The sequence below is a fragment of the Scomber japonicus genome, chromosome 17, assembly GCF_027409825.1.
Source record: "Scomber japonicus isolate fScoJap1 chromosome 17, fScoJap1.pri, whole genome shotgun sequence".
Classification (NCBI taxonomy): Eukaryota; Metazoa; Chordata; class Actinopteri; order Scombriformes; family Scombridae; genus Scomber; species Scomber japonicus.
The window spans coordinates 16,338,505-16,410,593 of record NC_070594.1 but is presented as its reverse complement, the minus strand read 5'-3'; the positions used below and the strand labels follow the sequence as shown (position 1 = coordinate 16,410,593).

Genomic DNA, 72,089 nt, shown 5'->3' with positions numbered 1-72,089 from the left:
TTCATAGCCTGAGGAAAATATCTACACTGACAAAAACAACATTTTCTACATACACAGTCTTATTGATGAATGTTCGTTTTAGTACATCTATCCTGCTGGCTCTGTTTCTCTCTGATTTTCTCTCACACACACCTAAATTGACTGCACACATCACCCTGGCCATAAAATCTCGCTGCAGTTTCATTGGCTGAGACAGCACATCCCTTGAACCAATCAGAACACAAGACAGGTCTGTGGACTGGTGGTCTGGTGAAAGTACTTGGTGACTGAATCATCTTGGTATTCCCATGCATCCCCATGTACACAACACACACACACACACGAACACACAGAGGGCAGATGAGGGGAAGTGGGACATGTCTTGCATACAGAGCAGCCAGATCAGTCTCAAAGAGAAAGGGGGATAGAGATGTGACATTGACATTGCAATTATTACTACTGATTGCTTGACTGTGTGTGCCCTCTGTCTCTTCTTATTCTTCCTCTTCTCTCATCACCCCTTACTAATTGATTCTCAAATGTCAGCAAGCATTTCTCTTCTTCCCCTGCTTCTATCTCTGTATTTTACTCTTCCTGTCCTCATTTTTCCTCCAAATTGTTTGTTATCAAGGCCTAAATCTTCACTGCTGATCTTCCGCCATTCTCCCCTCTCTGTTCTTCATTGTCATTAGCTCCTTTTAAGCTTTGTTTCCTATGATACAGTAATTATCTCTCCTACTGTATGCCCTCCCTTTTACTTCTTCTCCCCTGATCTCATCTCCTTTCCTTCCCTGCTTACATCAGCATCCTCTTTTGCTTGTCTCCCCTCCTCGCAATCCTCTTCCTCCCTTGTCTTGCATGTTGTCTCCAACTGACTGTAATTAATTTCTCCAGGCTGGCAATCAGCCAGTATTCCCAGCAAAGACACACATATTCCTAAATCAGCTGTGTGTTCTCTGAACTTGTATTCTTACTGAGAAATAGAAAATGATATATGTATATATTAGATAGACAAAGATGGGACTAAATAAAGCTACACAAAGAGAATGATACAAGAGAGAAGGAGCAACAACATAATAGCAACAAAAACATGTGTGTGGTTATGTGATCTAATGCTATATTAACTTCTTCTACCTTGCTTATATCACCTGTATTTGTTAAAAGTTGGTTAGAAGGAGTTTACATGTACTAAACATCAATGATGGGAAAGGAATTGGGTGTCAGTGAATGTCTACCACACACGCACACACACAAACACACACACACACACTCCATGAGGTTATATAACATTCCAATGCAATCGTTTTGTCAGTTTGCACTTTCTCTCTCTGTCTCACTCCGTCAGTGAACATTAACATCACAGTTTGACACCCTATTTTTTTGTGAAAGGGACACCCATGCGAAAGGCTGTTGCTGTTGTTACACCGTCATTACATCACTGCCTCAGTTGCTTCATAGGAGCAGGTTGCGTTTATCTTTGTAGAGTCATTCACGTCAGACAAGGCAGTGGTGTGTACATATGTGCTTGTATGTGCGAGACGCAACAGTTACATCACAACATTTTAACAAAACAATTTTCTCCCTCTCTTTTAATTTTATTCAGTTTCTAATAAAGTATTCTTTATAAAGGGTTTAGGTTGTAACTAATGGTTTATTATTGGTTATTTAAGCACTTATAAGAGCAATTTTGGGTTGGCATGTTGTGAAAAATCACTTTGACTTCCATTTTATAATAAAGCACTTATACATGTTAGTTATCCTTCAATAAATACTTAATTAGTTTTAATATAGAGATTGTGGTCCAGATCCTCTGTAGTCCTTTTCCAGGAGGTCATGCAATCCAATCAATCAAAGCAACCCACATTTTTCAAAACACATTAAATAAGTCATAAATATATTTCTAAAAAAGGTGTAAAAAGCATTTCAACCATTTAGATTTGAATTGTGGAGCTAGGCTTCACAAACTGTGTTTCAAGATTTCTGTGTTCAGGATTTAGTGGGCAGGTCTGAAAATCACCGCTGTGTTATGTAATGTGGCGGTGATTGGCATAAACCCGCCCCTGTTGCTGCAGAGGTATAAATACATTAAGCGCACACTACTACTACTACTACAGTCTACAGTTAGCCAGTCAGCTGAGTTAGCTGCCGAGCTAGCCAAATAGGGCAGATGCTATTTGCAGGGTTTCATTTATCCTCCTTAAAGCTGCAGTTGGTAAGTCTTATAAAAGTAACTTTTTGTCATATTTGCTAAGACTGTCACTATGTAAAGACAGCATTACGTGAAACTAGTAATCTGTTAAAAAAAAAACAGGCTCATTTACTACTGGAAATTGCCAGAATCCACCGCGACCGGACAAAAAGAACCAATCAGAGCCAGGATTGTGTCTGATGGAGAGCCCCCTCCCCTTTCCTCCTCAGCTCGGTCAAGCTCATATCTCCGAGTTTCTAGGTAAGGTATAGCCATGTGAAAGTCACTGTAAAACATTTTATATCTAGCTGTGTGGAGTGTAGTTCATGTATTACCGATTGCGTGTACATCCGTGGTCGCGTGCCGTCGTGCGCACGTCAGCCTCCTCTGGGGGAGGGTTTGGAGGCAGGGCAGGAGTGCAGCGGAGAGGGAGGGGGAGGGATCTTGTACTTCTTCAAATTTGATGCTAAGTCCTCTCTCTCCTCAAAGTTACCAACTGCAGCTTTAAGTGCCAGACGGCCATGGTTCACCTCGTAGGACAATACAATGAGTCATAACATTTAAACAATCACAGGAAAGTATTTTTGAATCGATTTATTTAGTTTTTCAGTGACTGAAAACTTACCCGACACCATCTACATTGTCCTGGCACTTTAAAAATTCAACAACTATTTTTGAGTGTAGCTTGATCCAGGTTTTTGTGGTTGGTTCCCAATTGAGAACACCATTCACTTTTATCTAATCTCTGCGTAGGCAGTAACTTACTGCTTGAAAAAACACTTTTGTACGGCGTCCTGTACATTTTTGCTTCTTATATGGGAGGATCAGATGTGGTAGCATGCCCACGCACGCACGCACGCACGCACGCACACGCGCACACGCGCACACACACGCACACACACACACACACACACACACACACACACACACACACACACACACACACACACACACACACACACACACACACACACACACACACACACACACACACCTGTCCTTTCAGTTAGTGTGGCTGTTCTTTGCAATCTTGCCACTCTGCATCTCTCCCTTAGTTCTTCTTGATACATATCAGCTATTGCGTAAAGATGCTGACTGCCTCACTGTGCAGGAAGCAGCACTGTGCTGACTGGCTGACTGAAATGTCAAGTGCTGTCACAAGAACAGTTTCATCAGATACTGCAGAGCTGCAGTCACAGACTTGCTTGGTCATATGACTTCTGATGTATATCAGACCTGGGTCAAATAAGTGTCAGTGTATACTTAATCCTGTGTGGGGCAGTATATGGATGGTATTGCTGCATTATGACAAATTATGTAGGATAGGTTGTCACAGGAAACTCTACATTTTGTGTTGACATTTATTCATGACATTTATGTCAGAAATCACTTGCAACAACTGTTTCAACAAAACGTATCTCTAACAAAAGGCTATGAGAGAGAGGGTCCAAGAAAATAGGCAAACAGACTCCTAAAGGAGACGGAAATGTCAGATGGCCATAAGCATATTTTCTGCCTCCACTTTGTCAGTCACAAATGTCAAGCAGCCAAAACATCCCAGACATTAAAAACAAACGTAACACAATGCATCTGCTGGACAGTGAGTATTTGAAGGAAAGGACTACAGGCAAGCCAATTGTGTAATGTGTTGGGAGATGTATTGTTCTATTTAAACTAATGCATAATGCATAATGAAAAGGCTAGATTGAAGGCTTTTGTGTATCATTGAGAAATTGTAACTGTGTTGAATGTATTTTTCTCCTTCATAAAACATTTACCAAGTCAGTTTTGGATGAATTTGAGACCTAGATCATCATGCATCAAATCATCTGTGAGACTGTTTATCACCTGCATGCACCTCTGTTACAAACAAAACCAGGACCATCTCTTAATAACATTGCTCCATAGTGCTACTAGTGGTCAAAACCTCCACATGGTACCTTGAAGTATTTGTGAATTATGTCCAAAAATTATTTCTACTATATTCCAACTATGACATGATGGGGATGTGAACATTGGCAGTCGTGATTTTGCAGTCTGGTTTACTGTTGAATTTTGTGTTGAGAGTATAAATTGCTGGTACCTTGTTGGCATTGCAACCCATAGATAGTAAATAAACTCTCACTGTAATTCAAAATGGGAAACATTGTTTAAAAAGTGATGTAAATACTGACATATGTGCAATAAACTATCAAATGTTAGGGTTTACATTTGGCATACTCATCTGCAAAATTTATGAAAGCCACTCATTGTTCTTTGCAAATATTCTACAATAGCCATCCTCAAAGAATCGCGTGCAGCAGAATAGTTTCCCCCCTGGTGCCTGTGTGTCTACTGTCCAATTGGTATAGCATAAGGGTGGGGCAAACAGGGACAAGGTAGTCTGCAGGAGGAAAGAACAGACACTGGGACAGCTCGGACAATGGCTTTGGCTAGCCTTTGCTATTTTGAGAGGCTTCCTCCACCTTTAGCCTCGCCCCAAACTTCACCCGCCTGGCTCGACCCATTACAGCTCTATCTTTTTGGTCTTGTGCTAGCAGGCGTCTAATCAAAAGGCGAGGGTGAGTCATAGAGTGTACAGAACTGCTTGTGGATTGAAATTTTCTTCCCGGATGCTGTTTCTCTGTTCTGTCTCCCCAAACCTTCTGTCATGCAAACAATGGGATAAAGAACTGCCAGTAAGTTTTTATGGGTCAGACAGACACACATGCTAAACACATTTTAGTCCTGAACTGGAATGTACTTTCACCACTACATAGATATGCTCATTGCTTCTGCTCATTTTTTGTGAATGTATGAATTTCATCTCCTTCTTCATGCTGAAAACGATCCAATATTAGACATCAATAGTACACACAAACTGTAACAGCGCCCTCAGCACAGGAAGCCCAGCCTTCCGATGAAAGGAAGCAGCTTTCACCATGGAGACAGCAGTCTGAGATGATGTCCTGCAGGTCAAACACGAGCACATTCATACACGCAAACACACAATCTGATGCCATCTATGGACGAGGCAATGAGTTAGAAATCTAAAGAGTCAGGAAAGAACTGATGCACAAATCCCTTCCTTGTTTATACAGACCATAACCTTTAACCACTGGAAAGCGCACACACACACTTTCACTCATATACACTCTCAATACTGTGGTCAACACAGCACTTTAAATAGATGAGGGAAGCACAAAGCCTCTGTAATTCCATGAAGAGGTGACGACCTCGCTCCTGTCTTATTATCTTCTGATCTTTCCTCGGTTAATCCCCACTTATTTTCAATGCATTTTATACTGACTCAAGCCTTTTTACTATTACTATTAAATGCTCTATTTTTTGTTTCTTGTGTATAATAGCATAGCATACAACACTATAGGATGTCGTACACCATATCACTGCATATTACACTATAGTTCTATATATTCACTATAAGGTACAATGAAAAGATAGACAAAGACAATAAAGGTCCACTTTCATTGTCTTTGTCTATCGTATAATTAGAGAGTGGAGATTATTCTGCTATTCATCCAAGAGGGTTCCTATAGCCTCCTTTATGATTTTGTGCACATCATAATCTCATAAATTGATTATTTAATATGTAAATTATCTTCTTTAATCTTGCTTCAAGATTATTTTCTTTGCAAGTATGAAGAGTTTGGGTTAAATATTCTGTTTGCTGGTGGGAACAAACAATTACAAAATGGCAGTGAATGTGTATTATCATTAAAGACCATGTAAAGTGAATTCAGACATTTTCTTCTAAACACTTTAAATAGGTCATAAATGTATTTCTAAAAAAGGTGTAAAAAGCATTTCAACCATTTAGATTTGAATTGTGGAGCTATGCTTCACACACTGTGTTTCAAGATTTCTGTGTTCAGGATTTAGTGGGCAGGTCTGAAAATAAATGCTGCGTATTGGCATAAACCCGCCCCTATTGCTGTAGAGGTATAGATACATTCAGAGCACACTACTACTAGTACAGTCTACAGTTAGCCAGTTAGCTGAGCTAGCCGCCGGGCTAGCCGCCGGGCTAGCCACTGTGTTAGCAGCAGAAAGCTCTCAGACGTAGCGTCCATGTTTCTGGTAGAGGTGGTGACTTTGATTGACAGGTGGCACGTGGTAGGGGGTGAGGTTTCAGCAAACTCGGGGGGCACTCCCACAGCGTTTGGGAGCAGAAAAAGAGGCTGATTTTTACACAACTTAGAAGCCTAATTTCATATATTTGGCAATTTTTTTAATCATTCAAATTTGGCAGGGTGGTTAACAACACACTTTTTTGTGGTATGTCAATCAGAACACATATTTATTCTTACTTTACTCTGACTTTAATTTCAAGTTCATACTGAAAACAAATATTGTTCTTTCACAGTCAAACATTGCATGAAGACCAAACCCTAACACTATCCAGTACAGGATTTAATGCAAATACTGTATATCATAAATATAATGGAATGTGATCATTGAAATCTTGATGTGTGATCCTGCATGCTTTGTGATTTCTATTTTATTGGGAAGTTTAATTCATGCTTTTTCTGCTGCTGCTGTTGTTGCCAACAGAATTTTTAATGAAGCAGAAGTTATCGCATCAAGGCTCCAAATTAGTGTAAATTAGAGCATGAACAATAGTCAGTGTATTTAAGTTTGCAAATATGTTCAATAAAATCTTGTCACAGACTGTAAACACAACATATGAGCATGCAACCCACAGACAGTTCCACATTTATAACCCTTACTAATGTGTGTGTGTGTGTGTGCGTGTGTGTGTGTGTGTGTATGCACATATTTGTATTATTGGAACCTTAGTCGGTGTTCATTCATAAGCATAAAAGGGCGTACACACATCACTTCCTCATGTGTGTTTATACTCTGGCTCCATGCTGACCCGTACCTTACACATACTTTCCTCATACTTCCTTCTTAAAACCAAAACATTTACCACCCCTCGCTCTTTACCTCCCACCCTCTTTTTTTAGTCAACCTTCCCCTTCTACCTTTATGCAGTACTTGGACATAACAGTCAATAATGTCACCATCAATAATGACGTCAGCATTGTTATTTGAGTGTTTTGAGGAGTTGTATGCCACGTGACAACATGCATGTAGTTGTAGAGATTAGTTAATAATCCATTGGATGGAGCGCCCTGGTGGTCGAGTAGTTAGAGACCATGCCACATAATCACAGTGTCCCTGGTTCGAATCCTGCGAGGGACCTATGCTGCAGGTCATTCCCCTCTCTCTCTGCCCGTTTCCTGTCAGTCTCTGCCATTCACTGTCTAAAATAAAAAACAAACTCATTGGGGCCCCAAAACATAATACTAGAATGTTAAAGTCATTGCTTAACCAACCAGTTCAATGCATGAGAGCACTGTTGTTATTGTACAACCCAGCCAATCAGATTGGACCAGCGGAGGGGAGTCTGCAGGTCATGCAGAGGGAATAAGGTCAATTGATTGATATCTTTGTTTGAGAAATCTTTAATTTGTGTCGTGTTGGTGGATGAAATGTGGAAAACACGGCACTGAAGGTTAAGGACCTGATGTGACTTGTATAAGTACACCTGGACCCTCTTTGGAACAAAATATCACATGATGTGTGCTTACAGCTGAGCTACCTACAAACATTTGTTTTATCTTATGGTGGTCATTCAAAAAAGCTGCACTGAGGTTGTAAAGCTACCTGTGATCAAACATGTTACAAAATATATGTCTTGATATTAATACTGTAGATCACCAACAATTAGATTTATTCCACAATCTTGTAAGTAAAAACAAACTAGTAATATGACCTTTTCTTTTTCCTTCTTTTCCTTCTCTGAAATGGTCTTTTATTCACTCAGTCACACACACACACACACACACAAAATCCTATGTTATGCATACCAAAGCCACCAGTCAAATGACAACCAAAACAATCAGACACACAGAGCTTTGTTCATTTTTGGCCTCCCACAGAAAAGATGTGTACAGAAGACTGACTACACCGCAACAAACCACGGGGGCAGGAGAGTGGGCTTAAACTGATTGCATGGTGCAATATGAAAAACGGGGACAGATATGAAAAACTGTATTTATTTCCACTGCTGATTTTCTGTTGCTGATTTAATGGATATAATATGCTACCGACTGAGTCTGTTTGTCCTGCAGCTACTGATATCTTACATATCAGAATCAGAATCAGAAATACTTTATTGATCCCCAAGGTGAAATTGGGTCATATTACAATTGCTCACATTTGGAAGGATATACGTATATATATATGTATAAGCATAGAGAAATTACAGGAACAATAGACAATAAGAACAATAAAAAATATGTAAAATATATAGATTATAGATTATGGGGTTATGAAGCTGCTAACAGGGGTGAAGTCCAAAGGTCCAGTTTATTGACTCAGATTTCTGATACATTCTGAGAGTCAAACATTTATACAGCAAAATGACACACAGCAAAATAAACCAAAGCAAAATCAAGAATTAAAGATTTAGACCCCCTAAAAACTAAAAAACTAAAGTCATTTTTTTCTTACAACACTAAATATTTATGACTGAAAAAGCAACAATCAAAACTAAAGTTTTGGGGGGGTTTGACAGTTGAAGGCTGTTCACATTCATCTGCTGAAGAGGAAACTTTTTTTCTGCTCACCTTAAATCTAAAAGTGTAGGGCATGTACATACGAGCAGGATTTGTGACAGCAAAAGTGAAGCCTTCATTGCACATATTGGACATCTTGTGTCCAGTAGTTGAACTCTTGAAATGAACAATATCTGTATCATCACACCCATATTATTAATCAAAGCAGAGTATTTTCACATGCCTTTAAGACATCTCTGCAGGGGATTTTTAAACAAAAGCAGTAAGAATCTGGTTTCCAATGCCTGAAAATGCCTATTAAACCCAACACTAAACAAAAAAACAATATATTGACAGTATGACTGTGTTTAGAAATGCAAATATGTAATGTAGTGTTATATCATTAGACTGGTACGATATAGCCTAATATCAAAAGCATATTTTATTATAATATGACCAGAATAGTTGTTGAAATCTTGCTTTTGGATCAGCTTTGGCTGACCAGCTGACTCAATGGCAACAACATGTCACAACTCTCAGAGAAAAAAATGGTAAAAGCAAACACGTTTCATTTCCCCTGGTTTTGAAGACATCATGGGATGTATTTAGAATGGGTGCTATAAAAGAGCTAATCCAATACAAACCAATCCAATTTCAGCCTAGACTATACACACATTTCTAGGTGGTCAATGGGCCATGCAGTGGTTATTTTAAATGCCACATCACACATTGATGATTAGATTTGTTTCATTGGGAAACTATTGAAAACAAACTGTTGACTCACTGCTTTTTTGCTCAACATTGATCACTTATCTTTTTCTTTTGTGTACAACTCTGTTGTCAGAATTGCATAAATCTTCAGCCCACTCTCCTCTCTTCCCCACTTTCTTTCTCCCTGCATGCCTTCCTCTTCCTCCCCTCATCTCCCTGTTGTATCCTGAGCACAGCATCCCAGTAGGCCAAAAAGACGGCTGTCCTTCCGGTGTTGTGAGGCCCTGTGGTGCATTTATACAACCCTCTTTCTTTATTGTGTCTCTCTTAGATCCTCTCTCTCTGTCTCTCTATTTAATCCCACAGTTGGTTTCGGTGGCACAACTGACAGCACCCTAGGACAAGTGCTCTACTTCCTTTTCAAGCACTGCTAAAAACAGTGGGTTATGCAATACACCAACACACACACACACACACACACACACACACACACACACACACTAAATCACCAAATCATTCAATTAGCTGAGAAGTGGGAAGGAGAGGAGAGGAGAGGAGAGGAGAGGAGAGGAGCTAAGAAGCTAAGGTTTCTCTGTGTTTCATCCAGAAGAGCTGATTCTAACACACACAATCAACCAGCTTTACAATATAATGTCGGACCAGAGATGTGGCGCCACTATCCCAACTTCTGAGGCTGAATATAGTGCTGTGTAATCAGACAGTGTATAGGGAAGGAAGCGACCATGGCAGCTGTAACAGTTTCAGCCAAGAGAATGAGTGCGTGAGTGTGTTTCATCATGGATGAGGGTAAGGCGTCAGAAGAATCCCCGGAAAATGTCCCTTTCTCTGAGTCAGGAAATGGACTGGGACAAGGCCCTATTGTCACAAAAGGCCTGAACACGCTGGTATTGTGTGTGTGTGTGTGTGTGTGTGTGTGTGTGTGTGTGTGTGTGTGTTTGAAGGGTCTATGCCCTTGTAAAATAATACAATTGAACCGAATCTAGGTGCAGACCAGCTGAATTACCCTTGTACTAATTTGATAAGGATATGCGTGTTATAAAACAATACAGACTACATTTTTAGGTAATGGAACAGATAGCAGGATGGATGGACTGAATGACAAATAGATAATAACTGATATGGACAATAATATGCATCTTGGATTATTAGAGTATAATCTTAAATAATTTTGGGGTTTCCCATGTGTTTATTCTGCTATGTCACATATGGGGCAAGGCATCAATGTTGTCAGACACAGACATAGTTGACTGTCGGTCACAGACAGGCAACTAATGTAAATAGACAGAGAGGTCACATGGTGCTGTTTTCGTCAGGTGCCAGGAAGGGTAGGTCACTCTTTGTGTAGTTAGGCATGTGTTTGATCTTTTATGGCCGCGCTCCCAGAGGTGGTGTGTCACAAGCGAGCCAATCAAATGGCAGGAAAAGGTACAAGCCTCAACAATGAATGATGAGCAGGGTGAAGAGATGGACGTACAAGCAGGGCTGATGCTGTAAAGAGAGGAAGCGGGGCAGCCGGCAAACAGATAACAGCTACTATACCTGAGATAGGAAAAGACATGAAGAACAAATGTAGAACTTTTTTCTTTTTTTTTTTTATCTTTGACATCCCCTACATAACACTTTATTTTAAAGTTAAAAAACACTGTATGGATTTGTTCATGTGTATAATCTTATATTATATAATATGATTGTAGCTATCACTTATTAACTGATTATAGACCGGTTATGGATGCTTCATGGGAAAGGTTGCATTTATTGACAAATAAATGCAATTATTGACTTTATTAAACTTTTTAAAATATCCAAATACTGTATATTCTTATGATACTGTGTTGTAAAAGATAAGTTGTGAATTATAAATGTTTATATCCTGCTTATCAATGCTAATTACAGGTTAATTACAGGTGCTAAAGTAAATCTGTCAATTACAACCTCCATATAAGCACATCTACTAATCCAGCTTTTTTCATTCTCCCAAAACACTTTACATAAACTATATTATATAAACTAACCCAAAAAGTAGGACAACTGGCAGATAGGCTCAGGAAATTAACTGAATTGTATGAGCAACATAAGGTTTCATATACTACTGTGTATATGCATATTTTTGTGCAGAGAAATGCTCACCTGGACAATGGCCTGAGGAATCAGAGGCCAAACTGGGCCATCTGGTCTTTTAGCCAGAAACTAACTAGTCAGCATTAAGTAGGCAGCTCTCCCTCTCTCTTTCTGTTTCCATCTCCCTTCTTTTCCCCTATCCCCCTTATGTATCCACACACACACACATACAAACACACATGCACCCACGCACTGACAGACAGGCTTCGTCTCTGTGCAGTCTCAGCGGAGTTCTGATGGCCTTTGTGAGGCAGCCATGCTGGAGGCGACAGGCCTGGCACACTGTTACACCATGACATGTTTGGTGTCATCCCTCCCCCCTGCGTGGAAAGTGAAATCAAGCTTCGTGAGCCTTTTTCCAGTGAGACACTATCACCACCAATGCAGCACAGTGCAGAGCTGACACTGTAAGGATAAATCTCTTTCCTGGTCATGATGTTTTTGTGTGCGAGATCTGCTGCCTGGTTTGTAAGACATCAAAACAAATGGTTAGTAACTACTACCTAGTTTCAGATAAGGGAATTACTAAATTGGGTTGCAACATTACAATTTAATAAATGTCTCAAATAATCCGGAGCAGCACAAAGAGAGATTCCCCCATAGAGTCTAGGTACTCGTGGTGGTGGCTGGTGACTCTCACTTTAACTTTGACTCTCACTACAGCTCCATACATTTCAAACTGAGTATGATGCGATACAATAACATGATTTCACACTACTGTATACAACAGTTACAATAGCTAGTTTAGTTCTAAATTGTAACAACTAATTATTATACAACAACTAGTTTGTTTGTTTGGTGCAATCAATTTCAACAGTGATGGGTTCATCTCTACTAAGTAAACACTTAACTTATATAACTGTCATTTGACATACTTAGTAGAAAATCTAAATCTCAAAACATCTGCATATCAGTTTAAAAGAAATATTGTTGTTTGGTTGTTGTTTTTTCACAATCTCATTAAGCTTCGTTAACCAGCAACTCTCAGACATCTATTCACTTTTGAAGATTAAATTACTCCCAGTGAAGATACTTCTGAGCCCAATACACTCACCTGAAAGGTCATTTGTCTGCTCCTATTCAAACTCTTTAATTAAGGCTCAATAAATCTAGGCCAATTGGCCACCCAGGATCATGGTCTGAGTGCTGAGAAAATACACCTAGATTTGAAATGCAAAGATGAAACATACTGACTAACAGAGCATGAAATGAAGGCAAAATACTATTTTTTTGTATTTGGCTGACAGTCCTTTAAACTAACAAAGACAGTACCTATACAGTAAACGGTAGATGCTATTATTATTTGCAGGGTTCATAAGCCTTTGACAAGTCTATGTGACCTATTCAAGCACAGCTATAAACAGACCAAGAATACATACCAAGTAACAGCTCATTTTCAACATATCCTTTAAACTAATGGTTTAAAGGATAGGTTCTTTTCAATAGTTTTTCTTTTTTTTTAGTTATGTCTCAAAACCTAGTCAGGCATTTTTAACATTGAAATAGTACTGTTGACTGCTGTCATCTCTCTGGCCATTAAGTTTCAAATGTAATTCAAAAATGTATTCTACAGGGTTTTTTAAGTTAATCTGACACTTTCCAGCACAGTCTTTTTTATTCCAGAATTCTCTCCTTTTGATACTGTTCCTCCACTGCAGCATAGCATGAAAACACAAAGAGGATATTTAGTCCAAAAAAGAGACTTTGGAAGAGGGTTATTTAACTAATTCAGACTGCTGACACCTTATATTAATTTCTGCTTTAGTATACATTTTACTCTGGAGTTTGTACCTGACTTTTCAGACAGCTGTGGAAAAATTGTGAACTTTCTTTTAAAGTGCATTTGAGAGCAAGGCATATAAAGATTGTTTAAAAGATATTCAACACTATGTTAAATATTGAACATGAGTAATGTAGGTCAGACTGTTCTACACTGCATGGGCACACTTTCACATAGTTGCACTCTAGGTTAGTGACTACCTGCATGACGGCCTACTTATAAAACAACATGGTTAGTATTTTGTTGCTGGGTATCAGCTGAGAGCTGTTTGGCAAGCACCATGACCTTTCATTCTGCTGCCTACACTGCATGTCCTTTAGCTAGGCGGCTGTATGCGTCGACAAACAACCTAAACAAATCTGACAAAGACCTCAATCATTTTTCAGAATGCTGTACTAAACTGGTCCCTATTTTTTTCTTGTCCTCTACAGAACAGCCACAGAACATATATAAATTTGTGTCAGCTCTTCTCACTTAGAATATATACCCTTTCTTTTTCATATTATTTAGGACTACTGGACTACTACTGTGTTTGTGTGTATGTTTGTGTAATGTTTGACTCTTATGCACCACAACAATAAGGCAAATTCCTTGTGCAAAACTACTTAGCAGAGCACTTCAACAATCCTTAAGGGTGCCTGCCAAACAGCTCAGATTCAACAAACAGGTCAGACATGTCAACGATCTGCACGTTAACTATATTCACACCTAAAGCAACAACAACTGCTGTCCAACTATTAGTCAGTAAAGGATTTTCAATATGCTCCTGTATCACATGGACTCTTTTGTGTCACTTCTTTTTTGGACTCTTCTAAGGTTTCAGGCTGAGCTTAATATCAATAAACGCCCTAGTGTAAACATCTAAGATTTCAGTGCTGACCTGGTTCCTACATAGGTTTGGTCTGCAGTGGCTGACCCCAAGCTTTTGTGTCCTCTTGTGTCTGCATCTGTTACATGATGCTATGCAAACTATGGAAACTCTTTCAGTACACAAACAACAAGCAAAGAACTATGAGAGGTCATCCCTCCTCAGTGGTACGTAGGTTTTCCTTGCAACCAAATAGTACACAAACCCAACCTCAGCAATATCGGACCTCTGTTTAATATGCTTCCTGTATTTGCTCCTGTATTATGCTGGTGAGAGAATGAGATACTAAGTAGCTCATGCTAAATGCATATGGATAATTCCTAATGGCAAATATTAAAAAAGATAATAAGCAAAAAAACCACTTCAAGATAGATAAACCATTTATTCAAGCATGAATCATTGCTACCTGAGGACTGACAGGCAATGCCTAAAAGTGTGCTTGTACTCTATATATATCCATATTTTAACAATAGGCTACACATTTTTATCCTTACAACGGCCTGGATCGGTGACAATGTTTTGCTTTCCTGCTTATTTTCCAATCATTTCCTAAGGCCAAAATATGTCATAGTACAGGGGGAGCTTGGCATAATTTCAAATGCAATACTAGACCTAAAACTTTGCACATTGTTATCATGATTACATGACCTGGGGCTTCCTGACACATTTGCACTAAGCTCCAGTTTTACACCAAATAAAATCATCATCCCTTTGCTCTGTACTCCATTTATCCACACTGGTATAATTTGGCAGGTAACATGCAGGACTGAGGAACATCAACAGTACAACAGGAAGTGGACTCACTCTAATTGTTTGAAGCATGGAAGCACAATTCTTTGGCTTATATGCACTATTAAACCTGCCAGTGTGGTTATTGAGTCATGAACTATAATCCTGGTTGTACTAAAAATAACAGTAACAAATAAGTGGTCTGATTTCATATATCTACTTATTGTAGTTGTGGATGTGACTCAATATCACCATATCTTTTTTTTCAAGGGAATCAATGATATGATGATGTACTTACACATACAATATGGGTAAATACACTGTGGATGTCTGCCCAGAGGGGATGTGCAGTTTTGGGTCTCTATTGCATTATTGACAAATACACAGTCCAGATGGTGTGAAGTATAATGCTGTAATTGATGTATACTCAGAATAAACACGATTCGCTCAATTTGTCAAGAAGAAAAGATCTAGGCCACCACATTTTGGCAAGCACAGTGTGGCAGAGTTGTTCAGTACATCATCAGCCTGTCACATTAGCAGGACATCAGGAGGGAAATTAAATGAAACACAAAGAAAGGCAAAAAGATGAGGCAAAGGTATGTAACTTACAGGTCTTTCAAGTGATGGTGTTTCAAGTGATGGTTTTCAATGATGGCTCCTAGCCAAAACAAGTCTATATCTTTGTGTGTCATGAAATATTATAATAGGAAAGTGTTGCTTGTAGTGACAAACGTACAATTATCACCCAATCTTTAGATCCCACTCAGCTCTGTGTAGCATTATAGCACCATTAAGGTTGTTGTTTTAGCTTTACAGCCTACGTAATGACTGTGACAACCAGTGCATTCTCTGTAGTCAATTGAAAAACAAAACCCATTACATTATCATCAAAAAAAGCGTAAATAATGTGCATAATTGTGATATACTTACTTACTACTCATCTTTTAAACCCATGTTGTTTTGGCTTCATTTTGAATTGTCATTTTGCCTTTTCAGACTGGTAAATATAGTGCTCTCATTGACATGCATCTGCAAACATTTGGCTTTCTGTTGCCAAATAACTCTCTCTCTCTTTTTTTTTCTTTTTCTCACCCTTTCTCCACATACACATGGGGTTTCTTGGCTGAATTTGTTTAACCTGCTTGAACTCAGCCTTTTCTCAGGGCTCAGCTTCATCTCAAGGCTTATCTACTGCAAAAACCCCAGGCCGTCTGCTGTGGAAAATTCCCTGAGCCCCAATGTGGCAGAAGGCCTTGAGAATTGGGAGTGTGGTGAGAGGAGAGGCTGGCTGTGGGAGAGAGGGCGCTTACCATGTGTGACACCTGACATTCAAAGAGAGAAGAGGATCATTTAAACAGCTAAAAAAAGGCAAATGCCACAGACACAAAAACCAAGAACATATATTTTGACTCAATGAACAGGCATTCAACCATAATTTGAGCTCTGATTTCAAATGTCATACCAGACAACTGTGTGTTGGTTTAAGCAATAAATGCAAACATAGTGCTCCATCTACAGAAACTAGGACACAAGGTCAAGTCAGGATAGGATCTTTCCCTTTTGGTCACCGTCTGTGACTCTCTTTCTCTTGTCTAATCAAATTAAATTTCTTAATTTCAGTTTGCTTCAAAATAATCTTCTCTGTCTTTGTCTATCTGTGTGTCTCTCTCAGAAACGTGCACAGTGCCTTTTCCAAATAAAAAATCTGATATTCCCTTTGTATATTAATAATTAAAACACATACAAAAAGATAACATTTGAGAGACTTATTGCATTGGGCTTAGGCCTAAAAACACAGAGAAAACGGCTGTTGGCACTGACTGTTCTCTCCACATACATATCAATGAGTACACCCCCTATCACATCCTTGTAGCCAGCAATGAAAACAGATCCTTTATGTTTTCTACAGGGCTAGATATTCCAGTTTCCTCATGGATATAAAATGGAAGGATGCTCTATTTTCATTTCTTCATGCGCCTGATAAGTGAGGTGAAAGTGCTTGGTTTGGCTGGTGCCACCGGCAGTGTCCTCAAAGTCACGTACTGCAGGGTGAGACCTGCTTCAATAAGCCTTTTCCTTCTGAATGAAACATCCACAAAAAGGGGCGAGATGAAAGATAAATCAAGAAATGGGAGGAAATGGAGGAAAATGTAATACTTGCTGACTTGCTTTGTTCCCATTCCGTTTCTAAGATTATGGCTTGGTGGGTGTGTGCAGTGTTGGTGGTGCAACTAAACACGTTGCTTTAGACCTCCTAACCTAACTTTTGGGTGGTATCCATTTCATCACACGCTATGCTCTAGGAAGGCATAGCAGTGCTTATGTGTGTGTGCAATCACACAGTGTGACATAGTACAATACTCCTTCCCTAGCCAAAACACAAGAGGGTGGGACACACATTCTGGCTCTGTGGTGAACCACCAGTGGACGTGATTTTAACCACTCGCATTACAGATAGGGCACTTCCTCCGGTGTACTCTCTTTTCCTCAACTGGCACGACTGCCGGAATGGTGCAGTGTAACATGCACACATGCTCATCAACATGCATATTGCACCACCCATGTCATTTTCATCACTCACTGTATTGAGTCATGATCAGATGTTAAGCAAGGAAACATAAGGGGTAGGGAGGGTGCTGACACATGCGAGAAAAATGTGATCAGGTGATGATAAAGCAAGCAAATGAAGATGATTACTTAAAAGATTATTTTACCATTAAGCAAGTGTCAGATGTGAAATCACTGGACATTGAAGTTACCAACCATATTTTAGAGACTTGTACATTTATGATAATATGCATATTTTTTAATAATAACTGTTAAATTTGTTATTTCTTTTCTTTTTTCACTACAAGTTTGATATAGTAGCTGTTCTGAAGCTTTAGATCATATCACACAATCTGTTCAATTATTTCACCACCTTCAATCTCAACTTCTAAAACTCCTTGAAGTGCTCTGAAAAATTAAAACTTGAACAATGAAAAATTTGACAACAACTGGGAAAACACTAACACACTCCGGAAGAAAACTGTGTAATATGATCAAAGGCCCCTGAACAGCTAGTAAGTAGACTTAATTGTAAGGCTGTTTTCTCAACTACATTACAAGCATTTTACAATATGTTTTAATTTATCAGGTGGAACCTCATTTCATATAGGGACATTTTGGGGGGCTCTTTCATATGTAGAATATGTGGTGTGATCATGATGTCTTTTTATAAGGGACACAACTTTCATATTCACATAAAAGATACTTACAAACTCAAACTGAATTTTCTGATATTCCCATGTGAATTAGGGGAATGCTATATTCCACAGGTGCTTTTTCATAACAAATCATGCAACACTATTATTCAAACGGACTACTATACAGTTCAGTAAAGTATATGTTTGTTTCCTGTCAAACAGTTGTCCAGTTAAGCTTGCTGAAGTTCCTAATTCTCTCTTCAAACATGTTGTCCATCTACCACATTGGACAGTTTGTCACTTTTTTCTTTACGTCAGCAACTCAGACATAAAAACAAATCAATGAGCTGTAAAACAGTCACTTTGAGTACTTCTGAGTTCACATGACGCAGAAAATCCTATAACAGAGAAGACTTTGACCAACATGACTTGTGAAAAGTACAAAGTGTGGTGATAAAAAGGTAACGTTTTAACTTCTTTATTGGCAAAATAAATCTATCTGTGGCCTTATTTTGCTTGTTACGAACTTGCAAAGCCGTCATTCCAAACCTTTTACTGACAGTGTGTCACAGATACTGCCATGAGTTACTGCATTCCAGAGACAACAATGACATAACTCAGACGCTGCAGTCAACACAAAAACACACTGAACTACATGTGGCATTCATACAAGGTGCTTTAATTTGGGACAATAATCTACAAATGTGACTTAATTAAAAGCTCTAGTATTCAAGGGGGTGGGAGGAGAAATTCATTTTTGAAAATGTTGCTGACAAAGACTGATGGGTATCAAGACAAACCTTCTCGATGTGTGCACCTACTTCAAAGAGAAAATGTTCCTCTATTCAACACATGCCTCTGCTGTCATCTTCCTTTGCGTTTTCAGTGTTTGATGGTGATACTCTTCACCTCTGTGAAGAAGTGATAGGAATCCTTCCCTCCCTCCCTCCCAACACCAGAATTCTTCATCCCTCCAAAGGGCAGGTTCAGATCTCTCACCAGCCAGCAGTTGGTCCACACCAGACCTGCCTGTAGCCGCTTGGCCACCCGGTGAACCTTCCCCACGTCTCGTGACCACACAGTGGCTGCCAGACCATAGCGGACCCCGTTACCTTTAGAAACAGCTTCATCCTCTGTGTCAAAGGGGCTGACGCAGGTGACAGGACCAAATATTTCCTCCTGTATGACTCTAGAGTTGTCAGACATGCCTGAGATGACAGTGGCTGGCATGAAGTAGCCATTCCGGTTGCGTTCTGGGAGGTCCAGCTGGTCAACCCCCTCACCACAGTGGACGATGCCACCTTCGGATTTGGCAAGTGCTACAAAGCTACGAACCTGAAAATCAAGACAGAAAGGCTTATAAATATGAGTAAAGAAAAACAACACATCATTCCAAAAGTTGTTCTTGACAGTTTAAGTCCCCACCTTCTCCAGGTGCTCTTTACTGATGAGTGCTCCATTGTTGTTGCTGGGGTCAGAGGGCAAACCGGTCTTCCACTTCTTAGCTGCAGCTACAAACCTCTCAAGGAACTTGGAGTAAATACTCCTCTCTACATAAATCCTACTAGTGCACAAGCAGATTTCTCCCTGAGAAGAGTAAGAAAGAAGGATTTTCATTGAGGCACTTATTGTTCAGAAGGTTGTTCTAAGGCATTTACCTCAAAACAAAATATTGGCTTTGATCGCCCTCATGTGGTAAAATAATCTAACTGCACCTTTATCACTCTTCTTCATACAGGTAGCATCCATTCAACACTCACAACACTCTTTTCTTACCTGGTTGGAAAAGCTGGAGCGAACAGTAGTTTCAATGCATTGGTCCAGGTCTGCATCAGCGAAAATAATGGCAGGGTTTTTCCCTCCTAGCTCCAGTGAGAGCTTCTTACAGTAGGGGGCAGTCCGCTCTGTGATGCGCTGGGCCGTTGCCGTGGAGCCGGTGAAAGAAATCAAGGGGACCTCAGGATGGCCAACAAGGGCATCGCCTGCTTGTGGGCCAGTCCCAAATATGATGTTGACTACTCCTGGAGGAACACCTGGATAGAGAGACAGAGAGAAATTTTAAATAGTAATTCTATAAAGTGAAAATTGACCATGTGCAAAAACACTATAACTATCACCATTATGGTTTCGCAAATAATTCATGAGAATATCTCTCTAACTTCTGTGTATATAATCATGTGTTTCCTTTGCATTGTGGGTGTTGTAGTCCTACCAGCCTGCTGCATCAACTTGCACATCATCCAGGCAGTCACAGAGGTCATCTCACTGGGCTTGGCTACCACTGTGTTGCCAGCAGCGATTGCAGGTGCAATCTTCCAAGTCAGTAGGTACAGGGGGAGATTCCAGGGGCTAATCAGACCAGCTACACACATACAACACAATTTAAGAACACATATAACAAATACATCCTTTACAGGTTTTACTGTGAACATATGGAGCTCTCACCCACTCCCACAGGGCAGCGGATAGTGTAGTTGAGGCAGCCCATGTGGTCCATCTGGCTGCAGTCGGTGGTGTGGTGGAGCACGGATGATGCAAAGAAGCGGAAGTTGTATGCAGAGCGGGGAATATCCACAGTCCGTGCAAACGTTACTGTTTTACCTGTAATGTTGCATCAAATACACAAACTGGTCAAGATAATACACTAATAATCATTTGCTCAAACACTCTTTGGAGGTTTTTGATATCAAACATTCATCATTTAAAGGTCACATATTATGCAAAATGTACTTTTTCATGTCTTTTCAACATAAAGACTATTTTTTTATCCTGCTCCATCTTTCAGTAAATATGTGTGCAAAAACACATTAATTATTTATATTTAATTATTTAAATAAGGCTCCCTTTCTGATGTCATATAGGGATCTGTTGAAAATCCACCTCGAGCCCTTCAGGTGCCTGACGGTCCCTGCCCAGTGAAAACAAACTGAATTGAATAAAAGTTCTGTTGTTGGCTGCAAGAACCAATAACATGGTCTTTATAAGCTTCCATCTTCTGAACAAGTTCCTTTTTTATGGAAATGTACCCACAATAACTGGATTGTTTCTTGCAGGCTAGCCTGTTGAACCTGGCATTAGCATGTTGCATGGCTAATATTGCCAGTGATGTTGATGTTGGTCTATTGAGTCAAAATAAACCATGTGAATGATGATCCTCATTTGAAGCTAACTAACAGTAGTAAGTCAGATGTTTTTTTCATTTTGCGGTTCGTGGAACTCTGAACTGCAGTGCTACCTTTATTGTTAACCATTGGCCCATTCTGCTTCATGATCCTTGCTGTTGTGTGTGTTGCTGTTGTAACATTATGTAAATGTACTTCATAGACATGTCGTGAAGATTACTATACATGTGTGAAAAAGTAATGGTCAATTTCCTTTCCTTGGCAACATTGCATAACTTTGATTTGCACCCAGCAGTTAACTTGCGTCAGGCATCAGAGGACGTTAAAGATCAATATTAACTTGATGGAAAAGGATATGTCATCTTTACTATTTTTCAAATTATTCAATACCTAACTGACATTGCGTTTTATAAACAAAAGTCATAACACCTTGTTTAAGAACGATTTTGCTGATATACCCTCCTTCATCCCCAGCACCAAACTATTTGGTTTGAAGGAGATGAATGAGTTGTCTTTGGCCTGCAAGGAGACAGCTCTGTCTTTAGAGACTGGTGGTGGAGGCAGAGTGTTGGCTGGTGTATTGAAGGTTTTGTGAGAAGGTAGGCAATGACCCAGTTCAGGTGGTTATTCTTTTCTTCCACATTTAGAGCCTGACTGTGTTTGTGTCTTAATCAGGCTATAGAGTAGGCTGTTTTTGTTTGAACTATGCATTAGTTGATTGGTTAAACTACAAAAAATGATCTTAGTTTGCCATACATAAACCTTGCAACAGTTGTGTTTGTTTTACACAATGGTCTTTCCTTTTGCACTATACGTACAGGTCAGAATGTCCCTTTTACCCATGCTTTGCATCCATGACACAATAGGCTTATGTAAAAATATAATGATATATATAATGGTTAGATTGTTGTATATGTTGGTGTGAGTGTTTACAGCCCTGAAAGTACAATATAAATCCTAATGTTTTTAATGACCTCTCAACCTAGCCTATGCCACATGTCCAATACCTTTTGTAAATATTAAAATAGTTTGAGCACCCACGTTTCCCAAAGCCTAAACCTTTTCTGTTTTGTAACTCCATGAGTTTTCCTCTAGCACCTCCCTCAGGCCAAATGTCAACTGATCAAACAAGACATCTGCAATTTCACCATATTTGTTGAGTATTTTCATGTTTAGTGTCCCCACTACTGGTATAAGCCTAAAAGCAATAAAATCATCAGTTTTATGTACTAGGATATGTCATGAACATAAACAAAGATCCACAAAAGATTATAGGACAAAATAAACAACCTTTCAAAAGCAAATCCATCCATCACAGTTCAGTGAATTCAAAAGTATCACTTGTCATAAATAATTGTAAAAATATACCAGTCATCATTCACTACTTAAACAACATAAAACAAAAACTACATATGAGGGTTCTGAAATGTTGGTGCCAAATAATATTACATTCAAGGATTTGGACATATTTAAGATAAACTAGCCTCTTGATGACATTGAAAACAACTCCATTTTGATGTGCTGCTGCTAAGTAATTGATTTACTGACTGATTGGTGGGTTGATACAAAACAGTTTAAGACACCTTGGTCTCTGGACTCAGCCTGGGCAAACTCCTCCAGGTGAGCTTCGATCAGGTCAGCCAGCTTGTTGAGAATCTGTGCTCGCTGCTCTGGGCTGCGAGCAGACCAGCCAGGGAAAGCTTCTTTCGCTGCTGCCACCGCTGCCTCCACCTGCACAGTCATGTTCATTCATATTATATTCTGAGATTGTTCTGGGATTTGCACATTGATCTGCAGTTACCAAACTAATGATTAAGCCTCACATTAACTTAAGATAAACATCTAAATATCTTGGCCAGTATGAACAAGAGGAATGATTACAAGAAGAAAACATGCCAATCTTCATTTGGGCACCTGACTATTGTTTCAAGACAGACTTGAAAATTAATTAATTGATTTACTTCTAAACATATTATACATGTTGGAAAATGGTTACAGAAAACATGTGAAAAGGCTGATAACTATGCAGTACTGAATTGTGGAGGTACAGCCTTAAACTGTTTCTCACAAATTTTTCCTGATTTTCTGAGCATGCAAAAAAAGGCTACCCCGTGATGTAGTGGCGTACCCTTGGTCCCTCCCCTACTATATAACACCGAGAGTCCGCTCTCCTCAGTGGTTAACCTGGCTTGTGGCGAGTTATGTTACTACATCTAACACTACTACTACACTCTACAGTTAGCCAGTTAGCTGAGTTAGCCGCCAAGCTAACAGGTGAGCTAGCAGCAGAAAGAGCTGTAGTCCATGTTTCTGGTAGAGGTGGTGACTTTGATTGACAGGTGACACTTGGTAGGGGACAGGGTTCCGCGACCTCGGCACGCCCACAGTGTTTGGGAGCAGAGAATGAGGCTGATTTTTAAACAACTTTGAAGCCGAATTTCATATACATGGCAATTTTTTTAATCATTTAAATTTGGAAGGGTGGTTAACAACACACTTTTCTGTGGTATGTCAAACTCAGCACACATAGGCCTATTTATTCTTACTTTACACAGACTTTAAGGTTTATCAATATGTGTGTTCAGTGTGTTTAATGATTACTTGACTGTTGACTCTGTAAAGAGCAAAGGTGCTTCCCTGTTTTAGTATAAGCTCTCTGAAGCAAAGTTCTTTGTGCAACCTCTTATTTAACTGGGACCCCATAATAATATAAAGTATGACACAAGAATTTGCTTTCCTCATCTTTTCCTTTGCCAATTTAAATTTCTTCAACCAAAATATAACCTTGCACTAACAACTCTTATGATAGAATGCAGCAAATCCTTGCAACACTATCTTTGACTATCTTTACAAACTTTATGAGTACAATTTTGGACAAAAACAGTATCACAATCTGACACAAAGACAGCTGCAGAAATTAGTCATACAGACTTCAGCATGGCCTCAAAAATGATTTGCTAAACACAGGGCAAATATACTGATAATGAAAAGTGGTCCCACCAGTAAACCTCATCTAACCCTACAAATATTGTTTAACAAATTAAAATATGTCTCAAAAAACTATCACAGAGTTATACTTTTACAAACCTTAACATTATAACTTTACAGAGTTATTAGTGCAGGCCTTTAGCAGCAAAGGAAAGTTCAATGTCAGTATAAAAAGGCTGTTAAAGGTTCAAGAAGTAAAGTACAAAATGCATAAAGGTTAAGTACAAAATGCATAGTGCAGTGTAATCAAAACAAAACAAAATCCTGTGTTATTGGGAAGTCCCACCTCCTCCTTGCCACTGTCTGGTACTTTGCAGTAAACCTCGCCGGTGGATGGGTCAAAGGAGTCGATATGACTCCGACAAGGAATTAACTTTCCTCCAATGTAGTTCTCCAGAACCAGGTAGCGCTGCTCCGAGTTTTTCAACATGATTGTCAAAATTAGTGCTACCAAACAAATACAACAAACCAAGAAAATGACAGGAGACTGAAGCAGGCAATGCTTCAAATCTGAAAAAGAGAACTTGACCGGACCCTGGCTCCACTACACCTCCCACTGCAGATTGCACAACAAGCCACACTGTGCTGTGCGGTTAACTAATTATTCTCCCAACAGAACAGCTGATTGGAACATTCTCATAGAAGGCATCATTAAATAATAGTAAAACATAATCCTACTGTAATTGGAGAGATGGATGTTTGTCATTCCGTCTGTGTGTCCGTCCATCTGTCCATCCGTTGACCTTTCTCCAACCCCCTGCATCTTCAAGGGAGCCAGCCATATGACATTTTTTCGAATTCCATTACATGTCAACTTCAATTTCTATATAATGTTAAATACATAGTCTGCAGTTATACTTTTTATTTGGGACTCCGGAGCCACAGCAACCAGGGAATATGTTTTCAGCCTCTGACGAGAGGCGACGTTTATCCACAGTCAGAAGTCACGTAGGAACAAAACACAATCCACACAGTAGATAATGCTAATTCTACAGCTACAGTTTGATAGTCACTCACCCATACAGTCTTCCAGTCTTCATTGGTTTATGAATGAGGGTCAGGGATCAAGTTGTTACCACGAATACACCATTGCGGACACACTTCTGGCAGTGGTATTTTTTGGTAGTTGGACAGGAGGTAGGCCTACAATTATTGTTGATCTTCATTTTTTACAAAAGGCTGCATTCATGTTGGTTACCACTAAACAGCCAATCTGCAAAGGACATAATCACTATATCTGTAAAGCATACCAACAATCAACACATTTCTTTTTCAACTGTCTATTAGGTTAGAGTGGGATGTGAGGTCTCCACTGAGGTTAAGGTGAAGTTTAGGTTTATAAACAACTTCAGCAGAGAGCCAGCAACCCAGGTCACGATTTCTGACTGCCACATATTTAAAAACAAGGGTGTTGCATCTTCATAAATTATCCACTGTCCACAAGTTGAACTTTATTTCAAAGATTTTTATGTCTTGCAGCATTGCACATGTATCTACTCTCCGTCTTCCTTCCTTCTGTCTACTTCTTCGGCATGCTTAACATTGACCTTAGCAACAGTCTCAGTGCGCCCTCTGCTGGACTCTTAAGTAGTGCAACATAATGTATATGGCTGTCAACTCAATTTATAAACACCCAAGGACTAATAATTATCTCTGCAGGGAGTATCAACTGTAACCAATGTAAATATATAGATAGGTAAATAATAAGTGTAAATATACAAACAACAAATGATTATCTGCAATACCACAAAGGGAAACAATATTTTTCCAGACAATACTTAAAATATTACCTTTTTCTGAGGTAATGAGTATTCACATTTCCCTCTATCATTACTCATCTATACCAAGATACAGAAATTATTACTTAGGTTTTAGTTTTTAACGTGATTGTTTTCATTAGCAACTACTGCACAATGTGATTGCACATTTAAAGCTTAACCCTTTCATGCATTGGGTCCACTATATTACAATTTAGTCTGTGTGACATAGCCTATATAAACATTTTTCAGAAATCCCATTATCAATATATATTGACTTTGTTAACCAGTGGTGGGTCATCATGCATCATCTCATTTTTAAAAACTGTCTTGACTTTTCAGCAGCATGCTGTGAGGTCAATTGCCACAGAATGAGACAGCAGAGGTCATCGGAGCCACCTGAGGCTACAGGTACCTTCTGATTGACCCTTTCATGCCTATATATGCATATATTTCACTTAATGTACAAATAAACGTAAACATATTGCTGCTTCACTTTCTTACCTACCTGCTAGCAGTGCCTTGCTAATAAAATATCTACCTATCTAACTAATTCATCCCACAGCAACTCAATAACAATTATCATGTACATACACCATCTCATTCATGCATGGCCTAACATGTCCTTGGTTATGTGGATCTAATTTCAAACAACTATCTGATGTAACTACACTCATAGATTATAATTTACTCAACAGCATAAGAAACGCATTCGAAATATTTATTTTTCAGCTGAGCAACGTGAGAACCATCGCCACCGAAAGAGATACATTCTTCTCACTGCTTGAATCTATGATGTATCAGTTCTGCCTTGGTCCTTGGTTCTGTGACATTATATGACATCCTGGGAAATTCGGTGACACTCGAACAGACATTTACTTAGGTTAAAGATTAAAGTTAGCCATAAAGGATGGGCCAGAGGCTATTTCTCCAGACTGACCATTTGTTAAAAGCTAGTCATAAATGAGGGGTCAGGGCTGTGTTTCTTGACTGACCGTTTGTTTAGAAGGTGGAGCTTTTAGAGACAGGGACCTATATATATATAGTTAGCTTAGGAATGCAGACAGGGAAGAGATTCAGTTTGGGACCAGGATTCTCTCACGATTGGATGTTTGACACTGTTCTCTTTTGTAATAAAACCTTTAAAATATACAAATGAGACGTGTCAGTGGTGGTTTCCTTCTTCATCAACACATCAAGAATCTACCTATTATTAAAATACACCTCATCTATGAGCGTATGTCTAAACGTGCTGCAGCGACCAATGGGCGCATTGTTCTAGTAATAATAATCCACCTCAGTTACTCAGACAAATGAACTACTATTAGAAAGGTATGAGAATTTGTTTTGATGTAAAAAAAAATAAGTTAACTTATATGTATTTCATTTTCAGTTACTTCCTGTTTATAATTAAGACAAATAAGATGTGTTGGACACAAACTCTGACTTTTCTCCTTCCATTCTTGGCCTTGGAAACATAGTTGACAAAAACTAAGATTGTACTTACACAATTTCATGATAACTGGGGCAAACTCCATCTGCTAATGAAGAACATGTGATATGATCGGAAGCTTCAGAGCAGCTACTAAATGGACATTGAGGTAATATTGTTTTTTCAAGTTATGAAGACCAGCAGACCTGTTGGATAGTCATCTTCTCATTGTCTCCTCTGTCCAAGGTTCAGTGTGATTAGTAGTTGGAGATTTCTAGCCATTTTAATGTTAAAGATTAACCATTTTTATGGTTTAAGGGGGACTTGAGTCTATCCCACCAATGCATGTGTGAACATCACAAGTTTTACTTTCATAATTAATATAATGTGCATTTATGATGAGCACAAGGCTAGGCCACAGCGGAAAAGCCAAGCTACATACTGTTCTTCAAGAGACATACTGAGAGGTTAAAGGTGCCCAAGTGTTTGTTTTAGGTTTGTCTACGTGAGTCTGACAACCGTGTGACTGCCAGTTTTAGAAAGTATTGACTCAGATAGAGCAGCGTTTGAAGATGAAGCTAGTACATTACTCATCCATTTACAGAGAAAGTGATTCATCATCAGGATATGGGCAACCAGACAGCATTTACAACGGCTCTTTCCCTTGTTCCATACCCCCCCTCCCCCTTTCAGAGGTCTCAGACACATACTGGACTTCACTGTATTTTTAAATATACTTTGATGTAATACAATACTGAATAAGGTATAAACAGCTCTGTCAGTGTTGTGAATAATACAAAAGGATGAGGTTCACATAAGTGTGTGTGTGGTGACCTTGCAATAGCTCAATACTGACATCTAATGGTACCTGGAGAAATTGCAAAATCTTTCTGTACTGTACTGTAAATTCCTCTACATGGGGCATTTTGGTTGGATTGTATCAGGGCACTGAATATCATTATTATCAGCCAGATGATATTCCATTAAGTGTTCTTTGGCCCGTGTTCGCAAAGAAACTACACAGTCCCACTGTTGCTCTGTGATAATACATTTCCCTTTGGTGGGAATATATCACATATGAGACCTTTGCACCAGTCATATTATACAACTTTAAAGTGTTTGTGGCTGATGCAAGTCAAAGCAGGTGGCAACTTTGGTAAAGACCGTTATAAAAGGTTATTGGTAGTAGCACAGTGAGTCTTATTAGGTTAAATATAAATTGGTAGTGCAACTGTCTGTGTTGTTTGTGTCAGATAACCACGCAGAAGAAGATAAAATAAGGACTACGAGTCATTGCTTGTGCATCACTCAAAAAACATGCCAAATTATGAACAGAAATGCAGAAAATAAATACAATTCCTAATAACGCTATAGAGCATAAACTACATTCTAACAGTCAAAGCAACACATCTGGCAGTCTTGACAAATGATTATGAGCAGGGCTGATGTTATTCTATCCATTCTCTGAATATATCTAATCTTTACGTACATTATCTGAGATTGCTCATTGTTACTCAGAGACATAATCTGACAACGCCTGTGCACATTTATGTAGCTGAATAATGCCAGAGTCCCAAGACCCCACCCTGGACCCTTCCACAAAATGCAAACATGGTGTCTGTCATATGGGCCTGTGTGCAAGAAATCTTCCTATTTACTGTTCTTCTACCTAATTTGTGTCTTGTGCTCACTCCAGTGTATATCACAGTTACATTTTGATGGTGTTTAAGGTTTTTGCAGACAGGCATGTTCACTTTGTGATAATTTCTAAATTCTCATAAGCCACTTAAACATCAAGCATAAGTCTGATTTGGCATCCATTCCCTTTCCTCCTTTCCATTGACTTATTAAATTGTTATCTCCTTTGACCTCTCCCTCTCTCACACCATTTAAACGGAAATGTGTTTGTGTCTTTCTGTCACTTACAAAGCAGTTTGTACTATAATACTGGAAGAGCTGAGCAGCTGGGAGCCACCCTCAAATACACATGTATCACTTTAGAGTCTACAACTAGATCAGACAAGCAAGATTAATTACTTTTAAACTTGTGAGCGTTTTTTTTTTTGTTTGTTTTTTTAATTCTGAAACATTTTAGCTTGCAAATCAAACTCCTTAAGATTCTTGGTGACAGTATCACCAATAAGATCTGTTTTTTGTGGTGCTTTCCAGCCATCACCTCTATATTTTACACTTCCATATGCATTTGTTTTGCAGAATTTAGTTATTGCTGGAGTACAGGATGCTCATTTCCACACCAACCATAAACCTGCGTCAAGTATTTGCTCAGGTTGACGGAAAGTTGAATTGTTAAAATCAAAACTCAAACCACAGGTTATTGATGTCATGTTCATTTTGTATCATCTTTCTTCACACCAACTTGCACCAACCGTTCTGATACAACACATGGAGATACAGAAATACAGCTCCTTCAGTCTCTTCCTTTGTTAGAAAAAAAACAAACAAACAGATCAGCCCTTCAAATAGCATTTTGAAGCTTTACTGAAAATCTCATTTGTGGAAGGATTTCAAGTAATCTATCTTTAAATAACATAAAAGATAATCCCAACTCCTTATCCAGGGAAAGATGAACATTTGAATTTCCCTTTTTGTTCACAAACTACTCTACCTTTGTTAGAGTAAACATTTACATGTCTTTGTTGCCTTGTCCCCATAGCTATGCAATTTGAGATGCAATAAGGTAAGGTAAAAATAATACCAAACATTTTGCCTTCATCTCCTGCATGACATTATTGCTCATGTTCGATTTCTATCTAAATTTAAAATGAACCAGTTTCAGTTTAGCAGCTTTATTAGGGGACAATTCTGCCTCATGAAAAACGAAAAAAAAATGCAATGTACAATGGGTCCTCATTGTCAATTTTAGATAATGGAAAATGGGAATTTGTTCTTTCTAAACACCTCAGTTCCAGTTTCACTACCTGCACCTTGTTTGGTTTGTTACGTAAATGATGAGCCATTGCTCTTTCAAGGAGACTGCAGTTGCATGAATCATAGAAAATCTCAGCATTGTAGGAGTCTGATTATAGGTATTGATTTAGCTCGATCAAACAAAGAATTAAGAGCAATGGTTGTTTTTGTGGTGGAAATGTTAAAGTTGGTGTAGATGGTGAGTGTGCCTGTTTGACGGTGGAGTCTGCTCAGTGTTGCTGCATTAGGATGTCAGAGCTGGTGGATGCATTGTGATATTTTTTTGTGTCACATGGTTGGTATCTGTGCAGTTAGTGTTGGTCAGCTGGATGGAGAGATGGATGAATGTCACGCTCTAAGTTCATGAGTGACATCACTTGAGGAATTGCACTTTGTTTCTGGCTGCATGCAGTCTCCAAAGCAAGGTCTGACTGGCTCTGTGTTGATGGAAAAGGTCTTCATTCTTTGATCTGCAGTGAAGAAAAATTAAGGAACACTTTATGAATAAGAAGAAAACAGCACTACAAGCTAATGTCACTTTATGAACCATCTGTCAAGCTGGGACAGTTGGACTTTACCTCAGTGACCACTCCTGCAGCAATGGTGGAGCCTACGTAGCGCAGCATGAAGCGGCCAAGTTCCTTGTAGTCTTTGTAAAGCTCTAACGACACTGGCCTCTGGGTCTGGATCTCCACAATGGCATTCATACCCTTTCCCAAACACCTTAAAATAGGCAAGACACACAGGAAGTAAGCATAGCACACTTCCTAAATTTCACTACTCCAATAAGAATATGATTTTCCTGCATTATCTCATTTAAATGATCTTTTATCTATCTCAAATAGAAAGTAAAATTAACACGCCAATGTCCTGTAAAGCAGCACTTTAAATAGTTGTTGAGGATCAACTCTTTGCGACTGGAGAACACAATATTCAATAAAATGCTGATGTGAATATTAGGATATAAAATGCCAAAAAATGCCTCCCCTGAATACTCACTTTGGTTTCTTCTTGAGGACTTCACCACTGCTCTTATGTAGAACACTTATCAGTTTCCTAATAGTAGCTGGCTCACTGACCGTCTGGTAATGCAACAATACCTGAACACAGGCAGACACAAGCACAATGCCATAATGAACAAACATGCACTTACAGAGTTGTTAGCTTGTAAATACATAAAATAAAAAAGTGTGTGTACTTACTGGGAAACCTTGTGTGATGGGGACCTCAATATTGAAGAGGAGGATTCGGGCTCTGAATCGGGTGCACGCTCGGATAGGCTCCTTGGGATCACAGAACACACAGCCAACACTGCAAGGAAGCAGTTATCAATTATACAACCAAGTAAACACAATCCAGACACACAGACATCATCAAAATATTTAAAGTAAAACAGGCCTAAAAACAGTTTATCATAACCCAAACAAAAGGTAAAAAAGGGTTTACTTGATCTTGATGATGTCCATGCCAGTGACCGTCAGGCTGACATGATCTCCTGCTGCAGCCCAGTCCAAAGCCTCATCATGCAGTGTAATACCTATAGTGCAGATAGACAGAGTTTTGCCACATGATGGCAGCATTCACCACTCACATGACACTCACACTCAAGAGATTCACAACAATTGAATTTCATGCACAGGTGTCATTGAGCCTTGAACATGTTATTTGTTCAAAATAGAAAAACTACCTGTACCTTTATTTTATTTAAATATTTGTATTGATTTTAGGTTGTAAGTGTGTACATGTGTTTTCTTTTGTTTCAGCTCATCTTGCATGATGTGAATTATTGACATTCTCATTTCAATAGCTGCTAAAGCTGTTAGACACTGGACAAGATTTGTGATGTCTGGACACTGAAACAAACAAAATCATCTTTTTTAAAATTCAATCTGTGTAATGGATGTTTCTATGAGCCAAGTAGCATTATTGTAAGTACATGAACAGTTATATCTGGCACATACAGTGGCAGTGTCAATGGCATAGATTCAATGCAATGCTGCAGCAGATATATTATTCTTTTAAACTGTCATCATCATAAACTTCCCAACAAGGTTTTAGAGAATGTTTGAGCGTCTTGTCCTGCTGCCATCTTTAAGAAAAATGATGAGTAGGCCAAAGAAAAGTGAATTCAAGTTCCTGCCACAATGTCAAACTGGTACATCAGTGCATACCTTTGACAGTGCACGTTTCATTGGGAGGCATGGCAAGTATTCTTTCTCCAGTCTGAATATAACCAGCCTCGATCTTCCCTGTAACACAGAAGCCTGAACCCTGGTCTGCAGAGAAAAGTGCGACATCAGCAATTTTATAAATTTAAAAAAGGAGAAATGAAAAGGGACATGAACAGGATCACTTATACAGTATGTGATAGTTATTTTACCTTTGAACACATCAGAGACGCACAGTCTGAAAGGTTTGTCCACAGACCTCTGAGGGGCTTTGAAGGCATCTTTTGAATAGAAGGAAGAAAAATAAAAAAAAAAAAAGAGGAAGAGACCCATGAAGACAGGAAAGGCTAGTAAATATTATGAGAAATCTGGTGACCTGTTGGGATGAATAATATTCTCTGGTACTGGCTGAATGACACAATAGGGGTCTGGATGATTGTCATGATGTGTAACATACAGTACTAGTCAAAGCTTTGGGCAAACTTTCTCTTTCAACAGGAAGTTGTGTCCAAACCTTTACTGGCAATGTATGCTCTCAAAACTCACTGCTGTACTGAGTCATTTTGAACTGGCACTATAAGCTTTTTACTGCTAACGTTTGCTGTAAAAGACTTGAATTCATTTGGTAACTGCCTTAAAATAGTGACTTTGTTGTAGAAGAAAAAAGAGCATAATTATCTTCTACACTCATATACTTAGTACACATACTAATAATTCAGGCAAGTTATGGCCTGAATAGGCTATTTTCTCGATGAGCTACAAAGAGGGAAAAATCACAACTTTGAAGCAGTGCCTTTGTTTTAATGATCACACAAGTGGAACATGCAAAACAATCCCACTGGACAGCAGAGAAGTGAAATATGCTTGAGTTGCTTGAGAATTTTTGAGTGCAACTGCTATCTTCTCAAGCCTACAAGGTGTGCACAGCTTCAAGTGTTTGAAATGTTTGATTTTCATTGCATTGGGTGATTTTTCGCTTTCTTTTTTTAAAGAAAGCGAAAGCCTAGCCTTGGTGACTATGAGATGAGTTGTTAATGCTGTGCAGTTAACATGCAAAAACACCTGAAGGCTTTTCTCCATGTCTGTTCACACAGTTGCAAGGGATCTATAAAGGACCATAGAGCAGAAATGCTGCTGGGTCTGAGTAAGCAGCAAACGCTTTGGGCAGCTTGATGCCAGTGTGCATTACCAATCTGCTCAAGCAGGCTGGGTCCTGAGTACCAAGAGGTGAGCTGTGCTACCGAACTCCTGGTGGCAAGGTTCTCTCCTGACAGGCCGCTGGTGGGGATGTAGAAAACATCAGAGTCCTGGAAGAACAGATTAACACTGGATCAGACTAAACCCAACAAGGCAAGCCAGGTAATACTTCTGCTTAGCTCAAGAGATCAAATAATCAACTGTTTGATTTACTGAAAACAATTTCATATCCTATGATGTCGAGATGCTGTTTGACTTGGTGCCAACCTACCTTGAATCCCGCCTGCTTGAGAAAATGGCCAAGTTTGGATATAATTTCCTGGAATCTCTCTTGTTGCCAGTTTACCTGCGTACACACATGCATAAAGGAAAAAATATAGACTGAGTGAGAAAGTTTCCCCTTCACCACTGCTTTGATATGGAAATGTGTCAGCAAAATGCCAGTGATTGTAGGAAACAAAAATACACACACACACACACACACACACACACACACAGACACAGACACAGACACAGACACACACACACACACACACACACACACACACACACACACACACACACACACACACACACACACACACACAAAGAGAGAGTTCCCTCAGGCCTTCTGCTTTCCTAACTGAAAGGTTTAGGGACTTTCAGAAAAATCTGAAAACAAACGGAATGGGTCATTTTATTGCAATCATCACATTGTGATCTTAAGTGTATACCAGATTGCTGTGGCTCCACTCCTTTTTTTATTAAAAGTGTAAATGAGTGATTTTAACTTAGCTCTTTTTGAAACATTTGTGAATACTACTTGGATAATCCCTGCATAAGTGTGGTTAAAGGACAAATTACAGGCTGGTTCAGTGAACTCATATGTTCATAAAGCTTTATAGTTCATCAAGAAATAGCCACATTTTCAAAGGAACAGATTGCTTTCAAATTATTTTTAGTTTAATTTATTTATATATATACATACATACATACATACATACATACATACATACATACATACATACATACATACATACATACATACATACATACATACATACATACATACATACATACATACATACATACATACATACATACATACATACATACATACATACATACATACATACATACATACATACATACATACATACATACATACACATACATACATACATACATACATACATACATACATACATACATACATACATACATACATACATACATACATACATACATACATACATACATAATATTATTGTCACAAATTAGTGAGGAAGTCTTTTATTTGCACATGTTGGCTATGCAATTGATATATTGATATCTGTAAATGATATCTGTATATGTATATATATGTATATATATATATATATATATATATATATATATATATATATATACATATACAGATATCATTTACAGATATCAATTGCATAGCCAACATGTGCAAATAAAAGACTTCCTCACTAATTTGTGACAATAATATTATGTTAATCAAACTACCCAAATGTGTACACATAATCTGTAGTGTGAACAAATGGTGTGTCAGTAATGTGTAGCCGGTCTGACCTGGTCCATCTTGTTAACAGCCACAGCCAGCTGAAGGACGCCAAGCGAACGCACCAACAAGGCATGCTCTCTGGTCTGACCACCTGCCTCAAAGCCTGCCTCAAACTCTCCTCGGCTGGCATCCACCACAAGCACCGCCACATCAGCCTGGAGAAAGAAGGCAAGGGGGAAGATAAGAAACATATGTGTCTGTTTCTGCTGAGGCAGGCATGAGACACAATTCAGTAGTATTTCAAAAGTGACCGTGATATTTTCAGCCTCATCAAACCATCACATTGGAAACAATAATATCTTCTGCACAGGTCCCCCGTGCATTATTTTTGTTAGATAATGGCTGTTCAATAAATCAAATGTTCTAACACTGAAGCATTTATTTACATACAACTATATACTATATACCCAATACTTGGGTTTCAGCATTCATTTTCCAATAATGATCCAATAAATTGATCTGTGTCATTCAACACAAAAAAACACCAACATATCAAGTTGTAATTATATATATATATATATATATATATATATATATATATATATATACATACACACACACACACACACACACACAGTTGCAATCAAAATTATTCAACCCCCATTGCAAATTAGGTTTATTGGCAAAATGTACAATCTAGCAGCTGTTTGCAATAAACAAATCAAACAAGAACAATTTAAATAGCCTAAAACAACTAATATTACAAGTGGTTTCCCCAAATTCAACACAAAATGTCACTTTTAATGACTACTGCAGTCTCAGAATTATTCAATCCCTTCATGACAATCATCTTTAGTACTTAGTAGAGCACCCTTTTGCTGTTATGACCTACTGCAAACGTGATGCCTAGCCACACACCAGCCTCTGGCAGCGTTCCTGAGGGATCTTGGCCCCTTCCTCATGGGCAAAGGCCTTCAGATCACTAATATTCTTGGGTTTGCGTGCTGCTACTGCCTTTTTCAATGAGATTTTCAATGGGGTTCAAGTCAGACGACAGTGATGGCCACTCTAGTATCTTTCAGGACTTCTTCTGAAACCAAGCCTTGGTGGACTTTGAGGTATGCTTGGGATCACTGTCCTGTTGGAAGATCCAATGACGCCCAAGCTTCAGCTTCCTCACAGACGGCATGACATTTTCTCCCAGGATTTCCTGATACTTGATTGAATCCATCTTGCCCTCCAAACGCTGCAGGTTTCCAGTGCCAGAGGAAGCAAAGCAGCCCCAGAGCATCATTGAGCCACCGCCATGCTTCACCGTAGGCAGGGTGTTCTTTTCAGTGTATACTTCATTCTTCCTCGTCCAGACATACCGCTGATCCATAGGCCCGAAAGTTCCAGTTTTGTTTCATCGCTCCACAGAACAGAATCCCAAAACATTTATATAGTTTTGAGCAAATTGGAGCCTACTTTTCTTGTGCTCTTGGGTCAGTAGTGGTGTACATCTTGGAGTACAGGCATGGAGCCCTTCAGCGTTTAGTATGTGCCTTACTGTGGAAACTGAAACCTCAGTGCCTGCTGCCAGTAAGTCTTGGTGCAGGTCTTTTGCAGTCAGTCGAGGGTTTTTGACCACCTGCCTCCTCAGGAATCTGGTGGCAGCCATTGATAGCTTCGTTTCTGCCACGTCCTGGTAGTGTAGCCACTGTTCCTTTAACTTTAAATTTGCGAACTATGCTTCCAGCTGTATCTTTAGGAACATTCAGTGCCTTTCCTATCTTTTTGTATCCTTTTGTGCAAGGCAATGATCTTTTCTCTGAATGTTTTGGACAATTCTCTTGACTCAGCCATATTTCTAACATGCAATGAAACATCACATGAGGGGTTCTATATCAAGCACACCTGATGCAACTAATGAAGCCCTTGATATGCTGCATCAGGTGTGCTTTAGACCACATCTGATTTGCAAATGTGTGACCTTATGAAGGATTCTATTCAGGGGGTTGAATATTTTTGAGATTGCAGTAGTCATTGAAAGTAGGATTTAGTGTTGAATTTGGATAAAATCCTTGTAATATTAGTTTTATTTCACTATTTAAACTGTTCTTGTGTAATTTGTTTATTGCAAACACCTGAAAATTTTTAAATTTTGCCAATAAACCTAAAATGCAATGGGGGTTGAATCATTTTGATTGCAACTGTATATATAGTCACACAGTCAGCAATGTAGAAATTCTGTGACTTGTTTGTAACTCGACTGTTTCCTGTCCCTGGGTCAGGTTCTTCTTAAATGAATAAGTGCGTGCTTTGCTCGTTTGTCTTCATTAGAAGACTGATTGAGTGACTCTTTCATTTGCTTTCAACAGAAACTCCTTAGTCACAACATGATCGGGCTGAACGTGAGGACAGTCATATGGCAAAAAGAGAAATTACAATAGTCCCCCAAAACAGACACAGAAGCACACCCATGCTTGCAAAAACACCTTGTGACACCAACACCCAAAACCACCAAAAGTTATTTGAAATCAAGCTGACGGGTGTGGTAAGCTGAGAGTTGACTGAGGGAGGGAAAGTACCCATCCCATGACTATCATAGATGACATTAGTGCAGCCAAATTATAAATGGAGAGAAAGGATCAAGATACCTATGCAGTAATCATGACATGGTGGAAGCTCAAAGTTTGCATTAATCACATTATACTGCATTAGAGTTGTGCAAAAAACTAATGTATACTTAAATAGTATAGTACTATTTAAATAATTAAATAGAGATTTTGAAATTTCCTTTACATCTTGGAGGCTAGCTTACCCATTTAATATCTCTGCCTGCTTTAAGCTATTGTGAGAAATGCTGCAAATTAATGAGCAGGACTGTTCTATGGCAGCAGTGGATTTATTTATATATATATATATATATATATACATATATACATATATACATATATACATATATGAGAGAGAGAGAGAGATGCCATACTATAAAATTACATATACCATGATAGAAGAATTTATCCATATCTTCCTCTGCAGCCTATTCATATTTTGAATGCTGCTTTGTTAAAGACCATAAAGAACTTTGGAAATATTGCATTCTTTTATATGAACCAAAAATGAGCTTATCATGCACATTTGTTCTTCTGAGCAACTAAAAACACAACTCATGTCCATCTACATTATTCAGTTTGACCTTTGTGACTGTTCTTTTTAAATAACTCTACTGTAATATTTAATACAATACCTTGAGACTTGTAATATTTCAGTCAATAGGCTGGATTAGTTGCACAGTGCAGGCTCATTGAAGAGCTTAATGCTTTAAAGGAATATTTGACGTGGTATACCTGTGCAGCTCCTGTGATCATGTTGGGAATGAAGTCTTTGTGTCCTGGCGCATCCATTAGAGTCACCACCTTAGAGTTTGTCTCAAACTTGGTCATGCCCACATCCATCGTCACACCTCTGGAGTGAAAATTAAACAAATTATCAACAAATTATTGAGTGACTTTGTGTGTGTGTGTGTGTGTGTGTGTGTGTGTGTGTGTGTGTGTGTGTGTGTGTGTGTGTGTGTGTGTGTGTGTGTGTGTGTGTGTGTGTGTGTGTGTGTGTGTGTGTGTGTGTCGCCAGGGGGTGGGGCAGTGGGGGGTTGGGAATTTATAATGCACAGTATATGAATCGTGTCGAGAACTAATTCTCAGTTTCAGTAGTCAGTAGCTAGACTGCCATGTAAGGAAATGTTGATTTAAAGACTCAACCTATTTCAGTTCAAGAGCAACGTCTACCAGTGGGCGAGGCTGTCTATCAGACTCTGTACAGATTACACACTCGCTTCAGAAGTTAGTGATCAGCGAATATGGAATCCCACCCTAGTCACTTTCTGTTTCTGGCATATTTCGCTTCCGTTTCAGTCTGGTAACAACAAAAGAAAGGTGGCAAAATGAGCTGAGATTTTATGACTCTGAGATTTTCTTTTCAGATTTTGTGCTATTAAAAATGATACTATCAACGTTGAAAGGTATTTGCTATCCAACTATTGAAGGAAAAAGTTGGTCATTTTAGGCATTGGTGAGGAACAAGGCAAATGTCTGACTCCCATGGTTTGTTTGTTATCAATCAGACACATATAGCAGATAGCACTAGGAAACTGTAGTCTGGTCAGCTTCTGCACTATGGAAGTGTCCCTGAGCAAGATATTAAAAGTCAGCTTTAGAGTCATCACTCTGTTGCCAAACCTCGGACCTCTGCTCTCGATGTGGTGGGGGACAACAGAGGATTTTCCTTTGAATAACAAAACATCATGTACACATGCAAGTATATTTTATGTGTAAATATAGATTTACTGTGTATTTATATTGTTTATATCTGTTTGTGTGTACTTTTATTATCAAAATGTACCTGTCCCTCTCCTCGCCAGTTTCATCCAAGACCCAAGCATAGGCAAAAGAAGCCTTGCCTGCTTTCTTTGACTCCTGTTCATACTTGTGCATGGTGCGTTTGTTGACATTGCCCAACAGATAAAGGAGGTGGCCCATTAGTGTGCTCTTCCCTGCATCTACATGACCTACAGAGAAAAAGAGAATCATATAATCATGACACACATGAGTCAACAGAATGAGATGGAGTAACTCAGGGCTCAGAAGTTTGGAGCATGAAAGAGTACACCAAGGATGCATGGAGGGAGGGATGAGGAAAGAGAAAGAGGAAGAATGCTGCAAGACTGATAAGACAGGTAGTGAAAGGGAGAGCAGACATGGCAAAGGGAAACCACAGATAGGAGAAGAAGCAGTATTTCACAAGAGGAGTGAGGTAGACAGAAATGGGAACAAGGATGGAGGGTTGTAGAGGGGGGGAAGGGAGAAGACCGTGGTAAAACGAAAGGTTTCACAGGCTGTGGGAAACAAGAATCATCTGCACTTCTGAAACTACCAAGTCACTTTTTCTGCTGTAACTGAGAATGAAAATATATGATTGAGCAACTGCACAGGTCTGCAGTTTGTCTCATTTATTACTATTAAGCTCAGACATACTGTACTCACACCAAAGAAGAAGACTCAAAACTGAAAATGATTTGGCAAAGTTAACATTGAAATATCAGACTGTGAAGGGTCTAAGAAACATACAATGTAAATACACTAATTTAAAGGATATGAGGGAAAAACCTAATCTGACTTTTTTTGAGGGGGAGGGGGGTTTCATACCAGCCATATTACGATGTGGGGAGATTTTTATATGGACCTCATGCTTGCTAACCAAAATAGGTGATATAAAATGACTGCTGAGCTTACAGTCCAGTGTCTAGCTAATGTTTGTAACTCATCAAATATGGTCCTATGTGTATTGTGTAATATGTGTATTTAACTGTCAACCAGTGTGTACAAATGTGTTAAGACATTCTTAAATACTGTGGTGAAAGAGTGTGTTTTTATGTGCTTGGTGAAAAGAAAATCTACTTTTGGATCCCTATTAAAAAAGGTGCTGAAAGCCTAATGGGTTTTATATTAAATGAAATGAACTTGAGTGATGTATTTTTTGTGTATTTCTTCCTACCTATAACCACCAAATTTAACAGAGGTTTGCCCCCCTGTCTCTTCTCCAGTTCGGCCTTTACATTTATTGTCTGCTTGGCCTTTCCAGAGGACCGGCCTGGAGTGGGAACTGTGGTGGGCTCGTCTCCGTTTGACGCCTTAGAAGGAGTTTCAGGACGTTTGGAGGCGGCCTCTGAGGCAGGTGTCACAGTGGCGTTTTCGGGGCTGCCACCTCGGCGTACTGAAGCTGTGACGACGCCGTTCTCCCCTGTGCTGAGGAGAGAATGAGAATGATGGTGGCGAATGAAACACTTTGATGCAGCTTATTTTAAATTATTAACAAATTATGAGTGGCACTGGTATTGATTCCCACACTGGTATTCTCAAATAAAAACGCTCAACCACACTATGGTGAACACACCCATTCAGTTTGAAATGTCAGCAATGCTTGCCTACATTTACAATAATAACTTCTTTTCATTTAAATGACACCTCACCTATATGTAAATAGAGGGAGACATTTCACAACATCTTACGTCACTGTTTTATAAGACAGATGTGTGTTTTTTATATACAGGTACCTTGGAACATCAAAGCCCATGGTCTGCTTCTTGCCAGAGACGGTCATGCGGGCCACTTTGGGTAGCACTTCAGTGTCCAGTTTATTGTGAGACACTTCTCTGCTTTTCGCTACGGGGAACAGAAGAATTTAATGTACACATGCTCAAACGTTCATGACCTACAGTAGCCAACAAGAAAGCATACTGTTGCATGTTTTATGACATAATTGATGGAAATTACCTTCATAACAAGTTGAATGGTTTATCTGTGTTGGTGAACAATTGTTAGCATCTCTCATAACTAGGACATTTTACTGACCCTCAACTAAGGACAGAAGTATTACATCAAGATCCCCCTGATGCAAAATCTTACACACTTATATAATAACAACAATAATAATAATCAGTTTACAGTCAGTGGAGCAGCCCCATATCTAGACTGAGTATTAGCCTACATATGAGGTTTGATCTTTGGGCTTCTGCTTTTTTAACTTCGGAGAGAAGGCAGTTGTTGACGTTTATTATGTAACCCTGCAACATCAGTATGTTCTTTTAAAATGACTAACTCCTACACTTTTGTTGTAACACTGCCTACATCTGCAAAACAGTAACAAACACACAAGCTTATTCAGCATTCAACACAACTATGCCACTGACAAAGACTTCCAGAGTATATCACTAAAAAACAGGCCTACTGTTTGACTATTTTCCTGGCCACAGTAGTGTGCCATGCTGTGTAAAGTGCACATTCTTAAGTGTGAGAATGTGATGCAATCACTTGCACTCTGAGCCTCCTCTATCTGTCTGATTTGTAGATCAGCAGTGAGACTGGTTGAGGTCATTGCTTTGTCATCCCTGTCCCAAATGGCCACCAGTTCCAGTCATATCAACCAGCAACTGATTCATTTAGACTGGGCTGCACAGCCAAGCCAACTGCACACTGTGTGCATGTGTAGCATTGACATCCTGGCTCAGAAAGGGTTAATTTCAGAAGTGGCCGTTGCCTCCTGTCTCCACGTAAATAGATCAGTGTGACACAGCATTTCACAGAATGATTCTTTTGAAAAGGTGTCACCTCAGCAAAGTGCAGGGCTAGAAGTGAATAAGTGTATTATCACATTCAGTCTGACACACACACCTGATTAAAAACTTCCACCTAGTTGCACTGAGACAACTACAACAAACAAAAAACAAAAAAGTATTAATTTGTAACTACTTGGAAAAATAAAGTGTGTCATACATTTTTTTTTTTTTTTTGGGGGGGGGGGGGGGGGGGGGTATCAAAACAAAGCAAACTCCCACACACTGTTCTCATGCAATTTATTTTATTGCACAATTGCCTTGCTAGGATCTTCATTCCCTTTCAATGTTTGTCTTCTAAAACTTATAAAAAGATGTTTATTCTTTACCACATATCTTTGTTTAAGGAAATGCTTTTCTTAAAATCATACTAAGCCCTTGTGTGTGCCTTTAATGTATATGCTTCATGCAGTTTATTCATCATAAAAAAGTACCCTGAGGGAAAATGAGTGGAAAGGAGGTGTAATTCAACAGTAGTATTAATGGACTTTCTCTAACCAAGCATTCTCTAAATGACTGGCTTCACAAAAAAAGAAAAGTCCCTCTCATTCTGAAACACTGATACACAAACCGGCCGATTTGCTAAACTCTGAAGACACTTTGAACCGACGCAAAGTATCATAAAAAATCTCATAAACAGAAGTTTTATGAGAATTTTTATGCAACTTTGACTCAACTGTCCAACTTTCATACGGACTAGTGTGTCACATCATGTAATTTTATTACTTTTATTCCATTATTAAGAAAAAAAAAGCATATTTTTCAGTTCAGTAAGTTAGCATCTCTCAGTTGACAGTTTGGTTTAGTTGTCTTTTTCTTGGTGCATCCATCCATTACAAGCACTAATAGCTGGGGACTTGATATCAGAACTTTGTATCTAGAATTAGACTTATCCATAGTCATTTCTTATGTACCGCAATGAGTTGAAGTTGAAGTCTTGAACACCACTATCATCACTAAAATCTGCATATTTATTGTGTTATCTGTCCTGCAATTGAGCAGCAAACATGAGATGGAAAAGTACTCTCTGGGGAATTGTTGTTCTTCCTGCAGCTGGCAGCTTTTCTTGTCCCTACTGCAGTGACGAGGGGGTTTCTGCCACCTGTATCAAGCTGGCAATCCACTTTTACGGAATATCAGCTGTCAAACACGTCATCTTATTAGATCAGCACATGTAAAAGTTGATTAGGATCAGCAAATTAAACCTAGTACACGCATTGTTTACTTTTAAATAACCTCAAAAATTGACCATCTACATCAGCCATACACAATTAGGTTTTCTGTGGAGATCTTCACCTCTATAATTTAACCCGAGGGATAACAGTAAGGTGCATCCTATTCAACTCCCTCAAGCTCTCAGGCAATAAACAACCCTCTTTTTAAATACCAGACATGTTGCTCTGTCAAAACACTTTAATACCTTTGCAAACAACCGACTTGCCAGATCTTTTTTTTTTGGGCTGCCCTGAGGACAGCGCTAACAGGAGGGCGGCCTGAGAACAACTATATAGTGCAATCTGATTTCGAGGCTTGGAGCAGGATCTCTTTACACTGTTTGTATTGGCAGGTAAACAGTTGGCGTCCTCCCATCCAGGATTTCTCTAGTAAAGGGGACCCTTACAGTGACTTAGAGTAAGTGAGTCATCTGTACACCCTGGCCTTAGGGCTCAACTGAGCACAGGATAAGAAGAGTCCGCCCAGGATATGCAAATAATCAACCCTCCCCCCTGTCCAAATACACAAAGGTTTGTAGGCAAAAGTGACATAACAAGGGTTGTAAGAGCAGGTAATGGGGTGATTGTCTGCTAGGTGGTTGTGCAAGTGAGAGTCAAATGGAGGGAGATAGAGTCAGATTGTCTTACTCATTTAAATCCTCTGTATGTCAATATGTTTAACAATTTAATTTCCTTGCAAAATCTGCATTCAACACACAGCACTTAATCCAAAGTCCAACAAAAACTAATTGAGGGCTGCAACTAACTAACTAACTCAATGTATTGTCATTACACTAACAAGGTGAGCTCTAGCACTGACATTTTGAATATGAGACTCCCTGCCACTTGAGGCCGCTAAAGGCTGTGAGAGACTAAAAACTATTATAGACTTGACTCAAAACTCCATTGGCCTGATGTGGGGGAAAAAGGGGCACACCATTTACAGCTAACACAACTAACTACTATGTGACTAATTCAAGTAGTGAAGCAGTACTGTAACTGAGTCTACACCACGTCTGCGTAACAGTTGGCTATCTCAGTTTAGTTTGATGCACTTCATGTCATAGTGTAGTTTCCAAATTTAAGGATGGACAAACCTGTATGTAGATTTAAATTTCAGCTTTAAAACTTGGATTAATTTGGTGATTTCACAACTGAAAGTAGCATACAGAGAGGATTGAGCCATCAATGACATCACCTGAGTTTATATTTGTAGAAATGGAAGACTACATTTAGGCTTCATTCACATTTTAAAACTGGATGTTGACATGAATGAAATTGACAAGGAAGGAAATGAGTCTGCTCCTTGAAGCAAAGCTCTGAGTAGTACCTATCTTACCCCTTTCAGGATTAGTCATAACCAGACACACAGTGTCGGTACCACCACTCAACATCTCATACAATGACATTTATTAAAAACATCCCTTCAGCCACTAAACCCACATACTCAGCAGTCAACCTGAGTCAACCTCTATTTCCAAGTAGAAATTTATGAGCTATAAAACAATAACCTTATGTCAACTAAAAGGAGTGATTTACATTGTTGAAAATAATTATGTAAAACACAGCTTTTTTGATTGAAAGGTACATAACTGCATCGCTGGAGTTCCTTAACAGGCAAGAAAAAAAATCCACATCTAATAAATAAATCTGTCTGTATGTTTGTGCTGCTTTTCAATGACTTGCAAATTAGGTAGTCAGGCATGATGATGACTCGTATTGAAATCTAAAATGTAACCTTGTATAAATGTTATCTCTTGCTTATATTACAATGATTCATCTGCATTTGTGACAGCAGTGAGGCTAAGAAAACTATGACACAACTCCTGCTGCCTGTAGAAGAGTTTGGAGGAGAAAAGGTTCTGAACACAAGGACTGAGAGTAGCAGCATCCCTTACTGGCAGCACAAGCCTTCAATATTATGTGAAAAACCTACAAGATTAGCTGTAAGCTAAATACTAAGCCATTTGAACCCTATGTGAGATCCTGAATAATCAGAAACACATGTACAACAAAACGCAAAAAAGTCCTACATCAGAGTTCCTGTGCACATGGAAAAACCTTGGGAAAAATATACTCATGTTGGTGGCAGGAAACACATCGACACGTTTTTTATAATAACATTCAATACAAAGTCTAGCAGTTGTATATATGCTGTTTAGTTTAGTATGCCCTTGTGCTGTGTCATGACATTGCCTGACACAAAAATGCAGGCAATAACTCATGTTCTATTAATGTAATCTTACAGAGAAATCAATTGAGAGCTGGGAGTTCATTCGTTCGTTCAAAATTCATGGACTCCATAGGTCACATAAATCCCTAATAAAAGAAAAAGTAGAAAAATACTCAAACCTTTTACAAAAAAAATCAGTAACTTGATTTGCCTTTGCTAAAAGTGCAAAGTACACAATACTACATCTGGAAGGGATGATGATGGTGATTGTGAAAATGCTCAAAATCTGAACCTGAACTCACTACAACCTATTATAACCTACTGGAAGTAATAACAAATTCAGACAGTCCTGAAGACAGGCCAAGCTAAATAACATCATTTATGAATCAGAATGAACATTTGCAGAATCACTTGTAGAACTATACACATTCCCTTAGCTTCCAACTTGAACAGGCTTCAAACCGATGGCTCCACTATCCAAATGCGTATCAAGCTAAGTCAAACATGTACAAAAGCATTCAGAGTCACATAAGGTGCTTCAAGTAGGGGCCCATGATTTCCACAGTATGTTTGCAATTCCTTTGATAAAGTTGCGCAAAAACATTAACGCCGTCACAGCAAAGCTTTTTCAATTTATGCTGCAACTGAACTAAAAGACATTTGAAGGATTTCTGCAGCCACTGAATAAGCCTGCTGCAAACTGCTGGATCACATCTCTTTTTGAGCACTTTTAGGATGTCGTGTCTTACAATTTGTGAGCAGCTTTTTCCATTGAACTTATGAATCAGTTTTCTTTTTTGGCCTGTTTTCCGCTGAACATATTGCACCACAACAAAGCAGTAGCTATGAGAGCATTGAGTCCAAATACACATCCTTTCTTTTGACCACTTGTAGTGAGTAAAATGGTATTTTCCACATCACAACAAAACATTGTTTGTGCAACATGTACGCCTTGCAAAAATGCAGAGCCTGTAAAGACACTGAATGATTTGATCTGTCAAAGCCTTTGACAAAGCTGTGAAAGTTGAGAGACATGATCAGATTTTCCTACGTAGGTGGTGTAAGACTCACACACACACAGAGTAAGACGATCGGCTGCTGTGCCGACTCGATGTGTGCTCGGGGTGACATTTTCTCCAACAGTGCAGCTTCCTGCTGAAACCCACACACTGGCTCACCTTAAGAGAAAAGGACAAAACAGTTGCTGGACAAACCCACTTGTTAATGAGATGCTTTTTCACTTCTATATTTTAACAGAGTAAAACTACTGCAGATTATATCTTCACTCACAAAATCTAACAACATCCTGAATAGAACTCAACTCATTATTTCCAACCATCATTATGCTCCAGAGACTTCATATACACCAAGAAACCAGTTTGACTTCTAATGTTTGACTTGTCATCATAACCACTATCTGCCCTTTATAATCTATCATTTCCCTCAGGCTCACCAGTTCATGTTTGACAGCCTCAGGGTCCAGATCACTCAGCTTTCCACACCTGCATAAAGTTTACACACATGTAACCCAAAGCCTACCCCATTCACAGTTCTCAGTTCTTAACAGTTAAGACAACAATGAGACAAGTGCAAAAGAAAGGAATAAAACAGAAGGGAAAGTTTGACCCTTATCTTCTTCTATCTTCTTCAAAACTATAGTACAGAGTGTCCTGCCGCAAACTGTTTTTACCAGTTATTAGGATTTACGTAAATGCATATGCAACAGATGTCCTCCCAGTTTCTGTTGATACATGTGGTTATTAATAAACCTTTGAAGCAGACCTTGTTTTATCTGAAGTCTAACAAATTCACTCCTTTAATCACAAGATCCTACATTCAAACCAATACCAATGACTCACACTAAAAGTGTGAGCTGCCTTAAGACTTTAGCCTAACCCCCAAAACAACTACATACACCGCACCAGATACATGAAGCAGTTCATCTGAATTGAAAGAATTTGAATTTGAAAGTCCGTATACATGCTGTTGAGCAGAATTTTAACTTGTTTTGTAGAATTAGTGAAACGAAAACTATACTTTTTATACTCAGACACAGAAACACACACACACGCATACACGGAGCCAGAAAGACACGCCCAGTCAGAGGCGCACTCAGAGTACATAAATTCAGTTATCTTTATTTCAAAACATGACAAATTAATGTTTGGCAGTGTGTGATGACACGCCCTGTGTAAATCAAACACACTTGTACTGTACATCATAATATTAAAAACTTGTAAGAGCAAGAAAAATATTTTTCCTCAGGTCCAAAGGCATTTATTTTGACTCATTCATTAGTCAGTGCTTCAGCTCATATGTACATAATTTCAACAATGTTTAATAACAATTAAAACTATTCACTTGTCTGTGTAAGTGTGACTGTATGCACGTGCATGTGTTCTCGCTCCCTCATGGGAAAAACTCCAGGTGTCCCCTAAACCAAAATGTCTACCCTATGATCTCAAACACAGGCAGCAGTAAACCAGCACAATGGTTAACTGATCCATATTCCAATAGATGCAGCACACCTGCAAACAAAATCAACCTCTTTTTTCTCTTTTGGAGATGAGTTTTATGCAGCTAGAGTAGAAAAGAGGCCATTCCAAAAGAGACTTTTATTTACACTCGTTAAGATTAAACTACTTCACTGTCTTACAAAAATGTGAATTAAAAGCCAACGGCTACCTAAGCATATAAAAATATAATGTAGAAAAAAATGCTAACTAGGATAAATGAGAAAAACCATTCTAAAAATTCTTAAAATATTCATTGGCCTGAAAGTTACTTAGCTGCAACTATCTTCAAGCTGCCAGAGTAACTGAGTAGTTATTTTTTTGTTCTGTTTGATTTAAACATATTTGTTCTGTAAGTAGAGTAGCAACAAAAGATGTGTTTGTTTTCCTCTAGAAAAGAAGAGACCCGGTTTGAAACACTCATGAGAACTGATGACCCTGAGTGCCAGATCTCTTTGAGTTTAGGTCAGCTGGTAGAGAAAATGTCACTGAAAAGCTCTGAGGTTCTCATCCATAGTGAGTCTAGTTTAGCACCAACCAGCACGAAGCTGATTTAAGCGCTTATTATTTCCTTTAGTCTATCTGGTGAAAGCCTTTCTCTGATTAGCACGGACAATGTCATCAGGTGACGGTGTGTCAAAGCGGAATGGCACAATTGGCGTGAACGGGGTTTGTTGCTCTTTGTCCTGTTGGTCCTGTGATTTATAAAGGAAGGCCTGGTGACCACTTCCTGTCTTCTGACCTCTTATTTTGACCTTTGTTATATTTCTTGTCCTCTTCTGTTGTCTGCAGCTCTGAATCGACAAGGTGATCGCAAATACTGATGGGCGTGCAAAAATAGAAGAATCCAGCCCTGAGGCAGCTGGAGTTGGAGAAGACGGTGAAGGGATATCGCTGTCGAAGTGACGAGGGCCTGCTCCATGTGACTGGGCTATGAGCGCACTCAGATCAATAGTCTGGCCCAGCTTACATGGCCTGGAATTTTCGTGGTATAGTTTGTGGTCGAGCTTACGTTTTGTCCCACCCTCTGTTGTGCTCTCTGCCAGCACATCAGCCCTATCTGGTTTTGCTGGTGAAAGGAGCGAGGTGAGGGAGTACTGTGACCCATTTGAGGTGGTTGAGGTTTTGCCTTTGTGTTTAGAAGCCAAGTGTGACAAAGAGAGCGGCTCAGGGAGGCCAGGTGGTTGTTTCAGTGCATTTGCTAGAGATTCAGTGCTGAGGGGTTGAGGGGAAGCTAAGGAACTCTTGGTTTGATGCTGCAGAGCTAGATGAGATAGTGAGACAGCCCCACCTATGCATGGAGGAGTAATGTTGGTTAGACTAGAGACGGGGAGTGTGTTTGCTGGTCTACCAGCGCTCTGAGATTGAGAATGCATGTGTGTATTCTTGTTTTGATGCTGTGACGCAAGCTCAGACAACGAGACCGGTTGTGCTGAAGAGGTGTTGCTATGGGGACTGGGGAAAGAGTTACTGAAAGTTGGACTGCGGTTTGAATGTTCCTGGATTAAATCAGCCAATGATGGGCTTCCCTTAGGATCCCGGTTTGTGGCTTTGCTTCCAGTCCCAACTCCCACTGAGAGTGGATTGCTCTGGAGGACAGAACTGAGATTCCCGAACCCAGGAGGAGGAGCCAGAGAAGAGCTTGCGGTTGTTACTTTGGGTTTGTCTATTGACAAACTACTGAGTGAAACTGAAAGGAGGGATGGAGCTGATGTTGAAGACATATTTAAAGACGCTAATGTGCCCAACGACAGATTATTATTAAGGATGTGGGACGGAGGTGTATTAGGTCCTATGGTGAGAGCGCTTAATGGGGAAACACCTAAACCTCGCCCCACGTCAACTACTCCTATCGCTTTATTCCTCTGCTCATGGTCAGACATGAGCTGTGAAAGACTGGTACCACTGTTAATGCCTAGCCCAACACTTTGACGGATAAAATTCTGACTTTCAGCGCTGCTAGCCACTACTTCAGCCTTACGTTCAGATAAGAGATCACGTAAGTCTGGTGTGGTTAGTGATAAGTGAGGTTGTGTGTATTTGCACCCATCATTCTGGGCGTTATGTGCCTTGGACGTATTGTCTATGTGAGAAGCAGACAAGCAGGCTCCTTACCTTACGAAAGCCAATTGCAGTTGACGAAAAAGAGCAACAGCAGGACCACAGAGCAGATGAAATGAGACAGCAGGATGAATCATACCATAAATAATGGGGAAAGAACAGAAAGAAGGCACTTTGTTAAACATTTGCATGACTAAAATGTGTCATCCTACACATTTAAATAGAATCAGTTCAGTTCAAATCAGTAAATTACATTTTTCATATCAACATTACTGATGAACATTATCTACAATATTCTTGTGAGTGAGCGTCTTCAGGAGCATCTACAAATATTCAGTCAAAAACACCTCATACTGAGCTATATCTGAATCATTCATTAGTTTATTTTGCAACAGTCCAGTTCTTATGTTTCTAACCCATGTAAGGATCTGAACCATGCTTTATTTATTTGTACTAATGCCCTAATAGAGTTGCAATAAACTGTTTTGGGCATCCGAGGTTACAGAGGTATTCAAGACATAATGTTGCATGACTCACACCAGGAGCACTTTCATAACTTATAACAACACAAAACTCTCCCAGCTGCCTAAGAAAATGTCCTGTACTTTGATAAAACGTTCAAGGGCCAAGCCGGTGTATGTAAAATTGTGAAGTAGACATAACTACAACTCCCATGGTGCATTTCAGCAAGAAACATCCAATTATGAGGTTAGTTTCCACAAGCACCATTGACAGCTGGTGGAAGCTAACAATTATGGTGTTGTAAAAACTGAGTCTGGGTCAATGGCAGTTGACTTCAGAAACTATGGTGCCGTGTTTTGTTAACAACTGCAACAACAAATCATCAGACCAGTGCGCCTGTCTCCAAACAGTTGAAATAATTTAATCCAGTGGCTATAATATAAAACTACAAGATTTTTACATCATTTAGAAGAGTCCTGCATCTCTGTTTTGAGTAACTTCATAACTCTATTTAGTGTTGCTTCCATCTAACCCTTTCCTGCTTTTCGGGCAATTTATCTGTTATCTTTCATTCTTCACAGTAGCAGCGGTAAATTATTGTTGTGTTATTACATATATATATATATATAATTATGACAGTGGGAACACTGCTGTAAATAATCCAAAAACTGGGAGATGTTGGAAAACTTTTAACATTGACTATAATGAAATAAAATATTTGAGCGGGTAATACAAATCCACCTGCCCTTATTTTGTATACATATATATAAAACTATCAGTATATACTGTAACCAGGTACTTTGGGTAAAAAACCTTCAAAATTGGGAACCAACTGAAATATCTGAATCTCTCTCAGTATTGGATAAGAAATGCTCAAATCCTATGTTGTGTTTGGTAAACAACTGGAGAAAACCTTTAAATGACACTGACCAGATAAACATTCATTGCAATGACTAGTCAAGAATAACAACTCTACATTTAATAAAATTAACATAATTCTGATCCACTCCAGGCGTACCTTTCTCAATCACAGCTGCTTGTTTGGTTCTTTGTGGAAGTGGAGCTTTCTCTTGACTAACTCTCATTACGGAAGCCGTCACCTCACTGGTAGTTTTGGCAACCGGGGCAGTTTTTCCTTCTTCAGACAGGACTGCATCCAGTGCCTTCTGCGGATCAAATCCACATCTTATGGCTGCTTCACTCAAGACCGAGTCTGACACTGCATCTCCCAACACAGTCCGCATATGGTCCAGACAGGAATACAGCTTGGCTACAGAGCACAAAACACACATTTGATGGAGACATTGTATTTGTGTTTCAGAAAAAGTAAAGATTAAATACTACTATTAATAATAAAATAAGAAAGAAAGAAAGAAAGAAAGTATAGAACTACTCATTCCAGACAATCTTTTTCTGAAAATCAGACAATCTCTGTCATGTGTATACTGATCCATTGAATTAACAATATTACCTTGATCAAGAGGGTCAAGATTGTGGCTGACGGTCGGAGACACAGGTACATCCTCATCTTCATATCCTTCTTCCTCTAAAGGCTCTTCCTTTGGTGCTTGCCTCTCTCGACGTGAGTAGATGAACTGATTTGCTATATAAATCAAAAATGTCAGAACTCATTGGCCATGAGAGATGTCTGTAAATGCTCTATAATACAAACTGTCATTTGGTCACACCAATAAATCATATCAATTAAAGGACCAGTGTGTAAGATTTAGTAGCATCGAGCAGGTAAGGTTGCAGATTGCGACCAAATTAATGTCCCTCCCCTGACCCTCCCCATTCAAGAAACTACAGTAGCTGTGAAACTCACATATAATACAAAAGGCCCCTCTCTAGACCCATTGTTCAGGTTGTCCATTCTGGGCTACTGTAGAAACATGGCGGGCTCTATGGAAGAGGGCCCACTCTTTATGTAGATATAAACAGCTCATTCTAAGATAATGTAAACAACATTCTTGTTTTCATGGGATAATTCACTGATTAAAATATACTTATGAACATTATATTCAATTTCTGCCGATGGCTCCATCTAAACCGTACACACTTTTCCTTTAATAACAAAAACACATGGGGAAAAAATATAAAACCCAACTACATTCTCATTACTGTTTAAGAACTAGTTATTGTTGTTATTGGCATTAATGTTACCAATCATCAAACATATATACTTGTTGACACAGCATTAAATTGTGGCTAACAGCAATTACATTGGCACACACACATCCCCTGAGAGTCCTACAGGCACTTTTACCAACCTGTTGCTGGCGATATACAATAGTCATCGTCCACAGACTGTCCATACATGTCATCATCTTCAAAGTCTAGAAGGGGGGAAAAAGAAACTGAGGTTTTAATGTGTTCCCTTGATTTTATTTACACAAGCATAAAAGCGTGTAAAATACAGTTGTTGTAAAGTGAGAGGCTTTTTTGACAGCTGTCATTTTGCCCTGTCAGCAACTTTACAGCATGCTAAAGTAGCTTTAACAGATTGAGAGGCATCAAAGGGTAATAAGGTAATGAAGTTTCATTTTGCCGTATCAAACAATCAGCTATAAGCCTGAAACATATCTAACAAAACAGTGAAAGGTAGCACGCTCGTTAGCTCCGCAGCTAACGTTGTCTATAATAAACGTAACAATTGGCTACACTATCAACTATGGACACATCCTATCGAGTTTGAACGTAGTCTGGAAGATTGGGCATATAGTTATAGACTAGTATAGTGGAGCAATTTAGCCTGTGTCAAGTGCTAAGTGACACGACAACAATGTTATCTTGCTAGCTAAACTAGCTAACGTTAGCTGCCAGCGCTACAATCAACAACAGTGTATTTTAGCTTCGCGGCTAGCTTAACTAGTTCAGCAGATTGAGGCCTTGTCATGAGGTTTAAACTGCTACCAACATCCAGTTAGCGTTATCTACCTTCGTCGTAGTTGTAACCTCGGACATTTCTGTGCCGAGACATTTTGCCTATGTGTCTTCTCTCGGCCCCAGCGTGAATGTATATCTGCTCACAGACTGTTGTGATATATGTGTGTGTGTGTGTCACTGCCCGGCTGCCATGCTTCTGCTGCTGCTGCTGCGGCTGTGTGAACTGTGAAGTTGCAGCAGTACAGACGTCAGATTAAAGTCTGCAGCCTGTGAAATAAAGGAAATAAAATCACAGTTTGTATTTTTCTATGTTTTTTGTGTTTTGTTTGATGGTGAACTATGCAGTCATTAAAACAGATTTTAAGACTTGTTTATAGACTATTTTTTTCTTTCTCGCTGATGTAACTTCCTGTTACAAATCCACCAATGAGGCCTGGGATCAGATGTCCAATATAGAAACGTTTGTAGAGCTGTATCCTAAACAAGCTTTGCCTATTGCACACTGCCAGACAGAGTAACTCTCAATGATTAGGGGGGAAGATACAAACCGCATCATTTTACGATTTATTTACCATGGCCTGTCTGGAAGACATAACATTTAGTAGTATTGAGCAAAATGGAGACTAGCTTGTGATTAGGGTCACTGCTATACCTAGCACAACAATAACCGATTTGATGCCTAAATTCAGTCCTGTCCAGGGCGAAAACCCAGTGACCGTCATAATGATAAAAATAAGGAGGAGGCAGTGGTAGTTTTGATGATGGTGATGATTGTGATCATGAGAAGAGTGATGGTGATGATGATGGTAATGGAAATTTTGATAATACATGATGATGACAGTTGTAATGGTTGCAGATTACCTGCAAACAGTGAGGCAATTTGCTATTTTATAATGTGGGAAACAATTCATAATAATGATGGTGTGATGAGAACTTATTATGTGAAAGAGGAAGCACAACATCACAGATGAACAATGACAAAGTAACAAAAACTGTTCTTCCTCTCTGCACAGCCTTGAGAAAATTATTTCAGTTTAAGAAGTCATGAGCAGTGCACTTAAAGAACTTGAGAGAGTCTGCCTGCACAAAATACACACACAACTTACAATTCCAGCTATGATCTTGGGGTGTGAACACCTAAACCATGTTTGGCAAAGGTTATGCCCTATGGTTAGACACCAACCCACCCAAACCCTCTACACCTCGCACACAAAGTGACATCACTTTTTCCTACTATCTTTGTACCACAAGAAACCTTTAACCTGTCTACCACAAAAGGGAAATAAATGTTTGTTTACCCCTGTGTGTGCTTGTGTTTGTGCATTCACAAGCATCATGCACATATCTATCTATAACTGAGTCGTTGCATGTTCTTTAAAGTCACAAATATGTGTGCAGGTATATGCATGTGTGGTTTTTGATACACTGTGCTGTCCTGACCTCATCTGTAATAGCCTATGCACTGATGAAAGAGAAGAAGATGAAAATGTCAAACAATAATCTGATACTATCAGTGATGCAGGTGAAGTATACGCTTCCACATCTGCACAGAGAAATGAAATATGAGGTTTGGCGTGTCTCCCCAGACTATAAATAGAGCAGAATAAAGGCAGACGTCTGCTTAGGTAATTCTGTAGACCTTTTCACAATGAATGGCTCATATTGCAACTGGCAGTTTGACGAAGAGCAGCTTTTAATTGACAGACGTTAGTAAGAACAGGAGAGGGATCATTCATATCAGAAGAGGATGCTAGCCAATGTGTTTGTTATTTATATGCATAAAGTTTTACCTTTGGTTAAGAGTGTGTGTGTATGTGTATCTAAGTGGGTGGAGGTTTCCCCTCTAAGATTCCACTTCCTGCGTTTTGAAGTCTCAGTTACACATGTACAATTGTCAAAATAAACAACTGCACATGCACACATGGAACATGTACACATGCAGACATATAAACAGACTCAAACATGTTCACTTTACAGGGTCACACAGGTGACAGGCAGGGAACTCTTCATCTGCATCACTAAAATGTTTCTGGGACATTTTAAAACCAAAGGCAGCCAACAGCACCTGATATGTAATGGAAATGGAACATATTGCTTAAGAGAAAAGTAATGTATGAACCAGTCGCAACATAAAATTTGTTTTGCAGCTTTTCTCTTGCATTGTCTTTGTTTAAAATAATCTTTGCAAATATCAAAGCTTGTAGAAGTTTTAACTCAAATAAAATCCTTGCAATATATTATTGCAAATATAAAAGTTTTTCTGCTTTTGCCTTTTGCTGCATTTGTCAGCTTTCTTTATGTCATATTGCATCAAGTGAATCAACAATGCAGTGGTGTTCTAACCAAGTTGAGGTGATATTTTTCTCACTTTCACATCTGAACATTTGTTTCGTTTGGATGCCATTCAAACACTCCTTGGTCAAAAATGTGGCCACAGAGTTCATGGAAAGTCTGATTAGTGAATCAGTGGTGGGTGAGAGAGATTTCATAAAACCTGACTGATTAGATGGATTAAACAGATGGATGGACAGATTGCAAGAAGAATGAGGGGATCAGTGGATTGGTGCCTTGTTTATATGATAGAAATATTATAAATGAATTACTAATAAAATTGGTGGTTTGCATTTGTTATATTTTCCTCTGTAACTTAATTATATTCCACTCTAGGAGGCACATAAAATAGTTGCTGGCAAATGAGGGGAATGGTATCTATGGAATCAAGTGAAAGCAAAGCAATTGCAAATCTGTCAACAACAGTATGTAAATCTGAAAACAGATTAAAGCCAGTGTAATTGTAGAAGACAAAGCTTATGCTGACATGGGTGAGGGGTGAAGTCCATCCCAAAAGTTGGCAGTGGGTATGAGGTAATGCTTTACATAATTTGCCAAGGGCAGCAGGCATCATGGGAAGAGTTTTTCACTGAAACTAACCTCCGGAGAAAATGCAAAACCTACAACTTTGGCTGTCTTTTTAACAGGTGGTTCAAACAACTAAAGTCTTTTTTTAAGTGCAAGGGGTCCCTAAATTTAGGTATACATGGGACAAGCTGAGAAATTGAAAAGTAATAAAATAACACTCTTCTAAACTCAAATCAATAGCACTAGTGGTTCATTCTAAAAACATATTTGATGGACCCTTTCCATAGTGTGTATTCATTACGCATGTAGATGTAGTAAAGTATTCCCAGAAACTGTTCCTGGATAATGAACACTGGATTTCTGTGCAGAAATGCAGAATAATGTAGAAATCCAAAACATTTTTATATACATGTATTGCCCATTATGTTTACACAAGGGTTTATTTAACCACATAACCATACAGGATAACATTCACTACCTATTTGAATTGGGATCAATCCTTTCCAAATACAGACCTTTACAAACACACTCACACAAACAATTAACAATACATAATGTTTGGTCTTCTCAACAGAGGATTTGAAAGCCTGGTGGGATGATATCTCAAGCCCAGGGGCCATCATTAAAAATCATTCAAATGAACCAACCTGTGCACACAATGCTTTGCAAAGGGGGCAGCCATCATAATACCTGCCCTTAACCTGTCCAATCGAGCACATGCAAATGTCCTCAGCTAAGAGTCAATGGATCCCAGGCTTCCTGCTCTACCTACTACAGGGGGATTTGCATACCCTGGTTCCCTCCTTCAATTTGGTTTCAGATAACAAGATGTAGTTTTTAATATCACCCTCGAGGGAAAAGGCACATGTGGGGCTTGTGCACAAAACTACAGACATATTTCCAGACATACTTAAACAAAAATACCTCAGGATATATCATTTCTTAAATATGATGGAGTGTTTATATGCCTATTCATTTAGCATTTTTCTACTACTATTAGTCTTCATAATATTGTTAACACTGGTACTTGATATTTTAGTGGGGTCTTTTTTTTGGTGTATCTCTTTACCGACTTGTTTCCTTTCTACGTGGGGCATCTAATTTAACAATCTTGCACGAAAGCTTGTATGTCATTAAATTTTGATTTGAATAGATTAGATGTACCACCTCCCTCAGGCAAAAATGACAATGCTTGTGTACACAGGTGTGTACACCTCCACGGGATTTGAAGCCTGCAGGGTTATTGCAACCAGGCAACCATGTGATATATTGTGTCATAGGCCTGCAGGTACAGTAGTACTTAAAATGAACAGTAATAACTTTCCTATGTTACCAAGAAATGTATTTGCAATTCTAGGTTCTACAAATAAAATAAAATTCATACATTTTTATACATGTTTTGAAAAGTGGGCTTTCACACTATACTTGACTAACCCTTGACTATACTAGTCAACTCATATTCAATCTTTAAAAAATATTTATATTTCTAAATGTTTGGTGCTTCACTTCACTGAGCACTCTGTCCACGCTGTTGCATCAAATAGAGAAATGTGCAATCCATGACCATGTGTGTATGCCCCTTTATCAGGCCACTATTATGATGACTGCCCTGGGACAATAGGCTCGTCTGGGGTGATTGTAATTACAAGTGACCAGGACAATACGGTCGCGTATGGAGGAACTAATACAATGAGAAGACACATTTATACAAATAAAGCATTAAGCTCCCCCTCCCTCCTCCCCGCAATGAATGGCTGAGTGAAGACAGTTCTGGTGCGGGGAGGAAGGGGACCTCTGCAACCAAAACAAAATAATAATCATAATACATGGACTGTGCCTATGCTGATAAATGAACACTGAATAATGCAGAAGTTAAGCATAACATTATTAGGCTTCTTATCTTTAACAGAAAGAGAAACAGAGAGAACAAGTGAGTATTGAAATGCTGCCTGGTGCGATTTATAGGCTAATATAAATAGTCCCACAAAAAGTCATAATTTTAAGCTTCTTTGTCTGGGCGAGCACAGAAGCTTGTTTGTTTCAGGTTTTATCACTGGGAAACATCTGTATCTACAGCGGGCACTCTGCAAACAGGTAGTCGGGCACAGAAAGTAAAGCAACTACTCGCATGACAGAACTCAAGCCGCAATTGTTTACATCGTCCAAATGCATTAGTTTCCTTCTCCTTTTCACCAGAGAAAATGTCACACTAGTAATTTGTTGACGAAAAAAGCTTTTAGCGCGGAGGGCCAGGCAAAACGCGCCTTTGACAAGTCCACGGAGTGCATTATCCTGGTGCTTTCAGGGCTGCCTCGTAAATTGAAAATATCTAAGGCATACGGTAACTCAATAGAGCGCGATCCTTGAATACATCACTATTTCATATTATATGTACAGTGAGTGATTATTTAATTAATACATGTTTTATAATATTTCATGGTGTAGACTTTTTAAAAGCAATGCAAACAAACACATTTCAGAAAGACAAAATACAGACTTTTCTCATGTCGTATTTTCAAAATGTCTGACGGTGTGTGAAGTACACTTTTATTTTTGGTCATGCGCAGTCAGGCACAACTCAGGAGCGCCAAATTTACCGGGATCCGAAGGGAGGAGCTCTGGTGTAGAGGGTGCTGCACTTAAAATTAATGTCAACCTGCCTCCTCGCCGGTAGAACTAACTCAGCACAGATAGCGAAAGTACGTGCTCAGCGCAACCTGCGAGCCGCTCTCCGCATATTAACATGGCTAGGCGGCCGAGAAACAGGTAAGCTCACACAGACCTATTACTCCTCAATTTGCTAATTTTCTTTTTTACTGTGAGTTATTCTGCATGTTATTAGTAGTTAGCTTACACTTTTTTTTAAAATCTTGTGTTAACTACCCTTTCTGTTAGATACTGCACGAGGCTGAGCGTTTCATGAAGCATCTAATTGACATGAATTTAGTTTTTTTTCATGAACTTTGTAGATCTTGTATGCTCTTTTGTGCCAGTGTGTGCGCCTGGGTGTCTATGTGTATGTGTGTGTTTGGGAACAGAGTAGTGGTGTGGTTGTTTCGCTCGCGCGCCCATGACAGGTGGTGGTCATCTGGCATGTGCGCCTCTCGCGCTGCTGTCAGTGGTGAGACAGAAAGGGGTAGATCTCGTTCTTTCTCTGTGTGTCTTTATTAACACACGCACACACATGCACACACACGCATATATTAATGACATTAGGCGGGTGGATAGGCGCGTGCCATGCCGTGCGCAAGACTGCGTGGACAACGTTTTTAAAAGGAGTTTAATAGTAATAATACACATCTAACACATTGCACCATGCTGTTTATCTACCTCTGTCTTAAACGTTCGTAGAGACTTGAATGATCTGCAACAAACAGTTTTACGGAGTAAATTTAGTTTAAGTAGCTTTTTGGAAATGTTTTTTTTTTTTTGTTTTTTTTTATTGCCCGTGGCTTTCCTGGGAGCAATCACCACAGTCAGCCACAAAGACGCAGAGCAGATGTTTTCATTTTCACAATTGTCGAACGTGCAAAGTGGGTCTTACAAGCCATTCTAGCAGGTCATTTTAAAACCGGCTTGATGAAAGCTGCATACACCCTGAACAACACCGCAGCATCACAGAGAGCGAGGGGCGCTCACTGTTATTTTGGACACTGCGCTTTGGCAGCGTCCTCTATGTGCACTTGTCTCACTGTGAGGGTGCGTTTTTGTGTTTCCCCTTGTTTTTGATACACCAGTCGCCACAACTTGAACCTCCTCTCACCCTCACCAGCTCAACTTTGTGTACACTTTATTGACGCGCATCTGTCTGTACCAGCTTTCCCTGAAAAGCATCTGGTTATTTTGCGCACTGTAATGAAGCTCGTGCGTCTAGTTTCTAGAGTTAAACCGACCATTGTTTCAGTGCGGGCTATTGGTTTATTCTCACGGATAAGGTGAAGGTGCAACGCCAGTTCACTTTTCGCAAAACTATTCCGCAGATTGAGATAAGAGGAGTGATCAGCATAAAACAGTTTCATGATTCAGTTGATTCATCATTCTCAAGATGAGTTCAGCTTGGTATATTCATTCTCATTAGCTGGCTTGTTTGTGCACTTAATTCTCTTTAATCTTTTTTATTATTTGGTGGCATTTTTTATCTCTGAAAAGCACATGAGGTTTAATTGTTAAAATAGGAAATTAGCTTTTCTCATACAACTGACAGAAATTAATCTTTTATTATGATATGCTTAAAACATGAAGTGAGTCCAATACAATACCCCTTTGTGTGTGCATTTCTCTGTATGGCTTTTAATCAAGAAGTCAAGTTTAAGTAAGTGGACAGAAATAAGGAAGATAATCCACTGTAAATATCCTCTTGTATAAGCACACACCTCTGTGGGGTTCCTGTTCACCTGTTGCTCTGCATGACACCAAAGTACCCTACCTAGCCTCCACGTTGTCCCTGTTCTACATTCTGATTGGCTAACCAGCCATTCAGTGTCAGTGTGCATGGTGTGTGCTGTACAATGCCAACGCAGGTCTGAACACGCCAGGGTCACAAAATTATGATCGCATGTGCCAATCCCAGTATCTGTGGAAACCAACAACATTGGAACCTGTTCATCCATCCATACCCCTCCTCCCCTCCCACTTGCTGTTCTTCTTTCTTTCTCTCTCTCTCTTTCTCCCCTTGTGGGTGTCTTGGCTAAAAGCCTGCACCCAGACCTTCAAGAATGACTGGTTCTGTCTGTGTTGACACCTGATGAGTTAAAAAGTAGGCTGAGTTCTTTATACACTCTGTAAAGAAATGATTAGGGAGTTGTTTGGAAATAGACAGGTACTTATTATTTACCTTTCCATTGTCTTATTTTGAATTATTTTTCATGCAACCACCTTTTTTTAAAAATGTCTCCTTCTCTGTGTGCAGTGTTTACAGTAGTGAGGAGGATGAGGAAGAGACTGAAATGTATGAACATGATTATGATGGAACGCTGGCAAAGGCGGGGAAACGCCACCTTGGAAAAACACGATGGACACGAGAAGAGGTACACACACACACACACACACACACACACCCTTGTCTAAGCAGCATTCTGCATACAGTTCTCAAGACAGATCATTGTCCAGGAACCAGGAAACCGTTTTATTTTCTGGTCTAATCACATTCACTTTTTTGCTTAATTAAATATCTTACACAACATGTATTGTCTTTTTTCAGGATGAGAAGTTGAAGAAACTTGTGGAGCATCATGGATCAGAGGACTGGAAAATCATTGCTAGCTTATTAACTGTAAGTAGTAGTTCACCTACTAGTTTGTATGTTTACACAAATGTGTACACAAAGACACACAGGCATGAACCATATCCTTTTGGTATTTCTAAATTAGCACTAGCAAGGTCTTGTGATTTACATGCATATTATTCATGACCTCCCATTGTGCGAAGATGGTAACGAATGTTCTCGCTCTTTGACATACCAGAATCGTACAGATGTGCAGTGTCAGCACAGGTGGCAGAAGGTTCTCAATCCAGAGCTCATCAAAGGGCCGTGGACCAAAGAGGAGGACCAGAGGGTAAGAAAACTTTAAAATAAAATGATGATGAAACAATGTTGGAACCACATTTGGTTTTGCATAGTAAAGTATAATCTTCACTTCACAATACAGAACCACTTTTAATATGGTACTACTCATTACTACTACTACTCACTACTCACTATTCATTGAATTATAGCCCAACAATACATGAAGATGTTTCAGTCCTAAACATTGATGTAACACAGTCTTACACAGTTAGGGCCGTGTTACATAAGTTTTTTTTTTTTTGGAGTAATGTATTTCGATACTACTCACAGGAAATAGGCAATCAAGTGTCATCAAGGTTAAAAAAAATGATTACCGGGTAAAGCAACTATTCTGTAGCAACTCTTTGGCTGCTGTTGCACATTTTAAGTTTGCTAAAAAGTTGCCGTTACACAACACATGACATTGTAGTCTCTTAAACCCTGTGAAATGTTTATTGAACTTGTCCAAAGGAGTTATATTTCCACCCAGATGCCACTGTAATGATTAGCAGAGTAGCTAACGTTCCACTGGAAACTCCCTCACTGCTCACCAGCAGGTGTTCCCAATCACCTATACAAGTTGAAAGATAAAGAAAGAGGGAAGGAGGGAGAAAAGCAGAGAATAAGTACTCACTGATACAATAATCTGGGATTTTTCTGGAAGACTAATTTTTCTTTTGTCAATTTCTCTCCCTTATTTTGCCTCATTCCATCTATTCTACACCCCACTTGCCTGTCATCTCTTTACCTTGTTATTTTTCTTTCTCTGTGCCCATTTACTTCTCCCTCTCCTCCCTGTTATTGCTCCTTCCTTCCTCTTTTCTCATGCCCCTTCTCTAACATTCATCTCTCTTCCCTTTTCAACACTCTTCCTTCTCCTTCCTTCTTCTCACATAAAAAACATACAAACACCCCAGGTGATAGAGCTGGTTCAGAAGTATGGAGCCAAGCGCTGGTCGGTGATAGCCAAGCACCTGAAGGGGCGCATCGGCAAGCAGTGCCGTGAGCGCTGGCACAACCACCTGAACCCAGAGGTGAAGAAGACTTCATGGACTGAGGAAGAGGACAGGATCATCTACCAGGCACATGAGAAGCTGGGCAACCGTTGGGCAGAAATCGCTAAGCTGCTCCCTGGCAGGTGAGGCAGGCATGGAAGAGAAACAGAAAGAGAGTACAGAAATGTGCAAAAAAGAGAATCTAGAAAAATCGCTGAATCTTTGGGTGTGAAATGTTGCTGTTGAGAGTGTGAAATAAAGGAAAGGGCACTCAGTGAGGGATGAGTAAGAAAGAGAGGTTCAAAGAGAAAGGACAGAGAAAGGCCTACAATCAAATGACAATGGGATTGAGAGAAAAAAAGATACGGTAGTTTTGAAATGATTGTAATTGCTCTGTGCTGATAACCTTATCAGTGCTGTGTCTGTGTGTGTGTGTGACTATCTGTGTCGGCATCTGTGTGTGCCTGGATTGATAGTGCTATCAAGTACCACTAGAGGTCCGGGATGTCTTTTCATGCTTGTGGGTGTGAGGATGTGTTTTGTAACGGATAACCTTTTAAAGTTCATGTGTCATTCATGCCACACAGGACTGACAATGCCATAAAGAACCACTGGAACTCCACCATGAGGCGAAAGGTGGAGCAGGAAGGGTATCTTCAGAGCACATCAAAGAACAGCAACACCTCACACTCCATCAACCATGGCTACATCAAGAACACCAGTCACATTATGGGTTTCTCCCACCACTCGCCCAATCACACGCAGCTGTCGCCACACAGCTACCCCTACATCCCCGACACACACAGAGTGAGTGGACTATAAACTAAAATTTGGGATGTCAAAAGGAAAACTGAATGCAACTGTAAGTGTGCAACTGCAAATATTTGATGTGGACTTGTTTCTGATTGGTGTAACAGGTGTTCCCCATGGCCTTACATTTGAACATCCTGAACATTCCCCAGCATGGAACCGCTGCTATACAGGTAAAAGAAAGAAAGAAACAAGTAAAGTCAGTGTAATTGATTACTAAAGGGAGGAAACAGTAATACAAGAAGTTGAACAGGGTTGAATTAGCATTAATATCTGCCTCCTGCTTTCTTAATTCTGCTTTCAGAGACACTATAGTGAGGAGGACCCTGAGAAGGAGCAGAGGGTGAAAGAGATCGAACTACTGCTTATGTCAACAGAGAATGAGCTGAGAGGCCAGCCATCACTACCAGTGAGTTGAGCGCGAGTGTGTGAGAGTGTGTGTGTGTGTGTTTGTAAATTGCGGCATGTGAGTGTGACAGTCACAATTTATGTGCATGTGGGTCGACCCTGGCTTTAAGGACAGTGGTTGGATCTTGTGTGAATAAGGAGGAGGAAACATCTGGGGGGCCTGTTTCTGCAAAAGTGATGAAATAGCACCTTATCTCACCATTTGTGCGTCTGCATCTGCATGACCCCTTGTGCAACCCAGCACTACCGTCAGCCTGCTGCTAGCTTAATGTTAAAGTTCCCTTTCTCCTTTTCTTTTTGCCATTTATTCAATTTTTACACGCCCTCACTTATTATCCGCCTTGCTTTTTTTCTCTTATGCATGTTTGACACTTTTTTTTACACTCGCTCTTCAATGCTCATTTTCACATATGATTATTCTTTGACAGTTATGTCTAGCCTTCACAATTAATTTCCCTTTCTTACACAGATGAATTTGCCCTATCCAAGCTGGGCCAGCCAGTGCTCTTTGACCAACAGCTCAGAGGGTGTGGCTATGTCGTTACGTCATCACCAGGCAGCCGCCCCTGCCCTGCCGCTTGACCAGAGCTGCCTACCTGAGGAGAGTGCCTCTGCAACACGTGCCCACAACAACAATAACAACAACAACAGCAACAGCCATCACAGCAGTCCCACATTCTCAAATAGTCTTCCAGAGTTCATGGAATCTGTCATTGACTCAGTAAGTATCAGCATCACATATAAAAAAGATGTAATGTCTTTGGACTCTATGTCAACAACACACTTTGTTCACTGGTCAACTGTGACCAAATGAAAAAAGATAGCTTAGCAATTAGCATCATAGATTTTTACTTATTGGTGGGCTTTGACCCATATTTTCCTGCCTTTTCCCCAGAGCCTCGCCTCAGTGGGTGAGGCCAGTACCAGTGGGTTCTCGGATAGGAATGTTCTCAGAACAGACAGGGTCTTGTCCAATCAGGGCTCAAGAGCTGCTCACAGAGCATGGGCTGGTTACGTCTACTCAACTCCCAAGCCCTCATCAGTCAGAAACCTACCCTTTTCACCCTCACAGGTAGTTGAAAGTAGCTGCGTGTGATCAGAATCCATCCAATCACCAACTTGCCATCTGATGATATCAATCACTAATCATTCAGAGCTAGTGTTTCTCCTTCATCCATTTGTTTTACTTGAATAATTTAATCTATAGCACGTCTTTTGAACCACCAGGTCTCTTTTCTCCTCTCCTCTCCATTTCTGTAATGTGCTCCCACAATCCACCACATTGTTGCTGCTTAAAACTCAACCTGTCTGCTACTTTGACTGATTAGTCTCCTTCCTTTTATCTTATAGTTTCTCAATCAGTCAATGAGCCCGGAACACTCCGACAGCGACAGTTTACCCATGAGTTCACCTGTGGACACCAAGCCTCTCATCGACCACACTGTCAGGCCTCAGAAAGAGAATGAAATGTGAGTGGCTCCGCAGTTTTTAATGTGTTTTACTATGTAGATTTGTGTTACGCCATGTTTTACAAACATATCTCTCTGTTTCTCTCTCTCAGGTTCAGAACTCCGAACATTCGTCGGTCAATCCTGGAATCCTCTCCCTGCACACCCACACCTTTCAGGTCAACCCTGGCCCTGCAGGAGTCCAAGTATGGACCCCTCAAACTAATGGTGAGCATGACTTAAGAAATGCATGCTTCTTGAATTACCTTGTTTACCACTGTTGTGCTTGTTGTATTGTCCATGTGACTCACTTAGGGATTTGTGTCTTTTCCAGAACCAGCCTTTGGATCAGCAGATGGTCGAGTCCATCAAGCAGGAACCTATGGAGTGTGCCATAGAGCAGCCTCCTCTCAAGAAAATAAAACAAGAGGTACTTTCCACTCAACATAAGCACGTACACGCATGCAAACAACCACGCACACACAACCAAGCAAGAGACTGACATCAGAAGTTTTCGTTTTATGTTGAGAGAGCAAAGCTGAAAAGCTGTGGAATGTACTTTCAGTTTACAATTGTGGTGAAAAATGTGGCTAAAGGTTCCATCATTAACTATGTTGGGAATAATTTGAATACACTGTAATTAAGAAATGGGCTCTATGTAGCCACGTTTGCATGACTCCTTTATAATTATGTAGATTGACATGTACATGACCATGATGTGTTTTACTTGTTTTGTCCAAGGTGGAGTCCCCATGTGAGAGGAGCCTGTGTATGCAGTGGGAAGGACAAGGTCTTCACACACAGCTTTTTTCCCCCAGCGGCCCCCCACAGGAAGTACCTGTAAGCTCACATTTGACCTTTGACCTCACAGTTCATATGTTCTCTAATGTGTAGCTGTCCTTATTTAATCTTTATAAATACACAAAGAATATTTTGTATCGTCTCCTCTGTTTTCTGAGCTATTCTGTTCTTAATACATTTTTTTCATTTTCATTCAGGATTTACTTACTAGCTCATTACTGAGTGAAGATGGACACAAAACCTACCACCTCCCTCGCAGGACTATGGGCAGCCCTTTACAGGTATGCACAGTACATGTTTGTTTTGTATGTGTGTATTTATCTAAATCAAATCCTTTCTTTTTCATCTTAACCATGAAAAAATAATCATCCTGTCTTTCTCTTGCCAACAGCAGCTCAGCTCCTGGGACCAGGTGACCTGTGGGAAAACAGAGGAGCACGTTTTGGCCTCAGAGCAGAGCCACAAGTACATCAACACTTACCCTACGAGGACACTGGTCATGTAGACCTAGACACACGTTGATCTGGACACATCAACATTCCCTGTGCTGGACACAGCGCCACGGGTTTCATATTTGTTGTGGTACAACAGTTGGGAGAGGCTCTATGCCACTGGTGTTTTTACACTCACACTTGTTGGATTTCAACCAACCAAAGACTATCTTTTTATGTTTGTTTTTGAAATCTTTTATATAGAATTTGCATTTGGGCTTTTATAAATGTACATCTTATCTCTTTTGGTCCATGTATTATTATCAATGTTGTATTATAAATGGGAAAAGGTAGCTATATAATTTGCATTGGGCTGTATTATGAATTACGAATTTTGATATTAATATAAAGAACAAGTTGATTAATTTATTTCTTTTGTTTTGACAATGTTGTTTTTTTTTGTTTTTTTTGTTTTTTTACAATTGGCCAATGGAGCAGTGTTTTAAGTTAAGTATTTAAGCCCTATTAGCATTATCCAAAGGCATTTTATTGAATTGAAAACTGACCTCTGTATTTCAGTCATTATACTTTTCTTTTTTTTCTTCTTCTTCTTTTTTTAAATAGGCTATAATGGGTCTACTGAGAATTTCAAGTGTTTGGTCTGTGCCACCTCATGTAAACACTTAACTACTGAGCACGATTTGCTGTCTGTTCTTATTTAACTATGACTGGTCATGTTTTACACGACAGAAGGGGCCAACCTTACTAGTATTACCTGATTACTACATTGGCACCTTTTTTATTTCATGAAAATTGAGCTTTTATTTCAACTTTCAATTTATGTCTGGTCTTAACAGTATCCCGTGAGGGGAAACGTTCAATGAACAAATATTATATTTGTTAAAATTTAAGCATATACACAGTATATTTATACGTTAAAAAAAAAAAATCTGAAATGAGCTTATATGTTTGAAAATGAGCTTCATCCAGTAACAGTAAGATCAAGCTGTACTTGAATGTTATGTTCTCCATAAAAAAGAGAGTACTAAACACTGATATTTTATATAATGCTACAAACAAAAGCCCAACTGAAACTTTTGCATGGTTGTTTTTTAAACATTTCTTTGAATAGTTTTGTACTGTTTTATATTGCATATTCAATCAGCATGTTGCTTTCTTACTAAGACTGCAGTAGCCCATGTCAAACACTTAGCAGACAATCTTTTTTATACATTTAATGCCTTGTTTTGTACTAGCTTTTGAGCAAAAATGATTTTATAAAAGCATTTATACATGCCAAGTTTTCATGATTTTTTTTATACTTTTATATACTGCCTAGTAAATAAAGTGTGTTGTTTTTATTACAGCATTGTGTCAGTGTTTTGTGTTTGAAGGGACATAAGCAAACTAAACAAACTTGTACATATATGGATTATTATTTCACCAAACATAACCTAAGGTCTAAACATCTAATAGTGATTCCATAAGCTGTTCCTCTAGGATAATAAACATTTCCACATATTTAAGCTGTAAATATGCTTTTATCAGTCATAACTTAAGTACAAATAGCCTGCAGTGGTTGAAGTTACAAGTGTAAATAGCACTGTGAAATGTCTATTGTCAGGGATAATTCCTGTATTTGAAGTAAATTAATTATTTGCTCTCCAGTGTCTACAAAGTGTAACCTATCCTTAGTATTCAAATTTTTGTGAGGTCTGTATTCTAATACTCCTACTTCCTATCCACACACACATCCACATGCACACACACACACACACAACCACAATCCTTCAGATAAAAAGGCTTATTGTCATAAAGTTGTGCAGAGCATATCATAAAACTTTCCCTCTATCTGCCAATTGCGAAGTGAGTCCAGAGTTTATCAGCTAGCTGAGGTAATAAGCAAATGTCCCCAACCGTTGCCTCTTTTTCTGTGGATAAAGGGGACCACTCACCACTGAATGTTCCAGACATACAAAGGGAAACTTTGTTCTCATCAAACGTCATGGTTGTTGTTTTTTATTGGTTTCTTTAAGGACCCCTCAACTCATTTAAACAGAGTCTGGGATGAACTACATCAGGCACAACTGTAAGCACATGTGTGTGAAAATGTGCCATCCTCCTCATTGTTCTCCAAAAACACACACACACACACAGACAAACACACACCGCCGCCACATGCATGAACTCCACATTCAGTCTCTTGAGGAGACTTGTTTTCCTGTGAGGCCATGTAAACCAAGGGGCCCAGACTCAGACCACTAGTTATATTTACACCCCCGCCTCTGAGCTTTTGCATCCCCATGATATACCACAGTGCCCTCAAATATAGATTCCCATCTCAAGTAGTCTCAGAGGAATACAGACATATAAGATTGATCATGATGGACGCAGCTAACAGGAACTGTGATATTTACAGCAGGGCCAAACAGAAATAGTTTCATCTGGGCCGTGTGCATGCTTACTGCAAGATTAAGACACACAATATTAAGTCATGATTATATACTCTTATGAAAAAAGTTGTGGTTTTAAATATTGTAACATTGGTGTGATCAGACAGTATAGATACGATAGCACAGGTTTGATGTTTGAGGATGGGTTTGAAATTCCCTGTCAGCAGTTGTGGTGTTTGTGTGTGTGTGTGTGTGTGTATGTGTGTGTGTGTGCGTGCGCGTGCGTGTGTGTGTACGCACGTGTGGGTGTGGGTGTGTGTGTGTGTGTAGGTGGGTGGGGGTGTCTTGTGGAAAGAGGCCAGAGCAAGAAGCAGACTTTCACATTGGAATTTCACCATCTTCTAGTACACCCAAAAGAAAGAAAAAAAACAAAACACTCACACATACACACACACACACACACACACACACAAAGCCCCAAACCCCACGAGATTCACAGACACCTGCTTCCACTGAGTGAGAGGCAGCTGCCTGTGTGTGTATGTGTGTGTGTTGGAGGGGTTGGTGGTTTATTGACAAAAACAATATTCAGATGGATATTGTGTAGTGTCACCCCATTCAGTGAAAGGATGTGTGCATTGATGTCAGTGTCTTTTAGGAGTCAAACCAAGACAAACTGTTTGAATTTGACTATTCATCTCCCCTCATAGTGACACCAATACCCATTCAGCACATATAAAAAGACAAGACCTCATTAATTGGAGCCTCCTTGTTTCTTCCTTTTTATCAAATGAAAAGTGTATGCATATGATGAATATGAATGTGTTATCATCAGCAGTGCAGCACAGCATTCATTTTAGAAAGACAGCAGGAGACTGATAATGTACAATATCATCAAAACATTGAGTTACAAAGCAGGCTGATGTTATTTTTTTTCCTCCCCAGTGTTTTTCATGCTAAGTTCATTTCAGTTCAGAAAAGTGTTATGGTCCCAAATGCACACACACACACAGTACACTTTATATACTTTGAATAATATGTACTAAAGTAGCAGGATAGAGCAAAGATCTTCATTCAGTTTAATAAAAGATGCGTCCAAGTTGCTGAAATAGCAAATTAAATAAAAGCAAATCTTCATAATGTTAAATATAGTTAAATTTGTATTTGATACCTTGTTGTGGCTAGATTTAAATTCAGAGTCAAGAAAATGACAAGAAACATTGTGTTTTACATTTAGGAATGCAACACTATAGATGAAGTTTGAATATTGTTTTTTCTTACATAGATAAAAATTCACTAATCTTTATTGGATATTTATTTCTTTAAGAAATGGCTTGGATATGTCATGCAAACAAGGATGTATATACATTTTTGGTGTAGTATGATAGGTCAGGACTAAACAACGTCTTTGAATGCAACACAAGTTTCAGGTTTTCACATTTAGACTTTATTATGTTATGTTAGTATTTTGGAACAGACTGAACAGGTTGAAGGGGACAGATTTGATTTACAGAACTGTTTTCATCTTTATGATTTTCTTTTTCTTTTTACAAAATATTTATGTCTTAATGCCAAAGCAGAAGTTCACTCTCACTACTTTTTTTTTGTAATCCATCCTCCTTTCCCTTTTCAAATCAAACATGTCGCAAGCAGATTGGCTCATAAATTCAGTTTGACATGTCACAATAGATTTATAGCCGGATGTTGCAGAAGTGGCGGGCTCCTGAACATGCGCGTGCACAGTCATAAAACACACACACTCCATGTGATCACATGCTGGACGGCGTGCTCTGGGCCTGCATAGATTACTCTAGCCTGATTTCCTCATTCCCTGGGCGCTGTTGTGGTCGGAGATACTCAGGCAAGAGCAGCCGCTCCCTGCTGGCAGCGGTCAGGTACGAGGGCTGGGCTGGGCTGGCCAGGCCTGATAACTACCCTACCCATCCATGTTATGGAGATGAGGAGAGAAAAGTGGGGGGCAGAGAAGAAGAAGACTGAGTGAGGAAGGAGATGGGGAGAGAGAGAAGAGAGAAAAAAAAAGGGGTTGGGTGGGGCAGGGGGGAGTTCAGTGAGGTTTAAACATGCTTCTACTTCTGTCAACCCATAGTTTGTCTTTTGAGTCTTCCCCAGTAAGGTCAATAAGTCAACCTGAAACAAAGTGTTGAAAACACAGTACATACTACCCATGGTGAGTCTAGGGGGCAAAAACTAACACTAAAATCAATGTATCTTATGTTAAAAGAATAGTTCAATATGTTGGCCAGATTGGAAGGAGAAGATGGATATTGCTCTCATTTCTGTGCAAGAAGTTTGGAGCTAGCCTCAGGAAGTGGTATGTCAGCTTAGCAGAACATAAAAAACTGGAAGCCTGCTACCTTTCAAATTCTAAAAATCTGCCTACCTCAAAGGCTCACTAATTAACACAAGTTATCTCCCTCATTTTTTCCATTCACAATTAGAAATTTAAAACAAAAACAACTTGTGTTTTTTGTTATATGCTGTAACAATTTCTTAGCAAAAAAACAGCTTCTTAGTGTCTTATCATCACTGCAATGTTGCCGGGCAACCAGTGGAGATGCTACTGTATGCATGGACCTTTTTTTATTGGTGATATTTTGATATGTCACAGTGAAAAAAGATTCCTGGTATTGCTTTATTTTTCTGGTATTATTATTGTCACACTGTCATGTCTTACTTAATAGAACAAAGCC

General features: G+C 39.3%; 3 protein-coding genes across 6 annotated transcripts; 1 reads left to right on the top strand and 2 right to left on the bottom strand.

Annotated features, from left to right (window-relative positions):
• Window positions 1-17,959: 17,959 nt before the first annotated feature.
• Window positions 17,960-24,789, bottom strand: aldh8a1 (aldehyde dehydrogenase 8 family, member A1). Its single transcript, XM_053336991.1, has 7 exons — window positions 24,542-24,789; window positions 22,851-22,998; window positions 20,591-20,746; window positions 20,358-20,507; window positions 19,922-20,178; window positions 19,571-19,732; window positions 17,960-19,480 (listed from the first exon to the last, which is right to left on the bottom strand). The coding sequence occupies exons 1-7, from the start codon at window positions 24,683-24,685 to the stop codon at window positions 19,028-19,030; spliced, it is 1,470 nt and encodes a 489-aa protein (XP_053192966.1). The 5' UTR covers window positions 24,686-24,789; the 3' UTR covers window positions 17,960-19,027.
• A 4,983-nt stretch (window positions 24,790-29,772) lies between these two features.
• Window positions 29,773-53,897, bottom strand: hbs1l (HBS1-like translational GTPase). Of its 4 annotated transcripts, XM_053336555.1 has the most exons (18): window positions 53,740-53,897; window positions 53,073-53,138; window positions 52,274-52,405; window positions 51,821-52,072; window positions 41,321-41,429; window positions 40,762-41,012; window positions 39,610-39,775; window positions 38,559-38,676; window positions 35,295-35,441; window positions 34,009-34,083; window positions 33,730-33,847; window positions 32,753-32,821; window positions 32,544-32,648; window positions 31,819-31,909; window positions 31,575-31,683; window positions 31,372-31,472; window positions 30,951-31,095; window positions 29,773-30,842 (listed from the first exon to the last, which is right to left on the bottom strand). In XM_053336555.1, the coding sequence occupies exons 1-18, from the start codon at window positions 53,780-53,782 to the stop codon at window positions 30,831-30,833; spliced, it is 2,109 nt and encodes a 702-aa protein (XP_053192530.1). In that variant the 5' UTR covers window positions 53,783-53,897; the 3' UTR covers window positions 29,773-30,830. The 4 variants fall into 4 exon arrangements, with proteins under 4 accessions (XP_053192530.1, XP_053192533.1, XP_053192532.1 ...); XM_053336558.1 differs by lacking the exons at window positions 51,821-52,072; window positions 52,274-52,405; window positions 53,073-53,138; window positions 53,740-53,897 and adding an exon at window positions 41,605-42,427 and having other exon boundaries at window positions 41,321-41,468; XM_053336557.1 differs by lacking the exons at window positions 51,821-52,072; window positions 52,274-52,405; window positions 53,073-53,138; window positions 53,740-53,897 and adding an exon at window positions 41,615-42,427 and having other exon boundaries at window positions 41,321-41,478.
• Window positions 53,898-59,247: 5,350 nt separating this feature from the next.
• On the top strand, window positions 59,248-67,466 carry myb (v-myb avian myeloblastosis viral oncogene homolog). Its single transcript, XM_053336891.1, is given in 15 exon segments — window positions 59,248-59,313; window positions 61,457-61,574; window positions 61,748-61,819; window positions 62,010-62,102; window positions 63,010-63,230; window positions 63,675-63,894; window positions 64,005-64,070; window positions 64,202-64,321; window positions 64,775-65,026; window positions 65,656-65,774; window positions 65,867-65,981; window positions 66,088-66,183; window positions 66,495-66,593; window positions 66,752-66,835; window positions 66,946-67,466. Coding segments are annotated over 15 exon segments (1,812 nt in total). The 5' UTR covers window positions 59,248-59,290; the 3' UTR covers window positions 67,060-67,466.
• Window positions 67,467-72,089: the final 4,623 nt, after the last annotated feature.

What these genes read in the sequence shown, in the direction of transcription:
- aldh8a1 (XM_053336991.1), bottom strand. Translation starts at nt 24,685, where the DNA reads ATGTTGAAAAACTCGGAGCAGCGCTACCTGGTTCTGGAGAACTACATT. An exon ending in CAGACAGTGGCAAGGAGGAG is followed by an intron (nt 22,999 to 24,541) that starts GTGGGACTTCCC and finishes ATGACTGTGCAG; the next exon opens with GTGGAGGCAGCGGTGGCAGC. An exon ending in GCTCCAGCTTTTCCAACCAG is followed by an intron (nt 19,733 to 19,921) that starts GTAAGAAAAGAG and finishes TACTCTTCTCAG; the next exon opens with GGAGAAATCTGCTTGTGCAC.
- hbs1l (XM_053336555.1), bottom strand. Translation starts at nt 53,782, where the DNA reads ATGTCTCGGCACAGAAATGTCCGAGGTTACAACTACGACGAAG. An exon ending in CGTCTCTGATGTGTTCAAAG is followed by an intron (nt 32,649 to 32,752) that starts GTAAAATAACTA and finishes TTTTCTCTGCAG; the next exon opens with ACCAGGGTTCAGGCTTCTGT. An exon ending in TGAAACGTGCACTGTCAAAG is followed by an intron (nt 31,910 to 32,543) that starts GTATGCACTGAT and finishes TCTGCACTATAG; the next exon opens with GTATTACACTGCATGATGAG.